Source organism: Salvelinus fontinalis, chromosome 37, assembly GCF_029448725.1.
Source record: "Salvelinus fontinalis isolate EN_2023a chromosome 37, ASM2944872v1, whole genome shotgun sequence".
NCBI classification, from domain to species: domain Eukaryota; kingdom Metazoa; phylum Chordata; class Actinopteri; order Salmoniformes; family Salmonidae; genus Salvelinus; species Salvelinus fontinalis.
In genome coordinates this window covers 26,198,132-26,270,220 of record NC_074701.1, presented here as the reverse complement: position 1 = coordinate 26,270,220, position 72,089 = coordinate 26,198,132, and the positions used below count along the sequence as shown (strand labels likewise).

Sequence of the window (72,089 nt, the reverse complement as noted above, 5' to 3'; positions counted from 1 at the left end):
TAAGTAATTATAGGTCATATTTCATAGAAATCTGGAAACACTGAATAGCTACACATTTTAATTTTCGTCAAAAACAACTTAATTTCGAGTGCCTTTGATTTGACGGCATTTGATGGCATCTGTTAGACGCCATGACGTGTTTCTGTGCATGACATCGCCTACAAGCATGATTGGGGATTTCTATTGGAGAAACAGTTTATAGGCATCTTCATACTTAACCATTTTTGGTTAAAAAATGCAACGCCTCTAGTGGGTAACTGGGAGGGGAACAGAGTAGACACTGATTACAGACATGGGGTGGGTATGATCTGATGTAGAGGGGGAAAAAACATACCTTAGAGCTGTACAGTGGGAGGGGGCATTACAGATTCTGTCCTGTATTTCACGGCACAGGCAGGGGCTTGGGATGGAGGGAAAATTATGTGAACTGTAGAGATGACAGGCAATCCTGCAAAGGACAGGATATGGGGGTGGGGGGATATATATTGTGCATTCAGAAATGGCTGTAACAGGCCACAATTATCCTAGCCCTTATACCCACTGTGTCCTGCAGAGAAGTCCTTGCCTCTATTTCAGGGTCATGACAGTGGGCTACAGAGCTGACCGGTGGCTCTATTGTTTGGTGACAGTCAGTATGAGAGATGTCTATTCCCTGCTGTATTAATGGAGGTTTGGCTTCACTCCTAGCTGGTGCAATCAGGTCTCATGCAACAGCTATTCTTCTAAGAAGTGTGGTTTAGATGGAATAGTTTTTCCCAGGACGCAAAGAGCTTTGAGACCCCCAGTTAGAAAACGTTATTTAAATTCACAATGCTTGAAGCGGCAGGTAGCCTGGCGGATAAGAGCATTGGGCCAGTAACGGAAAGGTTGCTGGATTGAATCCCCAAGCTGACAAGGTAAAAATCTGTCATTCTGCCCGTGAGCAAGACAGTTAACCCACTGTTTCCCGGGTGCCGATGACATGGATGTTGATTAAGGCAGCCCCCCACACCTCTCTGATTCAGAGGGGATGGGTTCAATGCAGAAGACACACTTCAGTTGAATGCATTCAGTTATACAATTGACTAGGTATTTTCCTTTCTACTACATTTTACTGTTCTTTGATACATTATCTATCAGTGTCATACCATTCAGTGACACTTTCACTTGAAAATTATAATTTGTCATTTTAAATTTACTTAGTAAACATAGTTTTTTGTTTGACATACATTTTAAAGTGAAACATCTCAGTGTCCCTCTGTTACTGTGGAATTGCCCTCTAGCCTATCATGTCCATCTGAGAGGCAAAGAATAGACACTCTCTCCAGATCGAGAGGGATTGGTAAATCCCATCCCATGCATGATGGCCAGGTCTTTATCTGTCTCGTCTGGGCTTCAGAGAGATGGAGGTACCTGGGATGTCCCCAACTCACAGAGAGAAAAACACAGAGAGAGAGAGGTGATTAAAATGACTCTCTCATGCAGAAAAGAGAGAAAAATGGAGGAAGGGAGGACAGAGGGGAGAGGGGGATCTTGGTAACTTTCAGTAGGGACATTGTGCAGATAGCCAGAATTTGAATACAGGCCACAAGGACGTCTGGAAAGCATTCAAGACGTCTGTGAGTGTGGAAAGGAGGGAGCGATGGAGCCAGGGTAATCTAACAGATGTTGCGTCTTAGAAAATGGCTGGAGGAGATCCAGCAACGCTGTCACGTTCCTGACCTGTTTTCTGTTGTTTTGTATGTGTGTGATGGTCAGGGCGTGAGTTTTGGGTGGGCAGTCTATGTTTTCCGTTTCTATGTTGGTTTTGGGTTGCCTGGTATGGCTCTTAATTAGAGGCAGGTGTTTTGCGTTTTCCTCTAATTGAGAGTCATATTAAGGTAGGAGGTTCTCACTGTTTGTTTGTGGGTGATTGTCACTGTGTCTGTGTTTGTTGCACCACACGGTACTATCTCGTCTCGTTCGTTCGGTCGTTCCTGTTTATGTGTTCCTCGTTTCATGTAAGTTCATAGTTTAGGTCTGTCTAGTTCGTTTTGTTGTTTTGTAAAATTATTCAAGTGTTCTTCGTGTGTTTAGTTTCGTCTTGTTAAATAAAGTTCATTATGTATTCACAACCCGCTGCGCCTTGGTAAATTTCTTGGGGGGGGGCTAAGAGGTAGTGGGCCGAGGGCAGGTAGGAGACCTGCACCCACTTCCCAGGCTAACCGTGGAGAGCGGGAGTACGGGCAGACACCATGTTACGCAGTAGAGCGCACGGTGTCTCCTGTACGGGTGCATAGCCCAGTGCGGGTTATTCCACCTCCCTGCACTGGTAGGGCTAGATTGGGCATTGAGCCAAATGTCATGAGGCTGGCCCTACATATCTGGCCACCAGTACGTCTCCTTGGGCCGGCTTACATGGCACCAGCCTTACGCATGGTGTCCCCGGTTCGCCAACACAGCCCAGTGCGGGTTATTCCACCTCCCCGCACTGGACGGGCTACGGGGAGCATGCAACCAGGTAAGGTTGGGCAGGCTCAGTGCTCAAGGGAGCAAATACGCCTGCACGGTCCGGTATTTCCGGTGCTACCTCCTCGCCCCAGCTCAGTACCACCAGTGCCTACACCACGCACCAGGCTTCCAGTGCGTTTTAAGAGCCCTGTTCCTCCTCCACGCACTCTCCCTATGGTGCGTGTCTCCAGCCCAGTGCCTCCAGTTCCGGCACCACGCACTAAGCCATCTGTGCGTCTCCAGAGCCCTGTACGCACTGTTCCTTCTCCCCGCACTCGCCCTGAGGTGCGTGCCCTCAGCCCGGTACCTCCAGTTCCGGTACCACGCACCAGGCCTATAGTGCGCTTCGAGAGGTCAGTGTGCCCTGTTCCTGCTCCCCGCACTAGCCTTGAAGTGCGTGCCGTCATCCCGGTACCTCCAGTTCCGGCACCACGCACCAGGCCTACTGTGCGCCTCAGCAGGGCAGAGTCGGCCGTCTGCCCAACGCCTTCTGCACTGCCTGTCTGCCCAGCGCCGTCTGAGCCATCTGTCTGTCCAGCGCCGTCTGAGCCATCTGTCTGTCCAGCGCCGTCTGAGCCATCTGTCTGTCCAGCGCCGTCTGAGCCATCTGTCTGCCCAGCGCCGTCTGAGCCATCTGTCTGCCCAGCGCCGTCTGAGCCATCTGTCTGCCCAGCGCCGTCTGAGCCATCTGTCTGCCCAGCGCCTTCTGAGCCATCTGTCTGCCCAGCGCCTTCTGAGCCATCTGTCTGCCCAGCGCCTTCTGAGCCATCTGTCTGCCCAGCGCCTTCTGAGCCATCTGTCTGCCCAGCGCCTTCTGAGCCATCTGTCTGCCCAGCGCCTTCTGAGCCATCCGTCTGCACAGCGCCTTCTGAGCCATCCGTCTGCCACGAGCCATTAGAGCCGCCCGTCTGTCCCGAGCCATTAGAGCCGTCCGTCAGTCAGGAGCCGCTAGAGCCGTCCGTCAGTCAGGAGCTGCCAGAGCCGCCAGCCAGTCAGGAGCTGCCAGAGCCGCCAGCCAGTCAGGAGCTGCCAGAGCCGCCAGCCAGTCAGGAGCTGCCAGAGCCGCCAGCCAGCCAGGAGCTGCCCTACAGTCAGGAGCTGCCCTACAGTCATGAGCTGCCCTACAGTCATGAGCTGCCCTACAGTCATGAGCTGCCCTACAGTCATGAGCTGCCCTACAGTCATGAGCTGCTCTACAGTCATGAGCTGCCCTACAGTCATGAGCTGCCCCACAGTCATGAGCTGCCCTACAGTCATGAGCTGCCCCACAGTCATGAGCTGCCCCACAGTCAGGAGCTGTCCCTCAGCCCGGACCTGCCAGAGTCCCTCAGCCCGGACCTGCCAGAGTCCCTCAGCCCGGACCTGCCAGAGTCCCTCAGCCCGGACCTGCCAGAGTCCCTCAGCCCGGACCTGCCAGAGTCCCTCAGCCCGGACCTGCCAGAGTCCCTCAGCCCGGACCTGCCAGAGTCCCTCAGCCAGGACCTGCCAGAGTCCCTCAGCCAGGACCTGCCGCCCCTTATCCCGGTGCTGCCCCTTATCCCGGTGCTGCCCCTTATCCCGGTGCTGGCCCTTCATTTAGGTGGTTTTAGTTGGAGGGTGGTCATTGGGAGGGGAATACAGAAGCGGGGAGTGACTATGGTGGTGTGGGGACAGCGTCCGGAGCCTGAGCCACCACCGTGGTCAGATGCCCACCCAGACCCTCCCCTGGACTTTGTGCTGGTGCGCCCGGCGTTCGCACCTTGAGGGGTAGGCTTGGTCAATTAGGCCAGTCCCAGGCCTGTGTGGCCCTCATCATATCCACAGATCCTTAGGGTTGTGGTAATAGCTAGCATTAGCCATCAAACACAAGGAGAGCTGGAAAGAGCAGAGAGGCAACAGAAGCAACCTAGCAGGGGATGTTTGTAGGAGTACCCCTCACCTCAGCCAAATGACTACAGGCTTTACGTTTGTATCGTTTGCCCATCCGCAGTGCTAGCTTCTTCCTTCAGCTCTAACATAGGAAGCACCCATTGGAAAACTGTGTTTTGGGATGAACATCTTAATTAAGAAGTTGTAGTTGATCAATTGGTTGTGTGTTTTTCTCCTCTTCTCTTGATTTTAGTCCTTCAGTACCAATGCCAAGTGTCTCTCATTGGATTACATTTGGCATAACCAGCAGACAATATTTCAGATCTGTAAGAGGTTGGCAGTATAAGATAAGTATCTTGCTGGTGGATAGGTTCTTCTAAAACAAAGGTCCTTGTGTGACATTGCCAAGGACTTCTCCTCTAGGCATTTGAAAGAAGTCATGGCCTCTTGCACGGATGGAGAGCTAGACAGAAGAGGATAAGGGAGAGAAATAGAGAGAAGGGGAGAGGCAGAGGGAATACCAGCTTCTGCCTTCTAATTCCCCAGGTCCCTAAGGTCTCAGCTGTTTCCTATCCGTCTCTCTTCTTCCTCATCTCTGGCAGGTGTTGAATTCTTTTTTTCACACTTTTTTCCTCACAACATTCACCGCATTCATAGTTCAGAGCCTCACTGATATGTTTGTGTGAGCTTGATTAACAAGGGGCTTTTCTGACTGCCCTGTTTTCTTGGTTAAATATTCCCCTATAATGTCTGGTTAAATACAAGGCTTGCCTGGCTTTTGGGACACATTATTTAAATAGTATCATCACACCCAGATGATGCTGTGTTTTGGACGGACGGATGGGACGGACGGACGGATGGACAGAGCCTTCTATGCTCCTTCTATGCTCATCAAAAGGAACATAAAATTCGACCTAATAATTAGGATCTGGCAAAAAATACTTGAATCAGTTATAGAACCCATTGCCCTTTATGGTCGTGAGGTGTGTGAATTCACAAAATGGGTGAATTCACAAAATGGGACAAATTCACAAAAATTCACAAAATGGGACAAACACCAAATTGAGACTCTGCATGCAGAATTCTGCAAAAATAACCTCTGTGTACAACGTAAAACACCAAATAACGCATGCAGAGCAGAATTAGGCCGATACCCGCTAATGATCAAAATCCAGAGAAGAGCAGTTAAATTCTACAACCACCTAAAAGGTAGTGATTCCCAAACCTTCCATAACAAAGCCATCACCTACAGAGAAATAAACCTGCAGAATATTCCCCTAAGCAAGCTGGTCATGGGGCTGTGTTCACAAACACAAACAAACCCCACAGAGCCCCAGGACAGCAACACAATTAGATCCAACCAAATCATGAGAAAACAAAAAGATAATTACTTGACACATTGGAAAGAATTTACAAAAAAGAGAGCAAACTAGAATGCTATTTGGCTCTAAACAGAGAGTACACAGCGGTAGAATACCTGACAACTGTGACTGACACAAAACTAAGGACATATTTGATTATGTACAGACTCAGTGAGCATGGCCTTGCTATTGAGAAAGCTTGCAGAAGGCAGACCTGGCTCTCAAGAGAAGACAGGCTATGTGCACGCTGACCACAAAATGAGGTGGGAACTGAGCTGCACTTCCTAACCTCCTGCCAAATGTATGACCATATTCAAGACACATATTTCCCTCAGATTACACAGACCCACAAAGAATTTTAAAACAAATCCAATTTTGATAACAAACCCATTTGTGACCTGTTGCCACAAGAAAAGGGCAAACGTTGAAGAACAAACACCATTGTAAATACAACCCATATTTATGTTTATTTATTTTCACTTTTGTACTTTAACTATTTGCACATCGTTACAACACTGTATATAGACATAATATGACATTTGAAATGTCTTTATTCTTTTGGAACTTCTGTGAGTGTAATGTTTACTGTTAATTTTTATTGTTTATTTTCTATCTCACTTGCTTTGGCAATGTTAACATATGCTTCTTATGCCAATAAAGCCCTTAATTGGAATTGAGAGAGAACGAGAGAGAGAGAGCGCGAGAGAGAGATACCCCGAATAGCAGAAGAGTTTACCACAGTCTCTACAAGCACTCCTTGGGCAGGGGCTGACTGCAGAACCAGCATCTATGGGCTTTAAAACAGCAGCCCCCAGTGGCCACCACCACTCACTGCAGCCAAAGCCTCAGCCCGTCTCCAGACAGAGATAACTTTATTTATTCAGAGTGCAGCATCATTTAGATAAGGCTGCGATAGTCACAAGCTAATCAGGGCAGGCTCACGGCCAGTGGGTTTTTTAATCGAGCGTTGTGATGTCTTGTTCCCGTGCAGGTATTGGTTTTCCCCAGTCCTTAGAGGGAGGGAAGGTTTAGGGAAGGTTTAGTCTGGCTCAGTGTAGAGAATCTGTCTGACCACACAGACACAACACAGCATCTTCCTGTCACTACTGAGCCAAGCTTGTTTGGGATGCAGCCCCGATGACAGCCAGTGTGATGAACCAATTTGTTCCATTCTCATCTCAGGCCCTATTCCCCGCCGCCAAAGCAGGAAATGTACAGGCCCTAAAGAGGGTTTAGTGAACACAGCTGCAGGGGGGGAGACATGGTGTTGGACAACTCTGGATGATTTGGAGTCCTCTTCTGGAATCAGCTCTTTCTAGCTACTCAACACTGGTGTTACTACAGTATGCATGTCTGTGACATTTGTGACAGTTCAACTGGATGAAGAGTAACAACACAATGATTTGACTGCCGTTGATGTTGTTTTGATGAATGATAGAAGGGCTGTCATTAGGAACCACCAGGAGACATGCATCAGTAACAGTCAAAGCCGGAGGCTCCCTAGAGTGGTGATCAAAGTTGTTGTGTTCAATAAATTCCTGACTGCTAAAAACCTCCCGTCAGTGAATGGAAAAGGGCATTTTACGTTCTTTACGCACGTTGTTCTAGTTTATCAGCCAGAGAAGGCAGATGCAAAGTAAACACATTTTCTGGGACAGTTTGTCAAAGAGTTAGTGACAGCCACTTACTTCACACTGTTGACTGTGAATATAAGCAAAATAACATTTGAAATATCTCACTAGAGAGTTCATACGCACACACACACACACACACACACACACATTTTACTGTATTTTCTGCATTTCTGAACGCGGTCGTGCTATTGACGGGAGCGGAATTGGTGGAATGGTATCAAATACATCAAACACAAGGTTTCCATGTGTTTGATGCCATTCCTTTTGAGCCGTTTCAGACATTATTACGAGCCGTCCTCCCCTCAGCAGCCTCCGCTGATCTCAAGGTCCCTCACATCGCTCAGCTCAATTGGTGAAATGTTTCACTGTAGTAAAGATATGGGAATGCATTCCCTTCTAATGAGTCTAGCATGTATGATGTGATTTGGAGGCAATTAACAATGAGGGGAGGAGAGGTCCTCACCCCAATACATCACAGTGAACAGAGGCTCCCGGGTTCCAGTTTATGAAAATTAATATGCATGGAATATAAGTGTTATAATGAGCAAAGTAAGGTCCATTGGGGAGGGTTATTGTTACTGCAAAAGAGGCAACAAATATGGGCCATTTACAGTATGTTTCATTATAGAGAAGACTTCATAGAGGACAACAGGTGGACGATAACTTCTTTAGCAAACCCACCTTGTTGATTGACAGCTATATCTTTTTTCAAATAAATATTTTGTCTCATGAAAAAACATTTGGGGGATAAATCTGATCCTCTACTGACACAAATAGGGGGGTTCACATATAGGGGGGTTCACATACAGGCAGCACATTTATGATCTTTTGACCAATCTGAACAGCTCTGAAAAAGATCTGATGTGAAAAGATCTGATGTGATTGGTCAAAAGACCAATTAGTGGAAAGAAAATCAGAATTGGGGTGCTTGTGTGAATGCAGCTATTGTGTACAGGCTTTAGAAAACCACACAGGCCCCGATTCTGACCCGAGTTAAGCGAGCATAAATTTATAATATTACCTTTTTATGCAGTTCTCTCTATGCGTATTCTGATCTTGAACTTAAGCATGAGAATAGTATGCTATTCTCCAACTATTCGTTCGGGGTGGAGATCTAAAGAATTAAGGTATGGCGGAGGTGTGTCTATAGATAATCCGTATTCTGACCTTGATAACCGTATTCTGACCCTCATAATTCCACCACCTTTACGCGTGAGGAAACCATCAATAACATCAACCAAACCTGCCGGTTCCAAGTGGAAAAGGCATCAACTTTATTTTTTCCCGATAGAAATTCTCCATGCCCTGTAATTTATAAATGGATAAGAACTATTACAAAGAGCTAGGTAAATCAGTAATTCATTTGGAGAAGGGAATTGTAAATACACAGATCCCTGGAAACGAATTTGAAACCAGCCATATGGAAGCAAACTGAAAATCAAATCAACATGACATGTATTACGGCCCCTTTTCCACAGCGAAATAGGCTCTAAATATCTGTGCCGTTATTCAGTATTTTAATTGTGTGCACTCATAATTTGCGTGGATGAAATTTGGACACCCAAGCTATAGGCTTCTGTAGGGCTGAACCTGCCGAGTTGATGTATGCGCTGTAGAATGTATTAATTATAGCCTATGCCCAGGCATTTCTCCTTTTTATTTTACAATTTGTATCATACTAAATATTAGCCACTATTGGGAGCCACCGTCATTAATACCCACATACATTTATAACTGTCACTTTAGTGTTCGTTTTCTTCAATTTGTAGTTTACATTTTGCATCATTCCATTCCGTTGACCTTTCTTTTCTCTGTCATGTCCAAGTTGTTCCTGAGGGTCGCTATTAGTGCATGATATTAGGATGACGTTGTGCAGTAATTTGGAACATGTAGCCTATTTGAATCATTATGGAACTCAGACCACACCTACTGTAGCAGGTTCAACCTGGAGCCTGACGCACAGTTCACAACGACTGTAATGGCTCTCTTTCGGTGAGTGAGTTGACCAAGGCGCAGCGGGTTGTGAATACATAATGAACTTTATTTAACAAGACGAAACTAAACACACGAAGAACACTTGAATAATTTTACGAAACAACAAAACGAACTAGACAGACCTAAACTATGAACTTACATGAAACGAGGAACACATAAACAGGAACGACCGAACGAACGAGACGAGACAGTACCGTGTGGTGCAACAAACACAGACACAGTGACAATCACCCACAAACAAACAGTGAGAACCTCCTACCTTAATATGACTCTCAATTAGAGGAAAACGCAAAACACCTGCCTCTAATTAAGAGCCATACCAGGCAAACCAAAACCAACATAGAAACGGAAAACATAGACTGCCCACCCAAAACTCACGCCCTGACCATCACACACAAACAAAACAACAGAAAACAGGTCAGGAACGTGACAGAACCCCCCCCTCAAGGTGCGAACGCCGGGCGCACCAGCACAAAGTCCAGGGGAGGGTCTGGGTGGGCATCTGACCACGGTGGTGGCTCAGGCTCCGGACGCTGTCCCCACACCACCATAGTCACTCCCCGCTTCTGTATTCCCCTCCCAATGACCACCCTCCAACTAAAACCACCTAAATGAAGGGGCAGCACCGGGATAAGGGCCAGCACCGGGATAAGGGGCAGCACCGGGATAAGGGGCAGCACCGGGATAAGGGGCAGCACCGGGATAAGGGGCGGCAGGTCCTGGCTGAGGGACTCTGGCAGGTCCTGGCTGAGGGACTCTGGCAGGTCCTGGCTGAGGGACTCTGGCAGGTCCTGGCTGAGGGACTCTGGCAGGTCCGGGCTGAGGGACTCTGGCAGGTCCGGGCTGAGGGACTCTGGCAGGTCCGGGCTGAGGGACTCTGGCAGGTCCGGGCTGAGGGACTCTGGCAGGTCCGGGCTGAGGGACTCTGGCAGGTCCGGGCTGAGGGACAGCTCCTGACTGTGGGGCAGCTCATGACTGTGGGGCAGCTCATGACTGTGGGGCAGCTCATGACTGTAGGGCAGCTCATGACTGTAGGGCAGCTCATGACTGTAGGGCAGCTCATGACTGTAGGGCAGCTCATGACTGTAGGGCAGCTCATGACTGTAGGGCAGCTAATGACTGTAGGGCAGCTCTGGCAGCTCCTGACTGGCTGGCGTCTCTGGCAGCTCCTGACTGGCTGGCGTCTCTGGCAGCTCCTTAATGGCTGGCGTCTCTGGCAGCTCCTGACTGGCTGGCGTCTCTGGCAGCTCCTGACTGGCTGGCGGCTCTGGCAGCTCCTGACTGACGGACGGCTCTAGCGGCTCCTGACTGACGGACGGCTCTAATGGCTCGGGACAGACGGGCGGCTCTAATGGCTCGTGGCAGACAGATGGCTCAGAAGGCGCTGGGCAGACAGATGGCTCAGACGGCGCTGGGCAGACAGATGGCTCAGACGGCGCTGGGCAGACAGATGGCTCAGACGGCGCTGGGCAGACAGATGGCTCAGACGGCGCTGGGCAGACAGATGGCTCAGACGGCGCTGGGCAGACAGATGGCTCAGAAGGCGCTGGGCAGACAGATGGCTCAGACGGCGCTGGGCAGACAGATGGCTCAGACGGCACTGGGCAGACAGATGGCTCAGACGGAGCTGGGCAGACAGATGGCTCAGACGGAGCTGGGCAGACAGATGGCTCAGACGGAGCTGGGCAGACAGGCAGTGCAGAAGGCGTTGGGCAGACGGCCGACTCTGCCCTGCTGAGGCGCACAGTAGGCCTGGTGCGTGGTGCCGGAACTGGAGGTACCGGGATGACGGCACGCACTTCAAGGCTAGTGCGGGGAGCAGGGACAGGGCACACTGACCTCTCGAAGCGCACTATAGGCCTGGTGCGTGGTACCAGAACTGGAGGTACCGGGCTGAGGGCACGCACCTCAGGGCGAGTGCGGGGAGAAGGAACAGTGCGTACAGGGCTCTGGAGACGCACATATGGCTTAGTGCGTGGTGCCGGAACTGGAGGCACTGGGCTGGAGACACGCACCATAGGGAGAGTGCGTGGAGGAGGAACAGGGCTCTTAAAACGCACTGGAAGCCTGGTGCGTGGTGTAGGCACTGGTGGTACTGGGCTGGCGCGAGGAGGTAGCGCCGGAAATACCGGACCGTGTAGGCGTACTGGCTCCCTTGAGCACTGAGCCTGCCCAACCTTACCTGGTTGCATGCTCCCCGTAGCCCGTCCAGTGCGGGGAGGTGGAATAACCCGCACTGGGCTGTGTTGGCGAACCGGGGACACCATGCGTAAGGCTGGTGCCATGTAAGCCGGCCCAAGGAGACGTACTGGTGGCCAGATATGTAGGGCCGGCCTCATGACATTTGGCTCAATGCCCAATCTAGCCCTACCAGTGCGGGGAGGTGGAATAACCCGCACTGGGCTATGTACCCGTACAGGAGACACCGTGCGCTCTACTGCGTAACATGGTGTCTGCCCGTACTCCCGCTCTCCACGGTTAGCCTGGGAAGTGGGCGCAGGTCTCCTACCTGCCCTCGGCCCACTACCTCTTAGCCCCCCCCAAGAAATTTTTGGGTGGTACTCACGGGCTTTTCGGGCTTCTGTGCTAGACTCGTCCCCTCATAACTCCGGTTCCCTTCTCCGGTTGCCTCTGCTCTCCTCAGTGCCTCCAGCTGTTCCCATGGGAGGCGATCCCTTCCAGCCAGGATCTCCTCCCATGTGTAGCAACCTTTCCCGTCCAAAACATCCTCCCAAGTCCATTCCTCCTTCTTGCGCTGCTGCTGTCGTTGCTGTCCGTTAACCCGCTGCTTGATCTGGGTTTGGTGGGAGATTCTGTAACGGCTCTCTTTCGGTGAGTGAGTTGACCAAGGCGCAGCGGGTTGTGAATACATAATGAACTTTATTTAACAAGACGAAACTAAACACACGAAGAACACTTGAATAATTTTACAAAACGAACTAGACAGACCTAAACTATGAACTTACATGAAACGAGGAACACATAAACAGGAACGACCGAACGAACGAGACGAGACAGTACCGTGTGGTGCAACAAACACAGACACAGTGACAATCACCCACAAACAAACAGTGAGAACCTCCTACCTTAATATGACTCTCAATTAGAGGAAAACGCAAAACACCTGCCTCTAATTAAGAGCCATACCAGGCAACCCAAAACCAACATAGAAACGGAAAACATAGACTGCCCACCCAAAACTCACGCCCTGACCATCACACACATACAAAACAACAGAAAACAGGTCAGGAACGTGACAGAACCCCCCCCCCCCCCCCTCAAGGTGCGAACGCCGGGCGCACCAGCACAAAGTCCAGGGGAGGGTCTGGGTGGGCATCTGACCACGGTGGTGGCTCAGGCTCCGGACGCTGTCCCCACACCACCATAGTCACTCCCCGCTTCTGTGTTCCCCTCCCAATGACCACCCTCCAACTAAAACCACCTAAATGAAGGGGCAGCACCGGGATAAGGGCCAGCACCGGGATAAGGGGCAGCCCCGGGATAAGGGGCAGCACCGGGATAAGGGGCAGCACCGGGATAAGGGGCAGCACCGGGATAAGGGGCGGCAGGTCCTGGCTGAGGGACTCTGGCAGGTCCGGGCTGAGGGACTCTGGCAGGTCCGGGCTGAGGGACTCTGGCAGGTCCGGGCTGAGGGACTCTGGCAGGTCCGGGCTGAGGGACTCTGGCAGGTCCGGGCTGAGGGACTCTGGCAGGTCCGGGCTGAGGGACTCTGGCAGGTCCGGGCTGAGGGACAGCTCCTGACTGTGGGGCAGCTCATGACTGTGGGGCAGCTCATGACTGTGGGGCAGCTCATGACTGTGGGGCAGCTCATGACTGTAGGGCAGCTCATGACTGTAGGGCAGCTCATGACTGTAGGGCAGCTCATGACTGTAGGGCAGCTCATGACTGTAAGACAGCTCATGACTGTAGGGCAGCTCCTGACTGTAGAACAGCTCATGACTGTAGGGCAGCTCATGACTGTAGGGCAGCTCATGACTGTAGGGCAGCTCATGACTGTAGGGCAGCTCATGACTGTAGGGCAGCTCATGACTGTAGGGGAGCTCTGGCAGCTCCTGACTGGCTGGCGTCTCTGGCAGCTCCTGACTGGCTGGCGTCTCTGGCAGCTCCTGACTGGCTGGCGTCTCTGGCAGCTCCTGACTGGCTGGCGTCTCTGGCAGCTCCTGACTGGCTGGCGTCTCTGGCAGCTCCTGACTGGCTGGCGTCTCTGGCAGCTCCTGACTGGCTGGCGGCTCTGGCAGCTCCTGACTGGCTGGCGGCTCTGGCGGCTCCTGACTGACGGACGGCTCTAGCGGCTCCTGACTGACGGACGGCTCTAATGGCTCGGGACAGACGGGCGGCTCTATTTGCTCGTGGCAGACGGATGGCTCAGAAGGCGCTGGGCAGACGGATGGCTCAGACGGCGCTGGGCAGACAGAGGGCTCAGACGGCGCTGGGCAGACAGATGGCTCAGACGGCGCTGGGCAGACAGATGGCTCAGACGGAGCTGGGCAGACAGATGGCTCAGACGGAGCTGGGCAGACAGGCAGTGCAGAAGGCGTTGGGCAGACGGCCGACTCTGCCCTGCTGAGGTGCACAGTAGGCCTGGTGCGTGGTGCCGGAACTGGAGGTACCGGGATGACGGCACGCACTTCAAGGCTAGTGCGGGGAGCAGGGACAGGGCACACTGACCTCTCGAAGCGCACTATAGGCCTGGTGCGTGGTACCGGAACTGGAGGTACCGGGCTGAGGGCACGCACCTCAGGGCGAGTGCGGGGAGAAGGAACAGTGCGTACAGGGCTCTGGAGACGCACAGATGGCTTAGTGCGTGGTGCCGGAACTGGAGGCACTGGGCTGGAGACACGCACCATAGGGAGAGTGCGTGGAGGAGGAACAGGGCTCTTAAAACGCACTGGAAGCCTGGTGCGTGGTGTAGGCACTGGTGGTACTGGGCTGGGGCGAGGAGGTAGCGCCGGAAATACCGGACCGTATAGGCGTACTGGCTCCCTTGAGCACTGAGCCTGCCCAACCTTACCTGGTTGCATGCTCCCCGTAGCCCGTCCAGTGCGGGGAGGTGGAATAACCCGCACTGGGCTCTGTTGGCGAACCGGGGACACCATGCGTAAGGCTGGTGCCATGTAAGCCGGCCCAAGGAGACGTACTGGTGGCCAGATATGTAGGGCCGGCCTCATGACATTTGGCTCAATGCCCAATCTAGCCCTACCAGTGCAGGGAGGTGGAATAACCCGCACTGGGCTATGCACCCGTACAGGAGACACCGTGCGCTCTACTGCGTAACATGGTGTCTGCCCGTACTCCCGCTCTCCACGGTTAGCCTGGGAAGTGGGCGCAGGTCTCCTACCTGCCCTCGGCCCACTACCTCTTAGCCCCCCCCAAGAAATTTTTGGGTGGTACTCACGGGCTTTTCGGGCTTCTGTGCTAGACTCGTCCCCTCATAACTCCGGTTCCCTTCTCCGGTTGCCTCTGCTCTCCTCAGTGCCTCCAGCTGTTCCCATGGGAGGCGATCCCTTCCAGCCAGGATCTCCTCCCATGTGTAGCAACCTTTCCCGTCCAAAACATCCTCCCAAGTCCATTCCTCCTTCTTGCGCTGCTGCTGTCGTTGCTGTCCGTTAACCCGCTGCTTGATCTGGGTTTGGTGGGTGATTCTGTAACGGCTCTCTTTCGGTGAGTGAGTTGACCAAGGCGCAGCGGGTTGTGAATACATAATGAACTTTATTTAACAAGACGAAACTAAACACACGAAGAACACTTGAATAATTTTACAAAACGAACTAGACAGACCTAAACTATGAACTTACATGAAACGAGGAACACATAAACAGGAACGACCGAACGAACGAGACGAGACAGTACCGTGTGGTGCAACAAACACAGACACAGTGACAATCACCCACAAACAAACAGTGAGAACCTCCTACCTTAATATGACTCTCAATTAGAGGAAAACGCAAAACACCTGCCTCTAATTAAGAGCCATACCAGGCAACCCAAAACCAACATAGAAACGGAAAACATAGACTGCCCACCCAAAACTCACGCCCTGACCATCACACACATACAAAACAACAGAAAACAGGTCAGGAACGTGACAACGACTGGATGGTTGATATACAGTTCCATGATTAGTGAGGATTAGGGTAGATTTATAGGATTATTGTTCAATCCCTATTGTACACTTTTTTCCACCTTCCAATATTGAACTTGAGTATGACAACTTCAGGATGAATTAAACCACTATGTTTTTTATTCATCAATATAGTTAATGTGTAAAGGCTCTCCAAACCTGTTTTTTTTATGATTCATACAAAATGTGTCTTAAAAAATCTACAAAATCTGGGTATTTTTTATCTACCAGTTGGTGCTGAAACGGAAACGAAGATGCATAGATGGCATTCTTTCATTGATCCATATATTCTGAACCTGTTCTCTTGGTGTATTGTAGTCTGTCGACAAAATTCGAATTAAAGGTACACCATATTTAAAGGGATTGCTTAAGAGAAACGTACTGAAAACCATATTGAATGAAAACCATGCCTGGGTTTCCATCAGTGTTAAAGCACTGCCTTACAGCAGCCACACTGTTGATGCCACTGCTGCACTCAGATTGTCTCCACCAGCCTCAGAGACGTGATGGCCATTTGGAGCTGTAATTGCAGCTGAGATCCGTTGAAGGCACCCAAAACTACAATTACCCAGGGACCCCTCCTTCTGTCAGCCTCTCACAGCTTTGGCCAAAGCCACCATGGCGTTACAGAGTGAATGAAAGCATGTCACGGAGCTGCCGGAAAGTAAGTTTGCGCTCCAGTCTTTTTGTTATGATATGACAAATAAACATAGTGAGGTGAAGGAAAGAAAGATAGAAAAATGGTATGAGTGTTTTGTAATAAAGGATATATCTTCAGAGGATAATTAAGTGAATGTAAGTGAATCGTTTCAAGCAGGGCCGTGCACAGACCATTCAGGAGTAACTCAAACTGAGACTTTTTTTTAACAAAGGCCTATTTCTGCAAAAACACACGTACTCCTCACAAATTGTAAGCAAGCCAGTTACAGTGCCTCCTAAAGACATGATTGACATCTGGAAAAGAGGGTAGGCTACCAGCTGGTCATTGATGTTGATGATTGATGTAAATCTGCTAGTTTGCTAGCTCATTTTTTTTTACTGGTTGTGATTTATCTTCAATGCTCTTAAAATAATCACTTTATATTATAATATTCATAACTCAAGATATATGGCTGGTTGGCTAGTGGCTTATGTGGATATTTTAGTAGGCCTTAATGTTTTTTAGCTAGACTACCTGTGTTGCTGCTGCAGATTGAGGAAGGGATGGAGTTGGGTCGGAGAGGCTCTTCTCTCTTTCTACCTTTCTCAGCTATGCGTATCACCCAACTAGACCGAATATGGATGATGATGTAAATCAAGTGTTATATCAAGTGTTAATACAATGTTATGCTGCAGTGGCAGAACTGTTGGTATTTAAACTAGGTAGCTAGCTACACACACTCGTTCATCTTGTGAAAGAGACAGGCCCTCACAGACTATTTACGGTATGTAAATGACCTAGTGGGCATATAGAAAGATGAGGTGTGCAGGTGAGCTGGAAAAAGTCTAAACCGAACACCATAATCATCATGATGGCCATTATACATGTAGACCTCCCAGAATTACCTCGGATGCCCTGAGAGGGTAGATGAGGCCAGCCGGAGTGAGAAGAAAGTACACTTCATGTTTCAGCTGCACTTAATGTACTATGATATACAGTATTAAAGGTGTACTCCCACTAATGTGTCCCCACATTCCCTTTCAGCCAACATTCACTATGCAGGGAAGGGATTTTCAGGAGATGTAATATGAGGACTATTACGTGACGTGGACTAATGTGCTTTACAGAAGTTTCTATGTAACTTTGTACAAGGATTACTCAGATAAAAGGATATAACCTGTAATATTCTAGTGACTGACAGTGCCCACTCATAGTATGTGACGACAGGGCAGGATCCTAACATAATATACTTACCTTGTCCTCAGATGTTAGCTTTAAGATGCACTACTGTAGTTGTGCTTTGAGATGGGCCCATTCACTACTGTAGTTGTGCTTTGAGATGGGCCCATACACTACTGTAGTTGTGCTTTGAGTTCACTAGTGTAGTTGTGTTTTGAGATGGGCCCATTCACTACTGTAGTTGTGCTTTGAGATGGGCCCATACACTACTGTAGTTGTGCTTTGAGTTCACTAGTGTAGTTGTGTTTTGAGATGGGCCCATTCACTACTGTAGTTGTGTTTTGAGATGGGCCCATACACTACTGTAGTTGTGTTTTGAGATGGGCCTATACACTACTGTAGTTACACTTATCCTGAAATGTATATTCCCCCAAAACTTCTAAACTGTCCACTTATTCACTGACCAAGACGTGATACATATTTAATTCACCTGAACAAGCATTGATATTACAGTTTTTTCCAACTGCTTACACACAAAATCTTTTAATGTCACATGATTTTTGAAACCTCTCACTCAAAGTGCAAAACTACACACCAAATATCCAAAACCATAAGCTATTTCTCAGCCTTTGACTCAGTTGTCAATTGCATAAAACACTTTTTTCAAAACACTACACACAATTCTCTACCTAAAACACAAAAGTCTAACAGGAAGTGACTTGCTTTCCTTTTCCAAACACAACCAATCAAAATGCTACACTTATTCACCAGGTCACACACACACTCCTCACATGTGCAAACACTGATAGCTTAACTGATCACTAACCAATCACTGCTTCACTGTAGTATAGGCCTATAAATAGGTCAAAGGTCAGATTACCTATTTTGAACAATGGATGCCAACAATGGACAGAGAGCAAGAGGAGTAGGAGGGAGAGGAAGAGGAAGAAGAGGATGAGGGCAAAGAAGAGAAGGAAGGAGAGCCATCTCTGATGAGATTAGGGCAACACTTGTTGATCATGTGATCAACCACGGTTTGACCATGAGAGAGGCTGGACTGAGAGTCCATCCCAACTTGAGTCGATTTATAGTGGCGTCCATAATTTGAACCTTCAGAAATGAGACCAGGTATGCAACTATCTAATGACTATTTTAGCATTACAATAATGTACTGTAAAATACGTATGACTGCATAGTATTGCATAAACATTTGTAACTCTAAGCCATCCATTTACTGCACTGCATTAAATGAAGGAGGTTGGTTATCATGCTGTACTACATTTGTTTGTATATTGTTTACAGTTCCTATGCTGAACACATACTGTGTTTGAATTCTGTACAGAGTGGAAAGGCAAAGACATCATGGAGGATGAGGACGCTTGTTTACAGATGTACAAGAGACTGCAATTATAAATATGGTTTTGGCCAACAATGCAATTAGGATTCGAGAGATAAGAGAGCATATCTTGAATAATGACACCATATTTAACAACATCAATGCTGTAAGCCTGTCGACCATACAACGCATCCTCCAACGGCACCGAGTGACGATGAAACAACTTTACAAGGTGCCATTTGAGAGAAACTCTGACAGAGTCAAGAATATGCGACATGACTTTGTAGAAGTATGTATGCAACACTACTTCCAGTACTTCAGACATACCATATTTACTCATCTGTATATCCTTTTGTCTGTTACAGAGAGTATTGGAGCTGGATGCCCATGTAATTCGCCATGAATTTATTTATGTGGATGAGGCTGGCTTCAACCTCACCAAAACCAGGCGCCACGGAAGAAATGTAATAGGACAGAGGGCAATTACCAATGTCCCTGGACAGCGTGGGTGTAATATAACTATGTGTGCTGCCATCACTCAAAACGGGGTCCTCCATCACAATACCACACTGGGTCCGTACAACACCGGCCACATGCTCACTTTTCTGGATGCAATTTACACAATGGTTGTTCCTGATCCAGATCAGGAGCCTGCTAGATTTGTGGTTTTATGGGACTATGTTAGTTTTCACTGGGCTGTTCTGGTCCAAAACTGGTTTGCCACCCATCCACAATTTGTAGTTTTGTACCTACCCCCATATTCACCTTTTCTAAATCCAATAGAGGAATTCTTCTCAGCCTGGCGCTGGAAAGTGTATGATCACCAACCCTATGCCCGCATGCCGCTTCTCCAGGCAATGGAGGACGCATGTGGGGACATAGAGGTTGCCTCTGTCCAAGGTTGGATACGCCATGCTAGGAGATACTTCCCTCGATGTTTGGCAAGAGAAAACGTATCTTATGATGTGGGCGAAGTATTGTGGCCAGACCCAGGCCGGAGAAGAGATGAAGCGTAGCTTAGCACTGGTGACTGCCCCCCCACCCCCACCACTTCCTGGACTGTCTCATGGGAGACTGTGTGGCTACATTACCATACCGCTGTTTATATAATAGCCTCAGATCTGAGGTTTACATCTAATTGTTGTATAAGATGAATGAGTGAGTATGATACTGTTTGTATAATTGTGTAATATCATTTCGGACTGTTTAATAAGAAAAATACAATTCCTTTTGATTTGAACTAAATCCGAGGACCCGCCCCTGAGCCCAGTTGGGTCAGACATCCTGGGACAGCCCCTTTCTGCAATCCTAATAAAAACCCAACTCTGAGAAATTATCACCAGACCATGTTTTTCTCCATTAGGAGGAGAACGAAGGTTGTGTACCATTGCTGAATCTTTAACCATACCACGTGGTTAAACTCTTAGACGAATAAGAACAAGTCTTTGATATTGACTACTAGTCTGCAGCTAGGAATTCGGTATCATTGAACGCGAAGAACGACAACCGTCAAAATATCCATTCTATAACGAAAGTCACTCTGAACTATCCACAATAACCAAGACAGAAAGACGGACGAAACTCTCCAACAGAAACAAACTTTTCTCCAGCGATCAAGACGACACACTGAGCGTAAATATATATATATATATATTGATTGCAGTTATTCCCGAATGAGTGAGCGTTCATGTGTAAAGGATTAGCATGTCAATTGTTATAATTATGAACTCTGTAGTGACTTCTTGGTCGACCCCCAATTTTCCCTTTGTCTAACAAGCCGCCATGCCGGTTCAGCCCACTAGGGTATATTTCTCCTATCATTTCATGTAACCATTTTAAGTTTGTTTGTTTGTTTATGCATTTCTGTGAATTACTTAGTTAGTAATAAATAAATGATTTAAGACAATTGATGTATGGATGACTCATAGAGAAGACTGGGTTCGTGCAGATAACCAACAATTTACGACGTTTGGAATGAGACTAACGTGAGGTAAAATAAATAAATCATTAATCAGAAGACTATTGATCAGATATGAAAATATCTGAAAGGTTATATTGGGAAATTATAACTTTGTAATCTGAACACTTTCCCTGGTGCCCCATATTCATAGTTAATTAGTTACGTTATTAATCAGTTGATCGCGTAATAACTAATTACAGGAATCGTTGATAAAAACTAAGTCAATTCAATTTAATGATAGCAAAGACACGACACTACTGTATACAACAGTAATGTTTGGCCTGATAAATATTTTCTGCTTCTACATTGCATTGGTGTTTACAGTGTACTTGTTACCCCTCTCAGCAGATTACTTTCACTGTAGAACATTGTATTGAAATGTAGATCTAAGCCTATGAAAGACCAAAGAGCTTTAGATTTAGAACAACAGTGTTTACATGGTATATCCAAAAATGTACTATTATGAAAGCAGTGTTAGCCATTTGATGCAAATGATTCATTCTGACATGTGTTTATGGCATTTTGAATGCAGTGTTAGATGTGAGGCATTTTGCATTTTGTGTGTGCAGTTTTGGGAATTGTGTGTAGAGTTTTGAAAAAAGGAGACAGTTTTGAAAACGTGTGTAAGCAGTTGGAAAAAACTGTAATACCTTTCTCTATTTTACACACTTACTCCAGCTGATGCAACATACAGTAGTTCCTCTGACACACCATCTGGGCCATAGTAGAGGAGAGGCTGCAACAGAGGATCATCCACACAGAATGAAATATAATACACTGCTCAAAAAAATAAAGGGAACACTAAAATAACACATCCTAGATCTGAATGAATGAACTATTCTTATTAAATACTTTTTTCTTTACATAGTTGAATGTGCTGACAACAAAATCACACAAAAATTATCAATGGAAATCAAATTTATCAACCCATGGAGGTCTGGATTGGGAGTCACACTCAAAATTAAAGTGGAAAACCACACTACAGGCTGATCCAACTTTGATGTAATGTCCTTAAAACAAGTCAAAATGAGGCTCAGTAGTGTGTGTGGCCTCCACGTGTCTGTATGACCTCCCTACGCCTGGGCATGCTCCTGATGAGGTGGCGTCTGTGGTGCAACGTGGCGTTGGTGGATGGCGCGAGACATGATGTCCCAGATGTGCTCAATTGGATTCAGGTCTGGGGATTGGGCGGGCCAGTCCATAGCATCAATGCCTTCCTCTTGCAGGAACTGCTGACACACTCCAGCCACATGAGGTCTAGCATTGTCTTGCATTAGGAGGAACCCAGGGCTAACCGCACCAGCATATGGTCTCACAAGGGGTCTGAGGATCTCATCTCGGTACCTAATGGCAGTCAGGCTACCTCTGGCGAGCACATGGAGGGCTGTGCGTCCCCCCAAAGAAATGCCACCCCACACCATGACTGACCCACCGCCAAACCGGTCATGCTGGAGGATGTTGCAGGCAGCAGAACGTTCTCCACGGCGTCTCCAGACTCTGTCACGTCTGTCACGTGCTCAGTGTGAACCTGCTTTCATCTGTGAAGAGCACAGGGCGCCAGTGGCGAATTTGCCAATCTTGGTGTTCTCTGGCAAATGCCAAACGTCCTGCACGGTGTTGGGCTGTAAGCACAACCCCCAACTGTGGACGTCGGGCCCTCATACCACCCTCATGGAGTCTGTTTCTGACCGTTTGAGCAGACACATGCACATTTGTGGCCTGCTGGAGTTCATTTTGCAGGGCTCTGGCAGTGCTCCTCCTGCTCAAAGGCGGAGGTAGTGGTCCTGCTGCTGGGTTGTTGCCCTCCTACGGCCTCCTCCGCGTCTCCTGATGTACTGGCCTGTCTTCTGGTAGCGCCTCCATGCTCTGGACACTACGCTGACAGACACAGCAAACCTTCTTGCCACAGCTCGCATTGATGTGCCATCCTGGATGAGCTGCACTACCTGAGCCACTTGTGTGCGTTGTAGACTCTGTCTCATGCTACCACTAGAGTGAAAGCCCCGCCAGCATTCAAAAGTGACCAAAACATCAGCCAGAAAGCATAGGAACTGAGAAGTGGTCTGTGGTCACCACCTGCAAAACCACTCCTTCATTGGGGGTGTCTTGCTAATTTCCTATAATTTCCACCTTTTGTCTATTCCATTTGCACAACAGCATGTGAAATGTATTGTCAATCAGTGTTGCTTCCTAAGTGGACAGTTTGATTTCACAGAAGTGTGATTGACTTGGAGTTACATTGTGTTGTTTAAGTGTTCCCTTTATTTTTTTGAGCAGTGTATATGTGTATCTATATGGTCCAACACACAGAATTAGGAATTATAATAGATCTCTTAGGTCCACCGTCCCCCCTCAGAACTGTGGTTGGCCCCTGAAAAGAAGCACTCTGGAAGTGTGAGGACAAACTACTGCCAAACCATGGCTGCCATAGTGGGGATTAGCAGGGTTGTTGTTCCCAGCCAACTCAGTGAAGGGTGGAAGTGAAGCCCCCACTACCCAGACAGTGTGCGTAAGTGTGTGTGTGTGTGTGTGTGTGTGTGTGTGTGTGTGTGTGTGTGTGTGTGTGTGTGTGTGTGTGTGTGTGTGTGTGTGTGTGTGTGTGTGTGTGTGTGTGTGTGTGTGTGTGTGTGTTTGGGGGGGGGGGGGGGGTGGAGGCCCCTAGAAGACACAGCTGTTAATGCGTACAGCAGTGTCTGCCATAATCTTAATTGAAATCTCCTAGCCGCCCTCTCCCTCTGTGTGCGTGTACTGAAGTAGAGAAACATTTTCTTTCACTAAGCTCACCTCAGTTTGTGTGTGTGTGTGTGTGTGCGTACTTTCATGTGTTGAAAAATACATAAGGTTGTTCCATCACTATGCTGAAACAACAATACATAGGCCTACATTTAAAAAACGATCAAAGATAAACAGAATAAAGTGAGACTTATTTCCAATAGGGTCTTTTTGACCAAGAGCAGAGGTCATACAATGATAAAATGCAGGGCCCATTCTATTTACAAGAAGATGATGCAGTCTTTCGCTGCAGTTGAGCGTTGAACTCAAATGACTAGCTTAGCGTCTATCTGATTACTGAGCTGAAATTCAGGTAGCAGTGAAAGTCAAGCTGACAGCTATCCTGACAGTCTGCGCATCAGTGTGTTCCCTCCCTCCTCTACACGACCCTATTATGAAACAGCCTGCATGCTAAGCAGGGCACAATTCCCTTCCCCATCACAGCACCTGACGGAGAACGGAAATGATTCAAATGAATATCAATCCATTCCAATAAATTGAGATCCCAGCTTAACTTCAAACAATTACTCTGCTAAACGCCTCACTGTTACAACATTTATTTTGAGAGAAAAAATCTAATTAGGCTGGAAGGTGAAAAAGTTAGGAAGAATGAAAAGGGTGCTCAATGTAGTTGTTCAAGAGACTGCTCCCTTTCTTTAAAAGCAGTGTTTGACATGTTTGTAAGTTTTTTTATTTAACTAGGCAAGTCAATTAAGAACAAATTCTTATTTACGATGACAGCCTACCCCGGGCCAAACCCGAACGACGCTGGGCCAATTGTCAATTGCTATGGGACTCCCAATCACGGCCGGATGTGATACAGCCTGGGTTCAAACCAGGGACTGTAATGATGCCTCTTGCACTGAGATGCAGTGCCTTAGACCGCTGCGCCACTCGAGAGCATGGGTGCGCCTGGGCTTGCTTTACCGTATCCGCTCAAGCTTCGCCTTTACTCACTTTTGTCTGTCATTTAAAGCAGTGAAACTCACTGGTCAGACAGTACAGACACTGTTCCTGACATTCAATTAAATAAAGAACATCCTAAAATCTAGGGATGTGTTTTACAGATGATGATGTTGCAATATTATGGGGAAGTACACTCCAAATGTAATATAACTTTCAGTTGGCTAATATCAGAGAGCATCATGATAGTCCTCATATGACATCTTCTGACTGAGAATCCCTATCTATCCCTGAACAGTCATTGTTGGTTGTTAGGGAATGTGAGGACACATTTGTGTATTATTGTGAACAAGCCCCATGTACCCATGTAGACCTTAATACTGATATTAGTAGATGCTGTTAATTCTAGCTGCACTGTCCTTTCTTCTGCATTTCCCCTGATCTTACATCAATGCTCTACAAAGCCCAACACTCTTTTGATATTTTATGACTTTGACTTCTGACAAGTGATAATGGCACACAGCATGGCATTGCAAAAAAAGCGCCAAATCAATGACAAGTACAGGGCGTGGGGGATTTAAACGCTGGCTTAATCCTTAAAGAGGCATCACATTGTGTTTCTTAGTGACCCCTTTGCTTCAAGACAGCTGCTGTTCTGCAGCTGACTACTGATGGCTCAGATTAGAAGTACCTTCTGAAACGACTTGCCTACTGGAAACCCTCCTCTCTGCTGGAGCACCAGATAAGAGTTTGAAGTGTGTTCTGCGAGATGCTCGACATCCATGTTCAATGCCAAGGCCTTATCACCATATAAAAGGCTGGAGGAAATGTCCTGTACTTTCTGTTTTGTTTCTCTTTTTCTCTTTTTGCTGTCAGCCATCATTTGATATCCAACTACTGTCAGATATAGGCTGCTTCTTTGTCTGAAATGCAAGAAGAGCTCAAGGCCTGTTGTTGTATATTGTCTGTTTGGGCTGCACTCTGATAAGTCCTGCAAAGGCCTCTGGGAAATATGGGCTACTGAGGGATTGGACAGGTTGAAAAGGCTAAAGTCTGGCCTGGGTGTAATGAACATCAAGTTTAACCACTTATTAACTGCCCTCCCATGTTTTTCTCCAGAACTGTTGCCAAGCAACTTGCAGGAGCACAATCTAATGACCTAATGACACATTAACCTCATAAATGCCAGTCTCAGCATAATGAAATAAGAAGAATATTAGCTGTGCTACATTCACATGGACACAGAAATACTGCTGTCATCCATCACTCTGCCGAGCTCACGGCCCATTATTTCCATCAGTGTGTTCCTGAAAAGAAGGGAGGTGGTGGGTAGTGACCCTGGTTAACACTGCGCTCGTTGGTGCCGCTGTGTTTTACACACTCCCATCTATGCCCCACATGCCCCACCTCCAACGCACACACACACTCAGACTCCAAACTTGGAGCCAACTCTGTGGTCTGTCACTCTAGCGTGAAACTAAAACAGGATAAAGTAATTTAACAGCTTGATGGACAAACTCCCCAGCACTGACTCCTGAATCTCAACTCTCACCTGGCTTACCGTATCTTTTGTCAACCCAGCAATGACGATATGCCCTTTAATCATTTGTATTTTATTTCACAGTGTTAACTTCAATATCATTACATGCTTTGCAAGCCACATCTACATCTATTAGTCTGACTGCAGGTGGGCCACCATCAGGTAACCTCTGTGGAAGAGTTGGGTTCCCCTTGGTTAGCTAGAGGCGACCAAGGGAAATTATAATGGAAACTAGATAATAAAGTTAGACTTTGGAAACCTTTCACCTCTGAAGATTTCTTAATTCAAAGACCTTTTATTTCAAGATTGGATCATCTTTGACACAGGTGTCATGGATGTTAATTCCCCTCAGCCTTAATGTCCACTCTTCCTGTACATGGGCCAAAATCAGCCAGGGTAAGAGACATGGTAGCACACCAAAGGCTCTTTTTAATCCATGCCAGAGAAAGACGGTGAGGTCCTGAAGGTGGAGGGAGCCTCTCACTAAATGAAAGAGTCTGTCCTGCCATCTGTTCCTTCTCTTCACTCCTTCAGCCGTAGAGCTCTCTCTCCATCTATCTCTCTCGCATTCCATTAGTCATTTTTCATTTCTGCCACCTTGCCACTCTTTTTCTTCTCTTGTCTTCATCCTTCGATCTTGTCTTCCTTTGTGTTTCTGTCTTTCTCTTCTAGCCACCAGTTCCATCTCTCTTTCTCTCTTTCTGCAAATTCTCCTTTGTTTTCTCTATCTCCTTAGTTCTTTGTTCTCTCTACCTCATTCTTTCTCTCTTCGATGGCACTATTTGTTTCCTTAGTATATCAGGCTCTTGAGGCTTACACCATGTCTCCTCCTAATCCTGGGTTGGCAGGGTGGTGTCATCAACCAGATTCATCTGTCTCCTCAGCATTACCATTTGTTTAGCTGGCTCCATGATCCATGAAGACTTCAAGGGACACACCTCCAGGCCATATTTCCAATGGCAAAAACGATACCATATTTTCAATGAAGTACGATTGTAATAGCTGAGTTTTCAACTTAAGGCCAAGCACCACACCCTCATAGGGTACTTTTTTTCACTTAATCTTATCACAAATCATGTTTAACCAGTTGAATGTAGACACAAATATAATACTTTTGTCTATTAAAACGTTTCTGAAATACTTCATAACAATATGCAAATGTTATTTACAACATATCAACAATTCAACAATTCCCTCGGGGCAAGTCTGGAGAATATATCTAAGGATAATCACACAACATTTGGTGAATGCAGATGCTTTTGAAGCTGTGAAAATTGAGTTAGCATGTGGGAGGGGTCTGCCTTTCAGGAAATGGCAGTTAAAGACAAGGACACTGAATTTAGACTACCAAATAACAAACACCTATTTAGACCCAATCCCCATCTCTTCAAAGTAAGTTACTAAATATAGTCCAGTTTGTAACATTTTCTATGAAATGGCCTTTTAAAGTATGTGTATGTCCATTTTAAATTGGTTCAAATGTATTAAAATGTTGATGACGGTAGTATGATTAACGAAAGAAAATATACATTTGCATCAAGGTTTTGACATTTTTATATTTACTTTTTGAAAATATTAATATTAAATGGACCAAAATACCAACAAATCTCCAAATGAAAGGAGGATGCAAAAATATAATTTCAGCCTGTGGGGCCTTAAAGGCTATTACAATGTTAACATTAGAGCCCAGCTTTCATATTTTGGTTCAGTTGAGAGAGAAAGGGACCACACTTTCTCTTTCAGTTTATATGTTGAGTTGTTGTAATGTTTGGTGTCATGTTTCATTGGCCTGGTGAGTCTTACAGATATGGATGAAATCTAACCAACTCTTATTTTATCATTCATTTTGCACAGTATGACCAACCTTTCCTTCTTTATTTTATTCCACATTTCATTAGTTGCCACAACTACGCTAAGCCACAATTAAACCACAGAGCTAGCACTCCAATTTAAAAAAATAAAAATCAAGAGACATCCCCTGCTGTTGTACTGGCTTGTGTCACATCAACCGTTTTGTTTGGGTGTAATATAAAAGAAAACGGATGCCTGGGCAACAAGAGATTACCAATGCAGCCACAGCCTTTGGAATTACATGGGTGACATTTTTGCTGGTATGCCACTTTCCTCAGGCAGGCCTCCTCATTACTGCATCCAATCAAAGTGATGACATGGGTTTCTAAATCGTTTTCATTCATCGGGTTTACACAGAGAGCTGCTTTGATGTTTCCCTGTTGAAAATATTATATTGTGGCCCAAGGCAGATACAGTACTGTAGTTCAGGATGAAATTATACTTACATCAGCCTGCCGTATGAGACTTAAAACAGTGACAGACAAAGTAAATGATGTAACAGTGTGAGATGTAGCCTCCAGTAGTCTTTTGCATGTAGCATGCACATGGTTTCATTGTGTGAGTCATTATAGTGTAACATAATCGTAGGGGATGTACTATGTCACTGTGTCACGCATGTGATCTGCTGTACATGGCATCCATATACTCATCCATCTGCAAAGGTAGATACTGTAGCTGATGGAGAGTCTACAGAGTCTAGACCGTTACTGAATTCATACTAGATCAATTATAGTCGGGCCTTTCAGTGTTCAGTTCCTCTTCTTTCCTTCATTCTAGCCCACCAAGACACCTCAGCCAACCTCAGCCATTTCAAATGCCATATCAATGAGCAAAAGGTCTTCAGCCAGGCGGTAATTTGACATCATGTTCTTCGCTCACCCAGAGCAAATTATATCAGCGTAGTTCCTCCGTCCATTTGCTTTTCCTAGCAAAGTGTCCATGTGCAAACAGAGTCCAGGCTCTGGAGATCTAATGTGCCCTCCAGTATGTTCAGCAGCTCACTGCACCAGAGCATGAACTAAACATGCTGTAAATCTTTGATGTTTTTATTGCATTAGAATTGTAAATATTGTGATTTGTATGATTATGTGCAGGGCTCCCTTGTAAAAGAGGCCTTGGTCTCAATGGGATTTCCCTTTTTTTTTAAAAAGGTTTACAAAATAAATGCTTCCTCACTTGCCTAAGAAGCTCCCGGTGATGATGAAGTGTTCTGATTTCCTGCAGACATTGGGGAGGTGGTGGTGATCTGTTCTTCTCATTAGTCCCCTCCTTTATGTCGATCTGTTCATTCTGTTTGTGTGCCACGGGAGGGAGAGAGGAGAGAGGAGGAGCTGGATCAAAGTGCTGACTAAGTGCTGCTGGTTTACATAGGCAGCAATCATACACTATAATGTATGAGAATCATACTGTATAAAATAATTGATGAGAATCATAGACGTTGGGGTTGCAGACGACTGAACCTGCTGTTACAGACTGCCGTTTGTGCAGGTTGGCTTTGCAGGAGGGCAACATAACCCTCTAGCCTCCTAGAGTGTTGGAGCATTGTGGGTATGTTTGTTGCTATGTAATCTCACTGAGTGGTCTTCCCACAGACAGCTCTTGGGTATAATTATATGGGTCTTCTATCTGGCTGCTAGAGAGGTTGAGTCATTCAAATGTTACTGTAAACCATGGTGTTTACAGGAACATGATGAATAGGTGGTAGATCATTAAGACTTTAGAAAACACTGTGTGCATGTGGGAGTGTGTATACGCATCTATTCATATGCAGGCAGAAATCATGGTTTAGTCAAATCAAATGTTATTTGTCACGTACACAGTTTACAGCAAGTGTTAAACGTGCAGTAAAATGCTTACATGCTTCAATGCAGTACATGAATCAATAACAGTAATAACAATAACAAGAATCAAGTAAAAAATAACAAGGAGTAGAGTAATAGAAGAGGTAGTCTGCATTGTAATAATGGACACTATGTACAATAGACAGTGGGTAGTGGCTTGGTCACGCAATGGAATCTACAGTACGTAATACAACAGCAGTGTTGACTCTGTGTTAGTTAGTTCTGAGTGCGTGGGAATGCGTGTGTGTGTGTGTATATGGGTGTTTGTGTGTGTAAATGTGTGTGTTAGTGCTTCTCCGCTGAGGGCCATGCATCTTTTTGAAGCTAACACAAATCTGGGCTTGGGTGTCGACAGAGTGTGTTCCTGTGGGAGAGGCGAGCCATACATACCGCCTCCTCACTTAAGCCACCATAATAAGGCAATAATGTTGAGAGGAGGCACCTCCACGCCAGCACATCTATCCAAGGGGCACTGCTCTTACATTGATCTCTTCATCTCACTGGCTCCTCTCTCGGTCTCTCTCTAGGTCTCTCTCGGTCTCTTCGGTCTCTCTCTGTCTCTCTCTCTCTGTCTCTCTCTCTCTCCCATAATAAGGCAATAATGTTTGGAGGGGGCACCTCCACGCCAGCACATCTCTCCAACTCCCTGCTTTTTTCCCATAAATGTATTATACATAGCCTGCACAATCATTTATTAAAGCTATAATCCTGTATTGAAAGAAAACAAAGCATACTCCCCGCCCCTGTTTCGCTAAAAAGCTAAGGGATGGGGTCTAGAGAAGTGTAACCACTCTCAAATTCATAGCTATGGATGCAAGGACTGACAATTGTATAGTTTTAACCATGCTTTGAGTCTATACAGCGATTGTTTACATTTACGTTCCAACAAACATTGAAGTAAGCGTATATTTTTGGTTCTGATGGGGTAGACAGTTGAACTAAGCTCATGGGGCATTTATGAGTTATATTCTTCAATAATCAATGGGTATACATCAGTAATTGATAAGTCCAAAAATGGATCTAGCAACTAAGGATTCTAGATTTAAATGGCTAAGCCAGATGGAGAATGGAAAAGCGTGTGAATCCAAGCTCGAAGAGGAGGAGGGGAATAGGACACAGAAGAGAGAGAGAGCAAGAGAGAAGCAAGTAGAGCCAGACTGACATCATTACTCAAACTCTGGCACCAGACTGTGACCAGCAGGTAGTGCCACCAGGCCGTTGCAGCCTTGGCCCTGATTGGTTCTAGTCATGTGAAAACCTTGGTCATGATTGGCTCACCACGGCTTCAAAATCCCAGCTCAACAATGCCCCCTGTCTGGCAGATCTGTCACTGAGGCAAGTTCTTTACAGCAATGGTACATCAACACACGGACACTTATCTTTTCCACTCAGATCAAAAACCACTCTGTCCATACAGTTAACGCAGATTAGCGTTTTTCGTCATGAAACTTGTTCTGATGGAAGCTCTACAGAGTGGTCACTAGCTGGCACAGCCACAGTCATACAATCTGATTTTTAGCCTAACCCTAAACAAACTGCTAACCCTAATGTGCAACCTTAAATTACAGTTTTTTTCAATTGTTTAAGCACAATTTTGAAAACAGGGCCCGGTTTGTCAAAACACTACACACAATTAGCACAACCCTACACCAAAGTAGCACAACACTTCAGATCATTTGCAAAATGGAACACATTTGTCAAAACTATACACGACTTCATAAAAATAATATTTTGTTACCATACAAAACACACACATTTCATATGACTTCAATCTTTTTGAATCAGTTACACACTGCTGTTGTTAACATAAAACACTTTTAGCAAGTCTAATTGTCAGTGATTAGAGTACTGTAAATGAAGTACACAGAGAAAGTGCAACTATACAAACACTACACAAGACCAATGCTGCAGACTGAGGAAAATATAATTTATTTCTCTCCATATACCCAAATCAGTCAACATGTCAACATGGAGAATCACAACAAAACATGTCCCAGTTTACATGCTACTACAGTAGTGTGCATAACACTGTTAGCTAGGCAAACAGACAAACGTAAAATACTGTATCCAGTACAGGTTACAATTACAGTAAATAACAACAAACATAAAAAATTATCTGAAAAAAACTGACAATATTGTACAGAAAATACTACAGTAAACATACTATACATTATCTCTTCGCCTAGCTGGATCTGGCCAGAGAATTTCATCAACATCACAAGCAATATCGTCATTAGCAAGACAACGCAGGAAGAACCGTCTTGAATGTCGAATCCATCCTTGCACAGCTGCGGCGTCGACTTGGTCACAGGCGTGACCATGGCCTGAATGAGGCCTGATTGAGGGGTACCGGAGCCTGGGGCTGGAGATCGTAAACCTTCCACCGCCATGCAGAGAAAAACTCTTCGATAGGGTTTAGAAACGGAGAGTATGGTGGAAGGTATAGTACTGTCAACTGTGGATGGTGTTGAAACCAGTTTTGGACCAAAGCAGAGCGGTGGAATGACACATTGTCCCAGATGACCGTGTATTGCATTTGGTGCATTTCATTACCTGCTGTGACGATGTGGTGCAATCGGTCCAAAAATGCGAGAATGTGAGGTGTGTCGTAAGGGCCCATTTTGGCATAACGGAGGACAACCCCATGCTGTGAAATGGCAGCGCAAAGGGTGATGTTACCCCCACGTTGCCCTGGGACATTGATTATAGCCCTGTGGCCAATGATATTTCTGCCTCTCATTCTTGCTTTTGTGAGGTTGAACCCTGCCTCATCAATATATCTGAATTCATGCAGGATTTCCTCAGCATCCATCTGCAAAACTCTCTGAAATACAGTGAAAGACAAGATTGTGTAGTTCAGGATAGGTCTAGAATACAGTCAATGTAAAGAAGTCATGTGTGCAGTATGCAACATCACAGTGCTAAAGTGAACAATACAAACCTCCACATACTCATGCCGCAGCCGTTTGACCCTCTCTGAATTCCGCTCAAAAGGCACTTGATAAAGTTGTTTCATTTGAACCTGATGTCTTTTCAGGATGCGTGCCAGTGTTGACTGAGAGACCTGATGGACATTATTGAAAATGGCATGGTCCCCGATAATGTTGACTTGTAGTTCTCTGAGCCTGATAGCATTATTGGCCAAAACCGTGTTTATTATCTCTCTCTCTTGTTCTTGCGTGATTATGGGCCCCCTTCCTCCTTGTCGTTCCCGACCCTCAATCCTATGTAGAGAATAATACATGTAACTTACTGTACAATGTCACAGGAAGGGGTATCACAAGTGTTGATATGGTGCATACAATAAGCGGCTGATTACTGTAAATGTAGACAGATCTTCTTTTACCTGTTTTCCCGTCGAAAAGTCCTTATGACAGATGCCACTGTATATCTGCTAAGATTTGGCTGAACTCTCAGTCCAGCCTCCCTCAGCGTCAATCCGTGGTTCACAACATGGTCCACTAGTGTTGCACGAATGTAATTTGATAAGTTTGGTCCTCTTCTTCTTTGTGCACGTTCTCCTCCTGCCTCAGGTCTTCCTCGACCTCTGGCTCGGCCTCTGCCTCTACCTCCTTCTCCTCCTCCTCCTCTGTGTACTCCTCCTCTCACCCTCACTCTTCTTCTGACTCCTTCCATTTTGGTTGAACCTACCTGCTGCATTTTTATAGTGCTTAAACCTGATTGGTGTGTCTACAATTTAGCAATCATGTGTTTGTGCACCTGATGGCTGTGTTTAACAGATTGTCTTATAGGTGTGGTAATTTGACAGTCAGTGCTTTGGAATTGCAAGGAAGTGACATCATGATATACTTCTGTGTCTGATGTATACAAGTGTGTTTAGTGTTTTTCAAATCACTGTATGTAATGTTTTGCAAATGGTGTGAAGCTGACAATGTGCTTACAGTTGTGCAAATCTAGCCTTGTGTTTTGCTCCTTGAGTGTAAGGTTTTGCTAATTGTGGGAAAAGTTACATTTTAGTCTGTAAGCAATTGTAAAAAACTGTAAGACAAAAAATAGTTTTTACAAGATATACAATTTTGACTTTACAGTTGGCCTATGAGAATAAACGTCAACCAGCGCTAACAATAACAAGTAAAACTTTATGGAAACAAGCGGCGAGGAAGCTGTATTTTCTGTCTGTGAATTCAAGTTCAAGTGAAAAAGTTTTACCATAAATTGTGTGTGTGTGTGTGTGTGAGGGGGGGGGGGGTTGCATGCATGGTGTATATGTATTCTTGTATTGTGAACCATGTATATCTCAGTGTGTTTTCACATATTCAAGTGTTTTGTTTATGGATGCACACCAGCAGCTTCTTCCCCACTAAAATGGCGGGTGAAATCCAAAGTTTGATTCATTATACTGCAGTGGAATTATGCTGCAGATGCCTGCCACTTGGGGAGATGGCTCCATATTCACAGCCCCCGATGCATTCATAAATCAAGCTGCCTAATGTTCTGTGTGTCATGTGCTTCAGGCAGAGGATGAAAGGGAGAAATAAAGATTCCTGAGAACGAGGGATTTCAACTCGTAGTTCTTTGTGTTAAGAACCCGGGTTGATGTGGACCGTAGCGGCCCACAAGACCAATAATACTCCATCAATCAACGCTGTGTGGAGAGTGTAAGGCTTTGGGGGACATAAACACACACACACACACGGACAGTTGGACATGCACACAAACACACACAGCAGTCTTTATCTCAAGTCTCATTAACGCTAAGCAGAGAGCGAGAAAGTGATGTCTGGTGTTGTGGTAGGCTTGCAGATGGAGCTGAAATGTACCAAATAGACTTATTGTAAGCCCGGTTGTTGGCAGCTTACTTGACTGTCACACAGACTTAGACTTCGAAAAGCATGTATTTATTGTGAGTATAAAACTACCTCTCCAATGATGTCAAGTCGAGAGACGTGCAAACAGAAATCAACTACATCAGAGACGTTTATTAGTAGACACTAAGACTGTAATTAACTCTCAATAGAGGATGATACTATTTCTGTTCAGTCTGATTGCTTTCTAAAGTACATTTTCATCTTGTGATAAAGTATGTATTTCACCAGTTCAACCCTGGTTAGTTTTCATTATAGCTATTCATATAACAATGATTAATTACATTTCTGAATAAATGGTTTCCTACTTCGTTATGAAGAGGTTTCGCCTTTCATTTCCATTATTACTATGCTGTTGAGAGGCTTTCACAGTAAGAACTAGGGCTGGGAATTGCCAGGGACCTCACATTACTGTCACGCCCTGACCGTAGATTGCTTTGTATGTTTCTATTTTTTGTTTGGTCAAGGTGTGATGTGGGTGGGCATTCTATGTTTGTAGGTCTAGGTTTGGTATTTCTATGTTTTGGCCGGGTATGGTTCTTAATCAGGGACAGCTGTCTTTCGTTGTCTCTGATTGAGAACCATACTTAGGTAGCCTGTTTTCCACTGTTAGTTGTGGTTGGTTATTTTCTGTTTAGTGTTGGTTGCACCTTGCAGAACTGTTTCGGCTATTCTTTTTGTTATTTTGTATTCAGTGTTCAGTCAGTTAAGCGAATAAAGATGAACACGTACCCCGCTGCATTTTGGTCCGATCTTTCTTCTTCTTCCGATGAATGCCATGACAAATACGATATTATCACAATACTTAGGTGCCGATACAATATGTATTGTGATTCTCGCGATTTCCACAATTCTATACAGTATGTACTGACATCTGATACTGTGATTTTATTGTGATTCAATGTTCCAAACATATTGCAGACCATATGTCTGCTGCAGAGAGACAAGAGAATGCCATGAGGAAATTAGTTTTGATCAGTCATGAAAATAAAATAGCTGAAAACAAATTGGCTCCATATTTAAAAAGAAGATGGAGAACAAGCTATGAAGAAAAAATACTGGACTTTTACTGGAGGTACAGCAAAATAGTACAAAAATATTGTTGCGATATTGTCAAAACGATACATCGTCAAAAATAATATCCACATAAGTAACTGTATTGATATTTCCCCCATCATTAGTAAGAACACCCAATTAGAGTATTTTATCCCTAATTATCTATCCTAAAACTATGCTTAAGGACAAAGTGATCAACAATATAACAAATTTTTAATTGTCTTTGAGGCAACAAAGACAAATTACTGTTAGGTTGAAAGAGAAATGTTGATAAAGAGAGCAGGAGAGAGAGAAAGACAGATGTTGATAAAGAGAGCAGGAGAGAGAGAAAGAGATATGTTGATAAAGAGAGCAGGAGAGAGAGAAAGAGAGATGTTGATAAAGAGAGCAGGAGAGAGAGAAAGAGAGATGCTGATAAAGAGAGCAGGAGAGAGAGAAAGAGAGAAGTTGATAAAGAGAGCAGGAGAGAGAGAAAGAGAGAAGTTGATAAAGAGAGCAGGAGAGAGAGAAAGAGAGATGTTGATAAAGAGAGCAGGATAGAGAGAAAGAGAGATGTTGATAAAGAGAGCAGGAGAGAGAAAGAGAGATGCTGATAAAGAGAGCAGGAGAGAGAGAAAGAGAGATGTTGATAAAGAGAGCAGGAGAGAGAGAAAGAGAGATGTTGATAAAGAGAGCAGGAGAGAGAGAAAGAGAGATGTTGATAAAGAGAGCAGGAGAGAGAGAAAGAGAGATGTTGATAAAGAGAGCAGGAGAGAGAGAAAGAGAGATGTTGATAAAGAGAGCAGGAGAGAGAGAAAGAGAGAAGTTGATAAAGAGAGCAGGAGAGAGAGAAAGAGAGAAGTTGATAAAGAGAGCAGGAGAGAGAGAAAGAGAGATGTTGATAAAGAGAGCAGGATAGAGAGAAAGAGAGATGTTGATAAAGAGAGCAGGAGAGAGAGAAAGAGATATGCTGATAAAGAGAGCAGGAGAGAGAGAAAGAGAGATGTTGATAAAGAGAGCAGGAGAGAGAAAGAGAGATGTTGATAAAGAGAGCAGGAGAGAGAGAAAGAGAGATGTTGATAAAGAGAGCAGGAGAGAGAGAAAGAGAGATGTTGATAAAGAGAGCAGGATAGAGAGAAAGAGAGATGTTGATAAAGAGAGCAGGAGAGAGAGAAAGAGAGATGTTGATAAAGAGAGCAGGAGAGAGAGAAAGAGAGATGTTGATAAAGAGAGCAGGAGAGAGAGAAAGAGAGATGTTGATAAAGAGAGCAGGAGAGAGAGAAAGAGAGATGTTGATAAAGAGAGCAGGAGAGAGAAAGAGAGATGTTGATAAAGAGAGCAGGAGAGAGAGAAAGACAGATGTTGATAAAGAGAGCAGGAGAGAGAGAAAGAGAGATGTTGATAAAGAGAGCAGGAGAGAGAGAAAGAGAGATGTTGATAAAGAGAGCAGGAGAGAGAGAAAGAGAGATGTTGATAAAGAGAGCAGGAGAGAGAAAGAGAGATGTTGATAAAGAGAGCAGGAGAGAGAGAAAGAGAGATGTTGATAAAGAGAGCAGGAGAGAGAAAGAGATATGTTGATAAAGAGAGCAAGAGAGAGAGAGAGATGTTGATAAAGAGAGCAGGAGAGAGAGAAAGAGAGATGTTGATAAAGAGAGCAAGAGAAAGAGAAAGAGAGATGTTGATAAAGAGAGCAGGAGAGGGAGAAAGAGAGAGTGGAGAGAAAAAAAATGTGCCTCATAGCAGTTTGTGGATGACGGTCCCCAGCAGAGCATATTATGTTGGGCAGTATGCTTACTGAATACTAAGACCCTCAGACAGACAGACAGACAGACAGACAGACAGACAGACAGACAGACAGACAGACAGACACACAGACACACAGACACACAGACACACAGCTGACAGCCATGGCCACCTGGTGTTTGCTGTAGTATCCATTTTCAGTGTTGACCTGTGAAGGTAAAACCAACCTGTCCGCCCCTGAACAGGTCCCTATTCACTTTATGTGTGAGTGGGACAGGTAGGCAGACAAACAACAGCACAGGGAAAGGTAGAGGAAGTCATTCTCCCAATGACATCACTGTGAAACAGAACCGAGCTAGGGGAGAGGTAAACTTTATGTCTGCCCTATTTACTGTACTGTGGATGGTTCATTTAGCTGGTGGGATGGAGAAGAGATGTTGTAACTAAGTCCCATTATAAGAGATTGTTGTAAATCTAAAAGGCACATTACAGTGGACATGGATGGTATAATGACTTCCATGAATCAGGCATTTGACTGGATTTTAGGCAGTTTATATAATTTCATTATAACACTGAATTACCTGTTGTTGAGCTCTGAATAAATGAATGATAAGATAGCAGGAAGGATAGAAAGAAAACAACACTAATGTGAAACATTTCCATGGGTTGTACATGGAAGATGGGCGTGAGTTTCATTCTTTCCCACTCCTGCACTAAAGACTATCATGTTGCACATCAGGTAAAGGGATCTGTGCTTACACACACACACACGCACACACACACGCACCAGAGCTCAGGTTAAAACCCCTCGCTTCAAAGCACATGGAGCAGAGGGAAGGAAGATGGCACCTGCGTTTTGTTCTGGTGCTGGATCCAGTATGATGGTGAGAGAACAAGGAAAAGGAACAAGGATCTGAACTCTACAGCCCAGTCGGGTCTCTGAGGACTGTATGAACACATAGATGGAGGGAATGACACTTGTCTTCAATATGAAGTGAACTGATAAAAGGGGTTCATGGCCCCCTAACCCTCACCTAACCCCACCTTGGTTAACAGATCTCTTGGGTGTTTGGAAGCTTTGTGTTGCCAAGATGATGCAGCAGATTTTGAGGGACATGTACATCGATCCGGACCTGCTGGCGGAGCTCAACGAGGAGCAGAAGCATATCCTATTCTATAAGATCCGCCAGGAGCAGGTGAGGCGCTGGGATGAGAGGGAGAACCAAGAGAACCAGGAGAACCCTGAGAACCAGGACCAGGGGAAGAAGGGTGAGTCTGGGTGTACTGTACTGAGTCTTTTTGACAAGCGGAGTGTAGATTTAGACATGCTTTTAGCTGTGTCTACATTAGGATTTCATAGGGATGTTTGGTATTGGTACTGGTAAGTTTAGTCAAATAGAATATTCCAAAAAAAACTGAAGACTGTAGAGGTTGTGTTTGCAATGGTTTTATTAGTCACAGACACAGACAGTCAAAGGTGATGCTAACATGCTATCCCCACTGTGCCCGCTCAGGCAGCAGGAGAAGTATCCAGTGGCTGCAGGGCTACGATGGGGATGTGTGGGTGTGGGTGATGGGCGACGCTCCTGGGGATAAGCCTTATGAGGACATCATCAAGGAGCTGATGGGGGAGAAAGCCAGACGGCAGGCTCAGCAGGAGGCCAAGGAGCTCTGGTGAGTGGGAAGGGATAAACCATTGTAAATGGTAAATGTTATTGAAGCAAGGGAAAATGTGCCAGAGAGATTATACTGTATGAGGGATGAGATGGGTAAATAGGGAGATATGTGTGTTATAGAGCCAGAAGTAGATTGAAACTCTCCAAAGACATAGTTGATGCAACCCATGTCAAATTGGGCTTTAGGTAGGTTTCTCACCCCTTCCTTTCACAACAAAGTGTTTTTCAACAACCCTCTTGCTCAGGCGAACCAAAGAGGCTGAGATTGAGGAGAAGTTCCGGGATGCTATGGCAAAGGAGAAGGCCCGTTTTGTGGCAGGGAAGTGGAAAGAAGAAACGGAGGACAGGAAGGCTGCCAAGCAGGAAGAGGAACACATCCAGGAGGCTCTCAAGGTAGGGCAAAGGCTACGTGTGTGTGTGTGCGTGCGTGCGTGTGTGTGAGTGATAGGGATCTTTGGTTGCAATTTGGAAATGCGAGTCGGATTACTTTTCCCATACAATCCAAGTGATCAATGTTATCTACAGGGATTGTGTTGATGCCCACCTTCAGGGCATACATTCTTTTTGCTGGACTACCTTGCCAGAACAGTCCCATTAAATATTTAAGCCTTTAAGTTGCATGGTGCAACGCCACACTGCTGTTAGAGAGAGAGGACATCCCCACAGTCTGCATCCCAGCTCCCCTGCTCTACAGTAGAGGGAGAAATATGAGAGAGGGGGATCGGACGATCGATACTCAATCTGGGAAGCACACTAGCAGAGGGAGAATCAGCCTTATTAGAGGGATCTGTGGGGCAGGGGTGAAGTATTTTCCAGGGAGTGCACTCCACAGAACAACCCTGTGTGTGTATATGTGTATGTGTGTGCGTGTGCTTGGGTGGGTGTAGAGATACCGTATATGTATATGAGGATTGATCATGGAAAAGGGTTTGGTCTTTATCAAACTTCATCATCTTTATACCTTCAAAGAAGAAGAAGAGGAAATAAGAGGGGGAGCTGGAATCTGTGGGGGATGGCAGCAGCACATCTGCGCGTTTCATCACTGCTGTACCATAGAGCCCTGTTGGAGCAGTCCTGGGTGATGTAGAACCCGGACGAATGAGACCTTCTTAAGAAACTCGTGAAATATTAAAGAGCTTGTTTATCATTGCCCTCTGTTGAGCTCGCCTGAAGGAAAAGCGCTGAGTCATTAAACATTTTCCTGTCTGAACCTCTGGGACAAACTGGAACTAAAATAGAAAATATAGAAGACGCTAAAGTCGTATCGTTAGACTGTGTATAGCAGAGTTAGGTCATTAGTCTTCCACCAATTCAGTTTTCAATTCACAACCCTGGCTTCCACTACAATGTCTAAAAATACAATTTAACTGTCCTGTTTGATGGGTTCATTGTGCTGAAAACCCTGGTTTGAACCCCTGTTGGTTACATTCACAGCAGAGTAGCCTTTGACCTCTTTGAGAAACCCAATCGTGGTAAGTGCTTGACTTACCATTGAAGCAGAACCCTGTGTGGTCTGAAACTATGAATATGTTCACTGAGGTTCTATACACTGTATGTTCTTTCCAAAGTATCAAACAACACCAATTATCTCCCCATCACAACTGTCAAAAACATCGCTCACCACTCTCCAGCAGGGGGAAAAAGCCTTTTAGCTAGAACAAAACACAACAGCTAACAATGGTCCTGGTCGAAAGCTGCCTGTTTTCACTCCATAACTCAATGGCAATTACTCCATGCAACTAATTACAAGGCTTAAGTGGTTCAAATTACCACAATGCCATGTGTTTGTCCCTGGGAATAAATTATTCAATAAATTATTACCACATCAGTACAGATGAGCTGAATGCTTGTGTATGGAATATCATACTGGGCCCGATTTCCCAAAAGCATCTTAAGGCCAAGATCATCATAAGAACCTTTGTATGAGCATCGTATCATCTCAGAGTCCATCGTTACTAAAGTTGCACTTGAAAACGCTTGTTATTTACCGACTGCCTCAGACCACTCGTAAAAGAGCATTGTTAGGTGCTTTTTGCCCTTCCGCATCACTTTACACACAAAAGATCTGTGCTTAACATAGAATCAAGATGCTTATTGGTCTCTCTGTGACTGCAGATAACTTCAGAACAAGGTTGCCAATGTCTTTGTAATTTTTACAAACAAACGTGGTATAAAAATATGCTTCAAATGAAAAGCTAGATGACTAAAATATTATTACAGTTTACATAGGCATATATATTTAAATAATATTGAAATCAATTTCTTATTCAGTCAATTGAGTTCTATTTTGCTAATTGTAGGTTACAGAAATGTTTGCCTCAGCATACACAATATATACAAAGTATGTGGACACCCCTTCAAATGTGTGGATTCAGCTATTTCAGCCATTTCCTTGTCCCATTGTTGACAAGTGTATAAAATCAAGCACACAGCCATGCAATCTCCATAGACAAACGTAGAATGGTAGAATGGCCTTACTGAAGAGCTCAGTGATTTTCAACGTGGCACCGTCATAGAATGCCACCTTTCTAACAAGTCAGTTCGTCCAATTTCTGCCCTGCTAGAGATGCCTCATTCAACCGTAGGTGCTCTTATTGTGAAGTTGAAACGTCTAGGAGCAACAACGGCTCAGCCGCGAAGTGGTAGGCCACACAAATCAAGCTCACAGAACAGGACTGCCAGGTGCTTAAGTGCGGTGCGTGTAAAAATCGTCTGTCCTCGGTTGCAACACTCACTACCAAGTTCCAAAGTACCTCTGGAAGCAACGTCACCTCAAGAACTGTTCGTCAGGAGCTTCAAGAAATGGGTTTCCATAACCGAGCACCCGCACACAGACCTAAGATCATGCGCAATACCAAGCGTCGGCTGGAGTGGTGTAAAGCTCGCCGCCATCGGACTCTGGAGCGTTGGAAACGCGTTCTCTGGAGTGATGACTCACGTTTCACCATCTGGCAGTCCGTCAGAGGAATCTGGGTTTGGCGGATGCCAGGAGAATGCGACCTTCCCCAATTTATAGTGCTAACTGTAAAGTTAGGTGGAGAAGGAATAATGATCTGGGGCTGTTTTTCATGGTTTGGGCTAGGCCCCTTATTTCCAGTGAAGGGAAATCTTAATATTAACATGACAAAATACAATGACATTCTAGACGATTCTGTGCTTCCAACTTTGTGGCAACAGTTTGGGGAAGGCCCTTTCCTGTTTCAGCATGACAATGCCCCAGTGTACAAATCAAGGTCCATACAGAAATGGTTTGTCGAGATCCTTGTGGAAGAACTTGACTGGCCTGCACAGAGAATTGACCTCAACCCCATCGAAAACTTTTGGGATGAATTGGAAATGCTGACTGGAGCCAGGCCTAATCGCCCAACATCAGTGCCTGACCTCACTAATGCTCTTGTGGCTGAATGGAAGCAAATCCCCACAGCATTGTTCCAACATCTAGTGGAAAGCCTTCCACGAAGAGTGGAGGCTGTTAAAACAGCGAAGGGGTGCACACTCCATATTAATGCCAATGATTTTGGAATGAAATGTTAGACGAGCAGGTGTACACTATTGTTGCTGATGTAGTGTATTTCATGATGTGTAACAACATGTGCGCCATCTGTCATTATAGTGCATTACTATTAGCCTGGCTAATGCGCGATGTTAAGGACGTAGAGAGGTTGGTGTTAGCAAGACTAGATTCTTATTGTGTAAACATTAGAATAAAGGTCCGGTTTCATTAATACAAAAGTGAAGACGGATCATCTCCTGGAGATATATTATTATCTTTATGGCTGTAAATATCAGAATCTGAGATTATGCTACAGGACACATTTGCTGATTGGAATATGTCCCGAGACTCTGCTGATAACGTTGACGAGCTAACCACCTCCGTCACCGGCTTCGTAAGGAAATGCATCCGCGACGTTGCCCCCACAGTGAAGGCTCGCTGCTTCCCCAATCAAAAGCCCTGGATTAACAGAGGTTGGCGCTAAACTAAAGGACAGGGCTACCGCATACAGGGTCTTGCATACAACCATGAGGCTACAGCTGAGGACAGGAACATGTTTAAGAAGTCCCGCTACAAGGACTATGTAGGAATAAGGTGGGATCATATTACACAGGAAGACCCAGCCGTGATCTGCCCCCACCAACCCAGAGGACTGGGTGATCTCGCAAGGCAGCGGGCCGGACAGTATTCCAGGGCAGGTTCTCAGAGCTTGCGCAGATCAGCTGGCAGACATATTCACGGTAATTTTCAACCCCTCCTTGTCCCGGTCTTTAATCCCCTCATTTTAAAATGACTACCACCCTGTGGCACTCATATCTGTAATCATGAAATGCTTTGAAAGGCTAGTTATGGCACACATCAACTTCATCATCCCAGACACCCTACACGCACTCCAATTTGCATACCGCTCCAAAAGATCCATAGATGACGCAATCTCAATTGCACTCCACACTGTCCTCACCCACCTATAAGAGGAATACCTATATGAGAATGCTGTTTAACACCATTGTCCCCTCCAAGCTCATCACCAAGCTTAGGACCCTGGGACTGAACACCTCCCTATGCAACTGGATCCTGGACTTCCTGATAGGCCGCAACCAGGTGGTGAAGGTAGGCAACATCACCTCTGCCACACTGATCCTCAACACAGGTGCCCCACAGGGGTGTGTGCTTGGTCCCCTCCTGTACTCCCTGTTCACCACGACTGCATGACCGCGCATGTCTCCAACACCATCATCAAGATAGCTAATGACATAACGGTGGTAGGCCTGATCACTGGCGAAAATGAGCCAGCCTACAGGGAGGAGGTCAGTAACCTGGCAGTGTGGTGCGAGTACAAAAACCTCGCTCAAAGTCAGTAAGACCAAGCTGATAATGGAATACAGGAAACGGGAGGGCGAGCACGCTCCCATCCACATCAACAGGGCTGCGGTGGAGCGGGTTGAGAGTTTCAAGTTTTTCGTCCCCAAATCAATAAGGACTTAAAATGGTCTACTCACATGCGCACAGTCGTGAAGAAGGCACGACAGTGCCTCTTCCCCCTCAGGAGGTTGAAAAGTTTTGGTATGGACCCTCAAATCATCAGAAGTTCTACAGTGGCACCATTGAGAGCATCTCGACTGGCTGCATCACTTCTTGATATGGCAACAGCACCACTCTATCCCTAAGACAGCAAAACAGCCAACAGACTATCTACTCTACGGGGGCGGCCGGTAGCCTAGCGGTTAAGAGCGTTGGGCCAGTAACCGTTGAGCCAGTAACTCGAATCACCGAGCCAGCAAGGTGTAAAAATCTGTTGTTTTGCCCTTGAGCAAGGCAGTTAACATCAACAACAACAACGGCTCCCCGGGCGCCAATGATGTGGATGTCGATTAAGTCAGCAGCCCCCTGCAGCTCTCTGATTGAGGGGTTGGGTTAAATGTGGATGACACATTTCGGTTGAAGTCATTCAGTTTTGCCACTGACTAGGTTTCCCCTTCACACACAAACTCACATATAATCCTCATTTACACTGCTATTACTCTTTTGATCATATATCCTGATGCCTAGTCACCTTACCCTTATATATATATATATCTACCTCTATCACTCCAGTATCCCTGCACATTGTTAATATGGTATTTGAACTGACCCTGTACAGTACATAGCTTCTTACTTGCTCATGTTCTTATTTCTTATTTTCATTTGTTGTGTGTTTTTGTTCTACCTTATGTTATTTTTAGAGCTACATTGATATTGATTAGTACATTGTTGGGTTTTGAGCTTGCAAGAAAGGCAATATACTGTACTTGTGCATGTGACATTAAAATGTGAAAATATTGAGGCGGCTTGTTCTAATGCTCAGCCTACCTTACAATAGGCTTGATGTACAAAATCTTAGATTTGGCCCATCATTACGCACATTTTGTTACATACCATGAAATGGATTGTGGCAAAAAATTGTCTGTAGCCTACACTTAGCTAAATAGAACTCAGTATGATTGAAATATGGACTATGTAGCCCGCTGTATTTAACTTTTAATTCAGTCATCTCAGTGTTCATTTGAAGCATAATTTATTTATTTGCTTGTTTCTATTTTGTAACAATTGCAAAGACATTGGCAACTTTGTATTTATAGTCAACTTGGTTCTGAAGTTATCGGCGGTCACAGATTAACAACAAGTGCCGTGGAAGGGCCAAAAACGACCTAACGACTCACCTACTGTTCTAAGAGTGGTCTGAGGCAGTCGGTAAATAACGAGTGTTTTCAAGTGCAACTTTAGTAATGATGGTTTTGGGAAATTTAACAATTCTCCTACGAAGGTTCTTACGATTAACTTTGTCTTAAGCAGGCTCAGGACAATAATTACTGAGGTGTCTTATTATAAAATGATATGCAAATAACTCTGCAGTGTGTGTGTGGGTGTGCGTACGTGCATGTGTGGTGTGTACGCCCGCCAGTCTTTTGTTTCGCATTCCTCACACATTACTTCTCCGACAGAAACGAGAGGAGGAGGAGAGACAGCAAGGTGAGGAGGAGATAAAACGTGCAGAGGAGAAGAGAGCGAGGGAGCTGTATATCTCCCTGGAGCAGGAACAGAGAAGGAGTGAGAAGGATGACAAGGAATGGGAGGAGCAACGTAAGTCAAGTCTTCCCTGCCTTTTCTGTCTACAACTGTTTTCCTTTCCAGTGATCACCTCCTTCAATTCTACACCCCTCATTTTTACTCCTTTAACATCATCCTCTTGTATTCACCTGCACCTCCCTAAATATCAACTCCAAAACTTCTGTTGTTTATTCTCAAACTTGTACAGTTAAGTTCTCTCGTGGTACTACAGGACACATCTGAGAATGAAAGTCCAATGCAAAGTCACTTCCTTTTCAAATCCTCTCTCTCCTCCATTTCGCCCCTTCCAGTGCGGCGCTCTAAGATGGCTGACCAGGAGATGCAGAGAAAAGCAAGGCGGGCACGGGATGAGTACAAGCGCCAGTCCCTGCGGGCTATAGAGAAGGGCCGTGTGGCAGGGCTCAGTGGGCTGTTCCAGCAGGGCCCAATGGTGGGGAACGGACCAACAGCAGCCCCCTTCAGGAGATACAGCAACGTGCTAGAGTCCTCCTCCTCCACCACCCACCGCCCCGGCCTCCAGCCTGCTGCTCCTCCACTGTACCGCCGCAGACAGAGCCAAAGGCACAGCACCATTGTTACACAGCCACTGATGGACAGGTACAGATATAGCGCTAGCCTACTCCTCATGAATACGTATAAGGATAGTTATAAACTGGGTTGTTTGAGCAATGAATGCTGATTGGCTGCTCTAATTACGTTGATAACCAGTTTATAATAGCAATAAGGCACCCCGGGGGTTTGTGGTGTATGGCCAATATACCACGGCTAAGGGCTGTATACAGGCACTCCACGTTGCGTGGAGGATGTATAAGGATGTATAAGGATAAATATGGTACTAGCCTACTACTCATGAATACGTATAAGGATAGATATAGCACTAGGTTACTACTCATGAATATGTGTAAGGATAGATATAGCACTAGCCTAATACTCATGAATATGTATAAGGATACACAGCACTTGCCTACCGCTCCTGAATATGTTTAAGGATAGATATAGTAGGGATGAGGGTGGAAATAGAAACATTGAAGATTTTCCTCTAGCCTATGAGCCTACTACTCATAAATATGTATAACGATATAGCATTTGCCTACTACTCATGAATATGTATAGGGATAGATATAGCATAATTACAATGCAAGAACCAATCAATATACAGATCAGATGCATCGAGTGGTAAAGTAGAATCAATTTATATAAAATATTGTATATTGAGTGATACACAGAAGCAGACCCGATAGGCCCGCCATGTTTTTTTGTGCCTGGATCTCATCTAAAGCATGATGCACCTTTATCATGGCAGCATTAAAAGGCTTAGGGCAACCTGTGCTATAATATGTCTTAAATGGTTATTGTGATATTTGATTTGTTTATGTCTTGCTTCCCTTCTCTTTTTTTTCTCTGTCTTCTCCAGTCCTGCCTGGGTGAGAGCCCCCCGGCCCAGCTCCAGAGAGTGTGTTTTGCTGTGGTTCAAAGAAGAGCAGACGCCCAAACAGGCTGGCTATGAGCGCAACAGCACCACCATCGCCCCCTGGTTCCACGGTCAGTGCTGAGTTGTTATCTTGATCAATCGTGGATCCCTCCAAGTTCCCCTCTTGCACCAATCTACTTTTCTTCACTACCACTGCCACATGCAAACTATCTAACTAAAAAGTATTCTCAGGACTTGAGCATTGAAGGGACGTGTCAGTCTGTTCGTGCATGGCTGGAGGAATGAGGCTCTTCAATAATAAATAGGCCACCCTAGACTAATTACTGGCGAGTGGCCCTGAGCCCTAACTCTCTCCATAATAGGTCACAGTGTGTAGCTCCTGGTTAAGTGACAAAAGCCCAGATGAACGGGCCTATGAGTGGCACACTCTACTGGAAAGAGGGGTGCAACATGCACTTCATGCTATCATGCAGAGGTATCAGGCATCTAAACAATGTGAGCACACCCAAGCCCACTCTTTATATTGAAAAGATGCCAGTTTAATACCGTTTTAGCCAAATCATGCATTCAGGCAACTGTCATCATCTCTCCGTCACTGAGATTACTTTTGTCAGTAACAATGTTACACAACATTAAAAGGAAATATTCACGCATTTTAAATGTTTTTAGTATTTCTGCATCTCCGAGCAATGTTCTATCGATTCCCGGGGTCAACTATGTTTTCATGTGTATCTGAGCTCTTTCCATTTACGCAGGCAGACATACGTATGACGTAGCATTGTGAAAAAGTTGCCCTCACTACACTGGAAGTTAATAGGAAGATTACTTTTAGATCGCGAAAATGTCTATCATACAGGTCAGATTTCAATACTGTCTGATGTCATAATGCAGGAGGTCTTCTCTCGAATGAGCCATTGATCATATTTTTGCGATATTCCTAACTTGAGAAATGTGTAATTTAACAGAGTATGCACCACATTTCTCCTATTTCTCTGCCACTTAAATCCAAGGTGTATTGCATGGTGCCTTTGCAAACTTCACACTGCAAAGAACACGATTTGTAGGTTGAACATGGTGAGATTGTAGACTCCTAAATTGATATTGTAGTTTGTTTAGGCGATTTTACAGATGTTGCTATTATTGTGTGTAGCTAGCCCATTTAGGGCATAGCATTATGGGCTGTGTAGTAAACTTGAGCTGCAACAGATTTCCACAACGATTTTCAGATGTTGCTACCAACCTTTTTATAAAGACAAAATTAAAACATTTGTTCACAAAATATATTTTTCTCACATATTAGTGTAATCTAACACTGTAAATTACAGGCAGGTTTGGGGAGTAACAGGTTACATGTAATCCATTACATGTAAGGATTACAAAAACCGGTAACTGTAATCTGTTACATTTCCAACAAAAATATTATTATCAGATTACAGATACTTTTGAAAAACTAGATGATTACTTCGAGGATTACTTTAAAAAAATCTTTGACACTTCTCTGTTTTGTCAATGACATTCAAATCAGCATTGAAAAATTGTGCAAATTGAAGTTTGTTCCACCTGAGTGAGTCTGACCACAAATCAGATACCACTAGGATGACACACCAAATGTGTTTGGTCGATCGCGGGAAAAGAGCAGGAATAGGCTTTTGTAGGCTACAGTCCAAGCTATGTCTTCCAATGGTGCGACTGCTGTCAGCATCCAAAGATTATCCAATTTTAATAAACGCTTGGAGGTAAGGATGACAGCAGTGGTGTAGTCTACGGTGATACAGTTATCACTTATTATTGATATCTACATGGCGTATTGATGTGAATCTCACTGCTGCTCTCTCATTTAGCTATTTGCGCCTTACGGATTGTGGTTGTTGTGGATGGCTGTTCACAAATCTAAATATGTATTTGAACCCAATAATGGTTGAATTCAAGAAGTTTAAGCTGCCTGTCATTGTTTTTGAAACCAGTGGACAGCCAGTGAAAAATGGGCTCTTGCAACAGCTGCATAGTGTGGATCCCAGCCTATGGAACAAGTGGGACTTTTATTGCTCAATCTAATTCATGCTGTAAAAAAAATCTATAGGTCTAATGGACACATGCTCAAACTCGCACACTTTTGATATACTTAAAGGGGTAATCTGTAGTTGCTATATCCATTTTTATATATCCATTGATTCTTGAAGAATATAACTTATAAATACCTCATAAGTTTAGTTCAACTGTCACACTCCATGAGAACCCAAAATATAAACTTGTTTTTCTCCAATGTTTGTAAACATTGTAAATGTAAAAAAACACTGTTTAGCCTCATAACATGTTTAAAATAATACATTTGATGTCATGGATGGTCAATCCTTGCATCCATAGCTCTGTCTATTAATCTGAGAGTAGTTACATTTCTCCAGGCCCATCCCTCAGCTTTTTATCAAAACAGAGGCGGGGTGTCCATTTTGTTATTGTTTCATCTGTGGATTTGCCCTTTAAACAGCTGCATATTATCAAGATAAAGTGTCTTAAAGTGTAAGCCTATAGCAAATGCAGCATATGGCATTCATTTTTCACATGTAAATAGCACTTTTCGGTAGTGCTCAAAGCATGCCATTCCATGAACGCAACGTTTATTTTTCAACTCGAATCAATGAGCCCAATAAGTCCTCTATGACAACAAAATCATAAACAGTGTAGGGCAGGCTAGTAAGTCCTTAGGTTTGGGGTTATGCTCAAGTAAACAATTTGTCTAATCTATACTTCCATATTTCCAAGTCCTATTCTTGAAGATCAAGGGGTATAACATTTATTGGAATGACTGGAATTCTGATAAACTTTGGTTTTAAATGTAAATATATAATTTAATCGTATTATATGTAGTAGAAAGCGATGGGTTGAAAGAAGCCTTCATTACCAACCCATAAAGTAAATTTAACATCCATATATGGCCAGCTATGTAAAGTTCAACATTGATTTATCATACTTGTTTGTCTTCTACTAATGCCTCAGAGGGAAAGTAGTCTAAAAGTAACTGAATGTAATCAGATTACGTTACTGAATTTGTGTAAACCAAAAGTTACGTTACTGATTACAATTTTGGACAGGTAACTAGTAACCAACGGATTACATTTAGACAGTAACCTACCCAACCTTGATTATAGGAATGTGTGGTTTCATGTGGATTTTTCCTTTAATCATTTAGGGCAATGAGTTTTTCTGGACCTAATGAGAGGAAATTCAAGAATATTATGCAAGAACCTTGGGCTTCTATTTGCTTTGGATTTAACTACTGTCAGATTCTCCCTCCTCAGGTCTAATTTAACTACTGTCAGACTCTCCCTCCTCCTCAGATCTAATTTAACTACTGTCAGACTCTCCCTCCTCCTCAGATCTAATTTAGCTACTGTCGGACTCTGCCTCCTCCTCAGATCTAATTTAACTACTGTCAGACTCTCCCTCCTCCTGACCTCAGGTCTGATTTAACCACGCAGCCCCGCTCCCCTCCCCAGGTCTGATTTCCAGACAGGAGTCAGAGACCTTGCTGATGAACGCAGCAGAGGGCTCCTTCCTGGTGAGGGTGAGTGACAGGATCTGGGGCTACACGCTGTCCTATCGCACGGCCGACGGCTTCAAACACTTCCTGATCGACGCATCAGGAGACTACTACAGCTTCCTGGGTGTGGACCAGAACCGCCACGCCACCCTGGCTGACCTCATCGACTTCCACAAGGTGGGCAGGCAGTTTACAGTATGTACAGGGTTTCACACAGTGAACTGCAGGGGTTGGGTCAGACACTTAGCATGCTCTATACATCAGTAATGTCAGTGTCAGCATAGAGACTCCATGTGGAAATCAGATTAAATGGTTACTTAGTAACGCAACATCAAAGTGACAGCCAGCAAACATCTGGGAGTAAGTCTAATCAAATGCTCCATGATATACATCCGTGATCTTTTCATATCACATCAACTATTTTAGCAACCAATCACAAGCACGGCTGAACTGCGTTATCTTCAATAACACTGACTTACTTACCATGGAAACATATTCTCAGATGCAGAGGCTAACAGAACTGAATGTGTGAACTGTTTATCTGTGACATTAGTTATATGCTAATGTGAAAAGGGTGCACTTTGGTCTTCAGGAATTTGCATGTCTCTTTGGCATTACACACACATACAGTATAACATGGAGTCACTGTGTACTGATCAGATAGAGCATACTGACAAACAGTTTGTATATGATTCACCACAGATCATCACATTGAATCTGGAAAAACGGAACATTAAACCATCCTGTTACTATATACAGTGCATTCGGAAAGTATTCAGACCCCTTGACTTTTTCCACATTTTGTTACGTTACAGCCTTATTCTAAAATTGATTAAATTGTTTCCCCCACTAAATCTACACACAATACCCCATAATAACAAAGCAAAAACAGGTTTAGGAATTTTTGCAAATTGACAAAAAATCTAAAAACTGAAATATTACTGAAGTATTCAGACCCCTTAGTCAGTACTTTGTTTACGCACTTTTGGCAGCAATTACCTCCCTGACAAAGTCCCTTCTCCCCCGATTGCTCAGATTGGCCGGCCAGCTCTAGGAAGAGTCTTGGTGGTTCCAAACTTCTTCCATTTTAGAATGATGGAGGCCACTGTGTTCTTGGGGACCTTCAATGCTGCAGACATTTTTTGGTACCCTTCCCCAGATCTGTGTCTCAACACAATCCTGTCTCGGTGCTCCATGGACAATTCCTTCGACCACATGGCTTGACTTTTGCTCTGACATGCACTGTCAACTGTGGGACCTTATATAGACATGTGCATTTCCAAAACCATGTAAAATCAATTGAATTTACCACAGGTGGATTCCAATCATGTTGTAGAAACATCTTGTGGCGTACAGCAGGTCAGCCACCAGGGGAGACTCTTCGAGGCCTGGTGACAGACGGAGTATACATCATGAAGCGATGTCTCCATCTGCTGGACGTGCCAGGTCTCGACGGGCTCTCCGGCCAGGACTAATTGGGGCTGATTGGGGATTGGTGAGTAATCAAGGGCTGATTGCTCACCAGCTGTACAAGTCCCATAAAGCTGCCAGAAGGGCAGCACACAGGGAAGAGACTGAGGGGAGGAAAGGACTCCCGTATAGTTGGGGACGGTACCAGAGGTAACAGGAGGGAGTTACGTTTTTGATCCCCACAGGATAGAGCAAGACCCGGAGCCCAGAAGACGGTATCAGTCTCTTGGGGGAGACCTATTCTTTTCTTTGGACTTTTATTTTAATAAACACCTTTGAAACTGAGCTAATCCTACTCTGTCCGTGTCTGCTCTGTGTAAACGTTTTGACCCAGCCCCCTGGTCTGCCACACGTAGTGGAGAATGTGGGCACTCTGATAATGTGGTCATATCAAGGTTGACCTTAACGCAGCATCAGCATGGACGAGTTGATAGCTCAATTCATCCGGGCCCAACAAGCCCAACAGGTGGTTCAGGAACGAACGCTGGAGGAACAGCGGCTACAAAACGTCCGCCTCATTGAGGAAATCAGGAAGCTACAAGGAGGAGCTAACAGAAGATGACGACATCGAAACCTACCTCTGTACATTTGAATGGACAGCACTATGGGAAGGATGGCCATGGCAGAAGTGGGCCATGGCAGAAGTGGGCCAGTCCGCTGGCCCAATTCCTCTCTGGGAATGCCCAAAAGGCGTATTGGAACCTGAACGATAAACAGGCGGCTAACTACGACGGACTCAAACAGGAGATACTCAGCCGCCACGGGTACAGCCTGGCCCATCAGGCTCAACTATTCACGAATGGAGGTTCGTAGCCGACGCATCCCCCCGAGCCCAGATGAGCGACCCACTGCGCGTCACCAGCCTAACCGACGTATCCACCCTCTCCGTCCTAGACAAAGTGGTCCTGGATCGCTTCCTACCGGCACTACCCCACGGCATGAAGAGGGCAGCGAGTCTATGCGCGCCCCAGACCTTGGAGGGCCTCCTGGAAGCAGTGGAGACACATCAGAACACTCAGACCCTGCTGAGTGGGAGCCGGGCCGAGTCTGCGACCCGTTCGAGGAGTCGGAAGGACAACCCCAATGCTGTGTACCCTGAACCGACAGTCGGCAGGGCCAAGGGACCGCAAACCCGTGGAGAGACGGCTGGGGTAGGGTCAACCCGCCACCGATGACCCCGGGTAGATGGAGACCAAAAAAGGTGTTTTGAGTGTGGCTCCCGGGGGCACACTGCCTGGAATTACCCGGCTCGAGAGGAGTCGATGCCATCAGCAAGCCCCGGAGGCGAGGTGGGTCATGCAGTGAACTACGTCACATCCTGTTGAGCACACCACGAATCAACTGCACCCATGGTCCAGGTGAAGGTTGATGGACACAACACGGAAGATCTATTAGACTCCGGAAGTATGGTTACCCTCGTAACCACGAGCCTGCTGAACCAGGATACCGAACATGGAAGGGAGATGTCCATTTCCTGTGTTCACAGGGATACAAAGCGGTATCCAACCGTATGGGCCAACTTCGTGATGCCACAAGGGAACTGCCAGATGATGGTGGGTGCAGTACCGGAGTTGCCGATACCTCTCCTAGTGGGACGAGATTGTCCTCTGTTCGTGGCCCTGTAGGGGCACGAGCTGAGGAAGAAGGTAAGTGCCGGCCGAAGACGAGAGCAAGGATGACCCATCACCTGTGCAGCCCGGAAGCAAATGGTTAATCAACCTGTATCTACGGGTCCGGAGTTGGAGGGGGTGCCGGAACCCGACCCCCCTGGGGAACCACGGGAGGAAGAGCCCAGTCTCCCCTTCCTCGATTTCGAGGGGCCAGTCGAGACAACCCCTGGGGGCCAACTGAGGGGACAATTCGGAACAGTCCAGTGGGAGGATCCTACCTTGAAAGCTGCCGCAGTCCAAGTGATAGCGGTGGATGGACAGCTCCTTCCAGGGGTGAATGACTGGCGATACCCCCATTTCAAGAATAACCTTTTGTATCAGGTGTTGTGCCAACAGGGGGAACTTTGAAACGTATTGTTGCTGCCACGACGGTACGTGGGAACCGTTCTTCAGCTGGCCCACACCCACCTGTTGGGGGCGCACATGGGAATGGAGAAGACCTGGGAACGGATCGCCGCCTGGTTCCACTGGCCCGGGATGAGGATGACCGTGGAAGATTACTGTCGCAGCTGCCCGGGGTGTCAAATGACTGCCCCAAAGGCACACTTCCGAAACCCACTGGTCCCCTACCGATAATCTGTGTGCCCTTTGAACACATACCCCATGTCGAGGGTGGACGAGCTCATCAACCGATTGGGAAAGGCCTGGTACATCAGCACCCTTGAACTGACCAAAGGATATTGGCAGGTACCGTTGGCAGCCTCCTCCCGGGGGAAGACGGCGTTTTTGACACCAGACGGATTGTATCAGTACCGGGTGCTCCCGTTCGTTCTCCACGGAGCCCCGCTCACATTCCAGCAACTGATGAATAAAGTACTTCGACCCCACCAGCAGTACGCAGCGGCCTATTTGGATGATATCATCATCCACAGCCAAGTTTGGGAAGAGCACCTGACGCGCCTCCAGGCGGTGCTGGACGCACTCAGCCGGGTTGACCGCGAACCCCAAGAAATGCAAACTAGGGTTCGAGGGGATGGAGTACCTGGGGTAGTTGATCGGACGGGGGGACGTCAAGCCCCAGGAGAGGAAGGTTCACGCGGTACGTGACTGGCCCATTCCACGCACCAAGACACAGGTCAAGTCCTTCCTAGGACTGGCAGGATACTATAGTCGGATTATCCCCAACTTTGCGGCTATAGCTTCCCCCCTCACTGATCTAACCAGGGCCCGCCTCGAGAAAACAGTGAAATGGATGGACGAGACAGAAGCGGCGTCCAGCTGCCTGAAGGAAGTGCTGTGCTCCCATCCGATTCTCGTAACGCCCGATTTCCAGGTGCCGATGGTGGTCCAGACGGATGCATGTGATACGGAACTAGGGGCCGTTCTATCCCAGATAGAACCAGGGGAAAGGACACAAACGACCGGGTCACCAGGTGGTTTTTGTCCCTTCAACGCTTCTCTTTTTCTGTTGTACACAGGTCAGGGACGAAGCATGGATACGCGGATGCCCTATCGAGAAGGGAGACATATGTCGCACTGATGACAGTCCCCTCCCCGACAGAGCTATGGGGGGGGGGGGGGGTGTACAGCAGGTCAGCCACCAGGGGAGACTCGTCGAGGCCTGGTGACAGACGGAGTATACATCACGAGGCAATGGCTCCATCTGCTGGACGTGCCAGGTCTCGTTGGGCTCTCCGGCCAGGACTAATTGGGATTTGGTGAGTAAAAATGATTGCTCACCAGCTGTACAAGTCCCATAAAGCTGCCAGAAGGGCAGCACACAGGGAAGAGACTGGTGGAGAAAAGGACTCCCGTATAGTTGGGGACGGTATCAGAGTTAACAGGAGGGAGTTCAGTTTTTGATCCCCACAGGATACAGCAAGACCCGGAGCCCAGAAGACGGTATCCCGGAGAGGGTCTCTTGGGGGAGACCAATTCTTTTCTTTTGGACTTTTATTTTGATAAACACCTTTGAAACTGAGCTAATCCTACTCTGTCCGTGTCTGATCTGTGTAAACGTTTTGATCCAACCCCCTGGTCTGCCACAATCTCAAGGATGATCAATGTAAACAGGATGCACCTGAGCTCAATTTAGAGTCTAATAGCAAGGGGTCTGAATAATTATGTAAATAAGGTATTTCTGTTTTTTATTTTTAATACATTTGCAAAAATGTCTAAAAACCTGTTTTAGCTTTGTCATTATGGGGTATTGTGTTTTGATTGATGAGAAGAAAAAAACATTTTATCCATTTTAGAATAAGGCTGTAACGTAGCAAAATGTGGGAAAAAGTCAAGGGGTCAGAATCCTTTCCGAATGCACTGTAGATACGTAATATGCAAGCAGTAAACACCAACAGACAAACAACAGCTGTTGATAAAAATGTATAGCGCAGACATATGAGACAGTCATGTAATGACTGTAGAGAAGTGGTACTCATTGCGCGAGCCCTTCATTTGTGGCTTGCGGTGATTTTCCTATTTTCCATTCATAATACGTAGTAATGGTGCAATTTCAATTCAAGGTGTTTAATGCAGTCCAGAATCACTTTAATTAATGCAGGCCAGAATCATATATCTAGTTGTCCCTGTACAGCAGATAGATGGCAGTATAGCGCAGCTGTTGAACAGAAAGGACGAAATAGAACGTTTGCCGAAATAGAACGAAACTGCTCAGCTACAGCGACCGACACATGTCAGTTTACTACTAGCTAATTTTGCAGTCTGGTCGACATGGATCGATTTATTGTAAAAAAATATATATAAAAAAATAACAATGAAAATGTGGGGGAGGAGCTGGAGAATAACGTGACAGCTATAAACGAACCACCGGAGAACCAGGAAAATCAGGAAGATGGCGGCGGGGAAATGCAGCTAGCTAACGTGGCTCCAATGGCTAAGAGAAGGATACGGTCGATTCAAGAATAACACAGAAAGTTCCAAAAGAAATAGACAGACAAGTGTTTTTTGTACTGCATAATGGGACTAGCTCACTTTGTCTTATTTGCCAGAAGGCAGTCAATTGTTTTAAATGAGCAAATTTAGAGCGACATGTCCAGTTACACCATGCCCCCTTTGACAAAACATATCCGCCACAAAGCAACCACAGAAACAACAAAATAGCGCAAGGACAGCTCAAGGGACAACAACAAATGATGGACAGTTCTAGCACTGTTGCAGAGGCAACGTATGAGATTGCTTGGATACTCGTGAGAAACAAGGCCTTCACAGACTCAGATTGTCAAATCATGTTTTTTGGCCCGCAGCCGAAATATTGTATGCTGATTTCACAAACAAGGAAGCTATTTTAAAGCAAATTAAGGGACTGCAACTCTCAGACTCGACCATAACAAGACGCATAAAATACATCGGCAAGCAATTGATGACTGACATATCCGTGGCGCTGTGTTTTAGTATTGCGCTTGACGAAAGCGCTGATGTAAGTGACATTCCCCAATTATGTGTTTTGGTCCGTTTCCCTCAAAACGAGTCGTTCGGATAGGAACTTTTATGTTTACTGCCCCTTCAAGGCAAACACGAGGAGAGGATATTCTGAAAGCCCTTGTTACATTTGTTGCTGATAATATTGACCGGTCAAATCGGGCATATGTGTGCACTGACGGCGCCCCAAATATGTTAGGGGATAAGAAGGGACTCATAGGCCTGATGAGAAAGAGAGAGGATGTTCCCGAATTTGTTACATTTCATTGTATCATTCATCAGGAAGCACTTGTGGCTAAACTCAAAGACTGTGACTTACAGAATGTGATGCAGCAAGTCGTACTTGTGGTGATATTATTATTGCGAGGGTACTGACTCACCTGCAATCCCGCAAGTTGCTGGAGGAATACCAGACCGAATACGTTGACTTGATATTTCACAATGAGGTGAGATGGCTGTCTCGTGGCAGAGTTTTGAAAAGAGGAGCCAGAGCTGGATGATCCACAGTGGATATTAAAGCGGAACACGGTGAATCTCCAGCTCCAAGGGAAAGCTAAAACTCCGGGCAAAATGCTGCGTGTGGTCACAGCATTTCAAAATAAAATCACCACACTGTTCATACCTGACAGACAGTTTTTTAATTTCCCCAATCTCAGCAGTCACCACATCCAACCCAGACATACTGCAACATTTTAGCTATGATGCATTTGTGCGTGTGTTGGAAGAGGTTGAGTCAAGATTCAAGGATATCATGGAGTACAAGAAGTTTTTCAACATCATTGAGAACCCCTTTCATGTCCCAATGTCCTGACAGTGCTGGAATACAGTGAGATAGTGGAGCTGCAGGCAAATGACACATTGCAAGGTGAACTAAGATCAGGTGTTACCCATTTCTGGAGCCTTGTGTCAGACACAGAGTATCCACTTCCGAAGCAGTGTGTGCAAAAGGTGACATCATTTTATGTCAGCACTTATTCATGTGAATCAACATTTTTAACAATGAATATTGTGAAACAAAAACAGAGAAACAGTCTGACCAATGTACACCTGGATTGCCTCACAAGGATAGCAACTACAGACTATAAATTTAGAATGAATTCAGTCGATCAGAAGGGACATTTTCACTTATCCAACTAATGAGATAACCCTTAATATGGGTCTTATACATGTGATGTAGCCTATGTGATGTGCTGTACATCAAATCAATTGCATGTGCTCTATTGCTCTGAATTTGCTCTCAATTGATGATAATGGAAGAAAAAGTATGACAAATTAAAGATCTGTGCGGGCCTCTGAATGATTGTCTCAACCCAAAGTGGCCGCCTTACAAAAAAATAGTGAGTAACACTGCTGTAGGGTTTGTTCTGATGATCTGTCTGTCTGACTGTCTCTAGGAGGAGGTGATCACCACATCAGGAGGAGAGCTTCTGCAGGAGGCATGTAAACATACAGTCTCAGCCACGGACTATGGGGGGCTCTTCCAATGACCCCCCCCCCCCCCCTCTACACACTGTCAGGTCACTATGAACCCCTTTCTGCTCCCTGCAATGTTACTTTGACCTCCCCCCACTGGATTCCCACAGTGAGCTCAGTCTTTCTCCAGGCATGGAGCCATGTCTTCAGACTCTAACCATTCCACAGGACTGTCTACAAACATCCGTTCCCCCAGTAGCATCTTGCATGCGCCTCGCCACTAGCTGTTGCAGTGGGGAATTATTGGTAAACAAATTGCTGCTACAAGCTGTTTGGAAACTGGAAACTGTCTAACACGAGAGAGGAGTGAGCCATTGAGATATACATTGTTTCTACCTGAGAAGTTACACAACTGTTGAGCAACAGTGCAATTCAGGACAAGATCAAGCTCTTAGGGAAAGAGCAGACTGTGTACGCGGGTAAGTAGACAGACACCAGAGGCAACAAGGAACAGAGGTGGATTGTTAAAAGTGTCTCGCATCTGTCAAACACTCTTTTTGACACTATTTCTTGTTGAAGACAAAGATTCTCACTTTGTACTTATGCAAACTTATGATGAGAGAAAGAGCTACTTCCCCACTTGAGACACAAAACACATTCAGATTAAACAAAGGTTGTCTCAGATGTTATGCTTTTAGGGAGTACTAAAGCTTCAAAGTGGAGTCATAGAGGACTTGTTTTTATGCACTCATTCCTATTGGGAATCTGTTGTCATCCTGATTGGGCTTTGTTCCTGGGCAAGACTGCAGTTGAAGGAGAGAATTTGCATAGAAATCACTGACATACAAATTACATATACCGAATGAATGCACATCCTCCTCCCAGTTAAAGGTACTATAAGAAGGAAGTATTCATAAGTCCTTGAGGTCCACCCATCTTTAAAATGAATGGAGCAACTGCCCTCCTGTTCATGATACAAGACTAGTGCTCTCGCAGCACTGACAGCTTTTTCCATGCAAGTGATAGCCTCACTGCACCCGAGTGGGTAACCAGAGCTCTTCTTTTCCAACGGCCAGAATCATTCAGCAGTTAGAACAGCCAATACTAAACAGCACTATGCTAATGCCGCCACCCCCCAGTTAACATAATCAACACACACTCCCACCCACCCCGCAAACACACACAGTCAATTATAAGCTCAGGTTTCCACAACACTGGGACGCAGCATTTTCCTGGCTAGTATAGATAGGCTGCTGTAGTAACGCAGCAAGAGAGATTGTTGTGTGGCAGGCAGCCTTTGTCCAGCTTTAGGTGTCAGTTTCTCAGCAGTAGGTCCAGCATTAATCAGTGAGCTGGGTGGTCAGTCTGTTTAGAGCAGCCAGTAAGTAGTCAGCCACAGACACAAAGCTACACTGAATATCAACTTCATCAGTCTGTCACTCATCAACCTGTGGAAAACAGAAAAAAAAGGTCCCGTGGGCATCAAAGATGAAATTGTTCCTACTACTTTGCCCCAAAAACAATAAAACGCTTTGTCTAATATAGAGGGATTTTGTTTTCCTATCAGGCAACACTTTTTCCGGGCAGGCAATAGCTGTATATGGAGTTACTGCCAGTCTCTGCTCTAAATGGTTTGGACTGTCCTTCCTGTCTCACATGGTCACTTCATCAAAACTGAGGTACTATTGTGGTCGTTGTTTTTACACAGCACATTCTGCAGAAATGACTCAAAACACAAATGGTCAGAAACTGAAATTGGCAAGCGACACATTGTCACCAGCAAATTACACAGATCTGTTCTTTCATACCATAAATTACTTTCATCTTCTTGGAGATAAAGGATAGACTATATACATTGTATAAATGTTGCTTTGTGAATAGTATACTGCCTTGACTTGTAGAGAATTTCTTAATGGCAGGGAATCAATTACCAAAATTAGGGTAGTCACATTTCACAAAATCGCCACAATTAAGTAGTTGCCAACATCCTAAAAATAACAAGCCAATTCTAGGGCTTGAAAAAAAATCACAATTATGACTATCAATTTATAGTGTAGTATCTACACTGTCTAAAATGTTGCAAGATTCCAAAATAAAAGTTAATAACTCTTACATGAAGGCTGTTCCGGACTTCTGGTCATTTCCCATTATGAACACAAGAGGGCTCTAAAACACAAGTCAGTACTTTTTAGAATAAAGTTGCCTTGGTTTTTTTGGGGCGAAACCAATATGTCTGTGTTTACAAAGGAAGCCCATTTCTGATATTTTGCCCAATTATTACCAAGAGCTGATCTGATTGGTCAAAAGATCAAATAGCAAGGGGAAAATATTAGAATTGGGGTGCCTGTGTAAATGCAGCCATTTTAATCTGTGATGATTAATAACACAGGGAAATTTAACAAAAATGGACAAACATACTTTATTGCTTATAAAAACCTATCCAGAATTAATAAAATTCACATTTACAAAATGTAATTAGGTAAAACAGAGAACACCTACATGTGAAAAAAAAGTCCCTTTTGTTAAAAACACTCCCATGATCACATGGAAGCAATCTGTAACACACGCACACAAAAATTATGTTAAACTACATAAAAGACCTTGACCATCAGATGTGTAAATGGGAGTTGAAGGCCTGAATGAAAGTCCTTTAATTTGATCTTGTAATGTATGACATAACTCAAGCATAGCATTCATCAGCTGTAAAGATATCCTCATTCAACAATTACATTATTGTCAATCGGCAGACACTGTTACACAGAGCAATTAGGGTTAAGTGCTTTGCTCAAGGGCATGTCAGATTTTTCACCTAGTAGGCTAGGGGAGTCGAACCAGTGTCCTTTCGATTACTGGCCCAATGCTCTTAACCGCTAGGCTACCTGCCATTATGTAAAGCTCCCCATTCTGGTATGAGGACAGCAGTAGAGGGGGAATGAGCAGGGCATCATTGGACAGGATGAAGGTAGAGCAAGCTCAATGTGTGTAGGCACTGGCAGTTATCTAGCTTGCAGCAAACACCTCCGCTGAAAACGCTTTCAGAAGGCTTGGAGTAATGTTTCAGGAAGTCTGTGCTCATTCTGTGGCCAGAGGTCACTTGGATGTGGGCTGGGTGTCTTGTTGAGGTGTAAAGGCTGAGCCGAGGAGACACGAGTTGGGCATCAAAACCCCCCGTACAGTTGTAATTGTATCTATTCTACATAAAGTGCCTCCGGGTAGCCCGATCAGACATTGTATTTAATATCTAACAAGAGGAGAGTAGAACAGTTCAGCACATTTAAGCTAAAATTAAAAAGGCGCTGACTGGGTTTGCGTTTGTGAATGTGTTTAGAAAAACAGATCATCAAGATAAGACAGTAAAAATTATTCAAGACATTATAGGTGAATACAATCTCTCAATCAAAACGTTCACCATGCAGGCAGATAACCAGGTCTAGCGATGTGATCACAGCACAATCCCGGATATAGGTTGATGGGATGTGAGCACTATGATCAGATCTCACCTGTAGTTCAAGTGGACCATGCTGCTCTGGATGTCTCCCTGTCTGTCTGGGCGAGAGACACTGGGCTCTGTCTCCACTGCTGCACTTGCCCAAGCTTCCTTGGCTGGAGTCAACACAACAGCAAAATAATCAAACTCAGCTACTCTGAGTCAACAAGCTAACAACTAATACTTCACTTAGGGGTCATCTAAGACTGATCAAAATAAAACATGTCATCTACACACACACACACACATTGCGTCAACAGTTGTTTCCCTTAAGTCGTGTGTCTACATGACCGATACGCAACGCTAGTTGGCATGATGCAGTGCACATTGTGGAATGACAAGTATGTATGACAAGTTGTGAGACACATGACTGCTAGAAAAGACAAGGCATGATGGACAATAGGTCAGAGGTTCAGCTGTGCACTTTTGGTTTTGACCGGCTGCAGACTGATTCTAATGGTTGAAAAAGGTAGACTCAGCTAAATGACTGCCACGAGCAGCACCACAGATATTGAGAAGAGCAAGATGCAAGACTTATCGCTCAACACAGTATCTGCGCAGGTGCACGGGTTCGCTTCACTCTTTACAGCATTGTAGGTACAGAATAAAAAAAGACAAGTTGAGCCTCCCACTTTGTTGTGGAAATTGACCCACCATGCGGTTTACTTTCTGCATCTACGTCACATCGCTGAGTCTACCTTTAAAATAGAGCTGCATTTCTCATGTTTAGCTGAGGTAAGGGACAATGGTGGTCCCAGTTGAAAGCCTGTCTCACAACAGTGCTGAAATCCTGTTGTTTCAGATTGAGCTCTAGGGCGAGGTCTTATATCGGAGCCATTGCAGCTGCACTGACGTGGTAAACTCCTCCTCCTCCCCCAGTCTGATATGCTACCATTCTACTCATGAAACACTGCAGGCTAGAGAACACACCTTTCAAACCTGTGCAACGACTTATATTGTTGTTTTTGGATCATTGAGGTATGATGTATTGACCCAGGAAACTACTTGGGTCTATTGGTTAAGACGCTGTCCCCGGGAAAGAGGAAAACATTCACTGTGTCTGAGGCAAACCATACAAGAATGTATCTAATTACAAAAACAAAGGGAAACCCAGGGTGTATTTTAAGTCCGACTGCAATCCTGTGAGAGAAGGCACATAAGAGCCGTGAGTTGAATAAGGCGGATTAATGTCCACTGTGCAGGCTCTGCAGAGGTATCCCATCTCCAGAGACTGACAGAACAGTCCAAAGATAACATGCCACAGGTATAGAAGTATTCTTGTCCCTTGCCATGCCTCAGAGGGAGATCAGAGAGAGGGAGGAATGTATGGTGGATAGTCCCAGTACTGTCCTCTGTAGGCCTATGCATTCCACCACACCACTCAGTAGTAGTTAAACTTGACCTTCTCAATGTCACCGATCAGTGTCCGAGCAAAGAAGATGCCCATCATCTGAGAAGTGAGAAGAATTCACAGCATTAGCTTAGAACATATCCACATGTAGTGTCATTTCAATATACTTATATTTACCTGGAGTACAGATATAACGATGAATACTCCAGCTATTATGTAGATATTCCGAGGCAGCCACTCCTCCAAGGCTGGGATGCAGCCCTTGACGTAAATGGCGTTACTCCAGACCCCCTGCAACAGGACATGACAGCTGTATAGAATGCTCTTCCACACCTTCGTATATACCGGCTTACTCAAATCACCTTGTTGATCTGTTGGATCTAGCCTTTATAAGATACATTACGTGCACCAAGAGTTGTAGTCAACTCTTGGTGCACGTAATGTATCTTATAAAGGCTAGATCCAACAGATTGTTTTTTCAAATACTAAAGATTTAACACCAAGTGTGTGTCTTCAAGAAGTTTCCAGAATTTGAACAAAAAAGTACTTTCTGCTATTGTGTAACCTTCATCCATGACAGCCTGTGAAAACATCTTAGTGAAATTGATAGAGCATCATAAAGGGCAGAGGAAAGGTCAACGTTGGCAAATATTTGGTTCTTCTACAATGAATTGAGTCATCTATGATGAAAAGCAAAACTCAGCTCTTCCATTTTCAGCATAAAAAAAAAAACATTTATCTATGCGCATCTGCAGTGTCTAAAACGTTTTTCCTGATCAACAAAGACAAATAAGTCTGCCTTGAAACCTTGTTGTAATCCCCTGTATGGTTCTTCCGTCTCCCAAACTAATAACAATGAAGACAAATAGTTCATTCTGAGCCAGGGGACCAGAACCAATGTAAAACAGGGTGAATGTGAAAAACACCAATTTTAAACCCCAACTTGAAGAGCGACCACTGAAACACTAGGCCAAAATATAGATGAAGAATAATTTATTTTCAGCCTGCCGCTCTCCGTAGCGACAGAGATTCACAGGGGCAGAAGGGAGCCTACCACAACATGCGTTTATCCCATTTGGGTAATGGGAAGAAAAGACACTGTCAATACAGAGTTTAAATGACCTGCCACTAAAGCCTGTATCATCTACCGTTAAATGGAAGTTCATTCTGCACTGAAATTGCCCCTTAAACTTTCTCACAATACAAAATATTTTCCTTTCACAGCAGTAGTTTAAATACAGCTAGTACAGAGGCGGATTGACGCAAACAGTAGACATGGATGCATATATAGGTGATATAAAGACAGTTCGGGATATTTTACACTAGTTTGCAATTGCGGTAACGCTAGTTGGAAACTTCCTTCAAACTGAATGCAGAGACAAACATTTTATCCACGAGTTCATCTGACTCTGGGGAAGTAGATAAAGGGCTTCATTGCCAAAACCCTGAAGTATCCATTTAAAAAGACACGCAGTAGGATATAATGAAGAGAAAAAGCTTTGGATAAAAGCATCTGCTAAATAGCATATATTATGTACACATGTATGTGATGTGTGCGCTGGATAGTGTCATACCTTTGGACCTTTACGGACATCATATCCACACTGGGTGTTTAAAACGGTGTCCTGGGGAGAGAGAAACAGCTCGATTTAGTACCGGCAGTGTCAAGGACTAACAAGATGCATACCTAAAAATGAGTATGACAGTGGGAGTTGTAACACGAGAACAGAGTGACTTATTCAGAGGAGACAAATACTGATGGAGCAATGACACCAATGGCGTATTACCATACAGGATTTGACCAGTGTTTCACTCAAAATAAAAAAATCAGGCTTTTCAGTTTCAACCTACGCAGCACATCACCCATGTCTCACTTGGGGCCAAAGCCCAGGCCACTGGTACTTTTCAGCTGGCATTTACATAATGGCTAACTGAACTTTAACACCGTCTCACAAAGCAGCTGTTTTGATTATGCAGAGGTTGTTGATTCTGCTCTTCACAAGTCCTCAATGTCAGCCCTAGCTATACAAACACATTTTCCCTAGTATAACATAAGGGTGTATACACTAGTGTAACAGTGGAAAAGCAGCACAAAAGAGACATGGAGAGACGGGCAGAGAGTACTTACTGCAGGGTCACTGAGGCAGCAGGAGAAGGGCACTCCACAACTTTCTCTGCTGGGGTTGTTGACGGTGCAGTTGAAGTAGAGATTCAGGTTCCAGTCATCAGGCTCCTTGGCTCCGCAGCAGTGGTTCTAGGACAGACAGTAGAGGGGAGTTTGAGTCAGAGATGGTTCTAACTAACCAAACACACTGAAGCGTCTTCATACCACACATTTGACAGTGTAGGACTGAGCATACAGTACATATACACTGGGAGGACAACAGTTCAGGTCTCATCAGGTCCCCAGAGAACAGGCCATTGTAGCGAATGAAACTTATGAAAACAAGCACACACTAACGCTGGAATGTATGAACAATCTCTGAGCGGTTAGTAGGAAAGGAAACAATGTGACAGAAAGGATGTGAGAGACAACATGAAACAAAACAGCAGCAAGACATTATCAGGGAGGGGAAAGAGGCACTGGTTAAAACATCACCTTGTCTCACAATCCCTTTCTCTATATTCCATTACCCACCCCCACAGCCAGGACTTGCATAGCTCTCCCTCTCTCCTACCATCTTTTGCAGGGAGTCGATGAGGTTCTGCAGGTCGATGTCCTCTCTGTAGGCCTTGACGTTGGCCAGGAAGAAGTCATTGATCCACTCCCTGACGTTGTCCTGAAAGACAAACGCCAGCACGGCTGCCGTCAACTCCAGGAAGAAGATGAACCCGATGACCCCTGAGAACTGAAGGAGAGAAACAAGCCATTTACCCGTGGTGAGACTAATAGAGGGATCAGAGTCAGACACAGAAAAACAGGACAGTCGTGTTCGTGGTAGCATGAGTAGACAAAACAAAAAAAATAATTGCATACCCTTATCAATAGAGAAGTGTTATCACAATACCAACATTTTACTAATGATTCGATACCAGGCCAAGAATAGCGATACGACAAAAGAAAACGATTCTGAGTGGCTTGGCGCCCGGTTCATCCCGTCCCTGTGATACTTGCGCATAACGTTTAGAAAACAGGAACATGTGCTACATCAACAACCTTTCACTGATATTCACACTCCTACTCAACACATATAGTATTCAACATCACACTAACATAATACTGGATAGAACAGCTGATTCTCACATTTTCAAAGGCCTACCTGTGTTTTGGCTGGAGGAATACACATGCATAATGATCTGCATGTCATTGTGGCAATAAGGAGGAAAACACAGCATGAAACCTTTACCTCTTCATTAAAAACAGACAGATGCTCCCTCCGTCTCCCACACACTAGGCCTACCTGTTAAATTATCTAGCAACAGCTGTGGTGGACATTGCCTGCAGTCAGCATGCCAAGTGCACAAATTTGTGCACAAAATTTGAGAAATAAGGTTTTTGTGCATATAGAAAGTTTCTGGGATGTTGCATTTATATTTTTGTTCAGTGTATATAAAATATGCATTAAATCATGCAGAAAATTAAAAATGGTAGCTCCAGTAATACGGGCAATGTTTTTTTTGCCATTTGAGCTAAAGACAAGATATTTTCTCTACTGTAAAAGCTGCAAGTATGCCTGTCACTAAGCTGTGCTGTATTTATCCTCTGGCACTCAAAGGCTGAGTAGGCTGTGCAAGTTCACTGTCACTCAGACTGGCCTGTGCTTTATGAAATGATACATTCTATCGACTTTGCTCGCACTGCTCCAATGTAACAGAAGACTCATCAGGGTGTGCATCCCCACTCGCCATCACAGCTAAATTCTATTTAAAAAACTGACTGAGGAATAGATGCGCAGACAGAGCAGACTGAGAGAAGCAGGTGAGTGATGGCTGGAAGGGGATGTGGCTGCCGGCTGGCTGATTACAGCTCCCACACTTGATATATGCATGAAAGTGAAGTGGATATTGGACTGGGGAATTCAAGAGATTAGCGTTGCTTAAAAAAAATCCACCTGAATTTATAAAACACTTACAAAACATTTTATAACAGGTGCCAGCAGATTCTTTAGATTGGTAGGGCTGAAAAATGTGGTACTGTCACATGAAACTTTACTACGGTTTTCTTAAAAGTTGGTATCTTAAGTATCATGATGTTTTGATACTGTGATATTACCGTGCAACACTACAATGCAGGATGTGGTGAATGAAGGAATCCCTTACTCATAGATTTCCACTCATTAAGATAGACACCCATTGTTAGTCATAGGATGAGTAATCAACTGTGGAGCATGTCTGACTCATGGAGCACAAGCTGGGCCAACAGAGGTGCATGTTTGTAAGGGCAGCTAAAATATATTTACCAGTATGCTATGAGACACAGAGAAAAATGATTGTTTAAGGGGTGTGGTACTCACAAATTTGAGGAGGCAAATGTTCTCCCTGAGTGCACCTACACATCCTGCGAAGCCCAGGATGAAGGTGATACCTCCCACAGCCAGCACCAGCCACACAGGGTCAAAGCCATGTAGCCGTGTCACCTGGGTCAGGTCCAACAGCACACCCTATAGGTGAGAGAGCAGTCGAGTTAAAGGCCTAGTGCAGTCAAAAAGATGATATTTCTCAAATATAGATATAGCCACACAATGTTGGAATAATACTGTGGTATTGCAAAAATGATAATGCTCTTTAAAGTCCAAGAGCTGTTTGAAAAGACTGACTGTTTTGTTGAAATGGAGGTTTGGCCTTCAACAGTGACATCACCAGGCAATCAATTAGATAGACCAATAAGTTCAAAACATCTTACAATAACATCTAGTTCAGTTTTTCCCACTCCCAAAACAGCCCTAACAAAATTATTGCTCTTTGCTAAGATTCTATTGATTTCTTTTTTACCATTTTAATTGAAAAACAATTCCAGTAAGGTACTTAATTGGTACCCAGAAAGGATTTGTTAGAGATAAAACAGCTGCATCAGACTTTAACAGTTGAGCCAACAGACCCCCAGGCTATTGTGTATGGCGACACAGGACCGAAGTCTGGTCAATTATTTGAAATCTATTTTGCTAATTTTTTCCCGTTGAGCTCAATTCTCATATTGCAGTTTCTATAGATATAAATCATATCAAGCCTTTACTGTGCGATGTAGTAGGGAGTAATAGTTTCCAACAAGCCAATATCCTATATAGCTTTGTGCAGAAAATGTTGTAATTACCTACAATGACCATAATCCATCTACTTGTCATAAGAGAGCCCGGACTGCTAAATTAGGTTAGAATGTGCGAGGGGGTAGAGAGCAGTTGCTTCACAAGGTATCTCTCCCTGAAAATACATGGTTGGTATCCAGCAGTGACAAGTTTGCCTTATTTACTTTAAAGAACTAAAACAATAGTGATTTTGTCAAACAGCATAGGCAGCAGCTCTATAGAGATTAGATTACCAACAATTGTAATATACACAACTGAAATATTGTACTAAAGGGTTGTGAATAAATTGTTAATAAGTGATAAGCAGTAATGGGCAGTCACTAACATGGGCATTTTATTAATTGTTTTATTCTGTGTTGGGACAGCATTCAACACAATGCATTTAATGTTTACTTTTTTTCCCCCAATAGAAACTGAAAACAGATTTTTAATAATCAAACTGAAATGGCCCTAAAAAAAGCACTAATCACTCAGCACTAAACATTGATGACACACAGGCTGATATAATTTCAAGGATAGCATCAACATGCAGGCATTATTTCAAACATTGAATAGATCATAGCGTACCTGTGATTAAAAGCTGCGGTGTTACCTAGTAACATTAATAGGTCCAATACGCATTAGAATAACCTCTAATGTAGTCAAGCGGTTTGACCCTACACAACAGACATTTACATTAAAATGCATTATCAGCTAAAGTTAAGCCATGTGTAACAAGAGGGGGAATTACATTTGAATTTGATAATTGTGAATCTTTCAAAAGCTGTGATGAAGTGACTGGATAATCCTGGCTTAAGTATTATACTGCCAATCAGTCTGTGTGTTTAAGGTCTATCTCAAACACAATTATACAAACAGTCATTAGGCAGAGTTCAGTTGTCTCTGTCCAGTGGTGAAACAGTCACAGGGCCATGGTAGAAGCTGCCCACTCACCTTCTCACTCCAGGCCCAGAACCCAATGGCGATGAATGCTGCTCCAGCCAGCTGAGGAAAGAAGCATAGAAAGTATTTTTTCTGGTGTGTTTGTTTGTTTACATCAGGTGTGTTAACTTGTATTTAACCAGGGCATTAGATAGATCTCTGCACACTAAAGAACATTGAAGCATAGTTATAAAAATAAAAAGAGGGATCCTGCTGACCACAAACAGTGACAACAGCTTTAATTACAAAGGGGAAGCAACATAATTAATACATTTTTAAAAACAGGAAGAGCAGTCACAAATGGTTACCACACCCCCTTCCCTATCAAGAGACGAAGTAACACTTAACCAGAAAACAAACTGAAACATTTCTACATTTCCTGTTGACACCAAGAGAGGAAACTAGCACCCATCAGACTGAGTCCTGTTCACTCTAAAGCAGGAAGTATGGGCTCTGAATGTTCATTCTCAACTCAATGTTGGCAGGGAATTGATGAAATGTGTAAAGTGGCAGTAAAAAGCACAAAACAATATTTTGCACTATTCTTTAATTGACCAAATCAACCAAAGCCATGGCTGTTACCAGTGGAGGATGTTATCAGAGGGAGAGGCTATGGAAAAAGTACTCTGTAGATAGACAGTGGCACCGGGTCAGCCTGCAGAGGCTGCCATCTGGCCTCCGAGGCAGAAAATGGTTGAATGGAATCAACGTGTTTCCTACAAATTCTTGCATGAAAAGAAAACCCTATTGTTGCAGTATTCTAATATCTGATTTAGGTACTGCTCATGGATGAGTCATAGCCAACAGTATGTGCATAGCTAGATTCATTGCTTAGCACCAAATGAGACAAGGTGGTGTCATAGTATTTGCATGCCTGAACAGACTTACCACGGTTACCCCATGATATTCAGTTTCAGTCTGAAAGAGGTCTGCCTAAAAAAGACGCAAGAGTCTACGAGCCAAAATGTTGAATACAATTATATTTACACTTACTTAACCGGTTGTCCGTGCTTTTGACGGTAGGTGGTAGAGATAAGGTATCCACAGGAAAGTGTTGTTAACGCGACTTTTTGCGGTGCCGGTAGGTTCTGTCGCTTGGATTTTCAATCTCCTGACACATTGCACAATATGTAACCAATAGCCGAATTTAACAGAACGTAGTCAACCGAAGCACGTTTCCTCGCAATCAGCTTGAAGTGTTTGTGAAGTTTGCCAGCTGATTGGGATGGGACAGGTTCGGTCTGTGGTTCGGCCATATTGTGCAAGTGTTTGTTGCGTCAGTATTGAAAACACAACCAGAAATACAAGCCAGCGTACTCAAAGTCTGGTTGATAACACTTCCCTGTGGATATTTTGTCTCAGATTACTTCAGACAACAGAGACAAAAACAGCAGACAATAGGTAAATTAAGTTGAAGTGAAGTTTGTTCAACATTCTGACTTGTAATGGGACTGTTCAGGAATGCTGAGCCTACATGTTAGAGATGAGTGTAAGTATTTCACTCTTGGGGTCTAAAGAGAGGCTAAGCATTTGCCTGCCTTAAAGGTTTACAGGGCTACCGCTAGTACTACTTACCCAAAATATTATGTTGTAGCTAAACATGAGGTACTTGTAGCAGCAGCTGACCTCTTCATTTTCATAACGATAGTAGTGCATCTTTTCCCCTGTGTTGAGAGACATAACATTTAGCTAGGTGGCACTGATATAACAGGATGTGAAAGGTTTACCTAGTTAGCTAGTGTATAATCCAGCTGCATCTTCATAAAGGTCAGCAACATATGTTTAGTTATCGCAACTGAAACACTGAATGGTAAGTTAGCTCCAACTGATTATTGACAAGACTCAAGGTAGTTTTTAAAACCTTTTTGTCTAGCTAGTTAACTAGCTAAACGTTAGTTTACCAATTTCGAGCTAGTTAACGTTAAATAAACGTTAGTCGTTACCTGGCTACCACGTTAACGTTTGTCGGTCAAGACAGACAATTTATACTGCGGCTAACTATCGCTAGAAAACATGGTACAGTAGGTAAACACAGCTAAATTAGCAAGCTAGTTAACGTTAGTTAACTAACGTTACTAGCTATGGTGGCTTCCCGGGACATAAATATGTGATTCATTGGAAAGTTAAACACATATGCCATTCATAACGTTAAGTTAGCTAGCTATTGACTAGGACTCAGCTAACGCTAGCTTTGTTGTTATGCTAACTAACGGTGACGATATTGTTTGTATAACTACTGTAGCTAGCAAACTCGTTACATTTAATCAATTCGTAATACTTATTTTCTTCGTCGCTATCTCAACACTCACCGCTTTGTTGGCTTGGCTGAGTTTTTAAAACTCTTTGGAGACTTTATTCTCGACTTCCCGTAAGGGCAGCAGGCCACGCCCAATTTGTCCGGGCGTGGCCTGCTCCCCTTACTGGATGTGGCGAAAAAAAGTATCCTAAGACTTTTTGTAACAATGACTAACACATTTTTTTTAATTTAACTAGGCATGTCAGTTAAAGAACAAATTCTTATTTACAATGACGGCCTATCGGGGAACAGTGGGTTAACTGCCTTGTTCAGGGGCAGAATGACAGATTTTTACCTTGTCAGCTCAAGGATTGATCCAGCAACCAATCAATCAATCAAATGTATTTATAAAGCCCTTCTTACATCAGCTGATGTCACAAAGTGCTGTACAGAAACCCAGCCTAAAACCCCAAACAGCAAACAAGGCTGGTGTAGGAGAGAGAGAGAGAGAGAGAGAGAGAGAGAGAGAGAGAGAGAGAGAGAGAGAGCCTGCTAGACAGCCAGACAGCCCCCAGGGCCAAACAGGCAGGATATAACC

The 72,089-nt window shown here is 44.8% G+C and overlaps 2 protein-coding genes across 5 annotated transcripts; one reads left to right on the top strand and one right to left on the bottom strand.

The window, feature by feature from the left end:
- Positions 1-37,914: 37,914 nt before the first annotated feature.
- Positions 37,915-59,795, top strand: sh2d4ba (SH2 domain containing 4Ba). Of its 4 annotated transcripts, XM_055902616.1 has the most exons (8): positions 37,915-38,344; positions 38,590-38,749; positions 38,997-39,144; positions 45,226-45,364; positions 45,643-45,949; positions 46,767-46,894; positions 50,279-50,499; positions 58,235-59,795. In XM_055902616.1, exons 1-8 carry the CDS (start codon positions 38,167-38,169, stop codon positions 58,325-58,327), a joined length of 1,374 nt encoding a protein of 457 aa, XP_055758591.1. In that variant the 5' UTR covers positions 37,915-38,166; the 3' UTR covers positions 58,328-59,795. The 4 variants fall into 4 exon arrangements, 1 of the variants encoding a protein (XP_055758591.1); XR_008756658.1 differs by lacking the exons at positions 37,915-38,344; positions 38,590-38,749; positions 38,997-39,144; ... (2 more) ...; positions 46,767-46,894; positions 50,279-50,499 and adding an exon at positions 56,019-57,705 and having other exon boundaries at positions 58,235-58,322; XR_008756660.1 differs by lacking the exons at positions 37,915-38,344; positions 38,590-38,749; positions 38,997-39,144; ... (2 more) ...; positions 46,767-46,894; positions 50,279-50,499 and adding an exon at positions 56,019-57,286 and having other exon boundaries at positions 58,235-58,316.
- Positions 59,796-60,653: 858 nt separating this feature from the next.
- On the bottom strand, positions 60,654-71,650 carry LOC129836441 (tetraspanin-14-like). Its single transcript, XM_055902615.1, has 9 exons — positions 71,565-71,650; positions 70,831-70,919; positions 69,268-69,318; positions 67,546-67,692; positions 65,770-65,940; positions 65,220-65,345; positions 64,666-64,716; positions 63,269-63,382; positions 60,654-63,190 (listed from the first exon to the last, which is right to left on the bottom strand). The coding sequence occupies exons 2-9, from the start codon at positions 70,909-70,911 to the stop codon at positions 63,122-63,124; spliced, it is 810 nt and encodes a 269-aa protein (XP_055758590.1). The 5' UTR covers positions 70,912-70,919; positions 71,565-71,650; the 3' UTR covers positions 60,654-63,121.
- Positions 71,651-72,089: the final 439 nt, after the last annotated feature.

Bases quoted from the DNA above. Each gene is read 5' to 3' on its own strand.
- sh2d4ba (XM_055902616.1), top strand. From the start codon at position 38,167: ATGATGCAGCAGATTTTGAGGGACATGTACATCGATCCGGACCTGCTG. The intron at 38,345-38,589 runs GTGAGTCTGGGT...GTGCCCGCTCAG, and splicing joins CCAGGACCAGGGGAAGAAGG to GCAGCAGGAGAAGTATCCAG. The intron at 46,895-50,278 runs GTCAGTGCTGAG...TCCCCTCCCCAG, and splicing joins CATCGCCCCCTGGTTCCACG to GTCTGATTTCCAGACAGGAG.
- LOC129836441 (XM_055902615.1), bottom strand. From the start codon at position 70,911: ATGCACTACTATCGTTATGAAAATGAAGAGGTCAGCTGCTGCTACAAG. The intron at 63,383-64,665 runs GTATGACACTAT...GTCCTGTTGCAG, and splicing joins ATGTCCGTAAAGGTCCAAAG to GGGGTCTGGAGTAACGCCAT. The intron at 63,191-63,268 runs GTAAATATAAGT...CTCACTTCTCAG, and splicing joins TCGTTATATCTGTACTCCAG to ATGATGGGCATCTTCTTTGC.